Raw genomic sequence first — 69,859 nt, 5'->3', positions numbered from 1 at the left:
GTCACTATTAATCGATGTGTGGCAGTGCAGTGATTCACAGGAAAGCTCAAGGGGGTTCTCAGAGTTATATGAGAACCACTGGTCCCGCTGATTTCTTCTGCTGCTGCTGCTGCTGAGGTACGCATTTGATTCATGGCACATGCCACTATTCATAAGACCCATAGGTCTTTTTTTTAAGGTTAGTGTGTTAGTGTGCAATATATTCAAATATAGAATGTGAATATAGAATATTGAAAAAAGTAAAGATTAAGGACAGATATTGGTTGAATGCCAGTCATATACAATATACCATATGTTATATATATGTTTTTTTATATATTTGCAAAAATGTCTCCCAGGTGCCAGTCTCTTCTGAATGCTACTCCAGGCAATGAACCCATGCCAGAATGTGTCCTGATCAGGGTGAAGATCTACATCATTTACAGTCTGACAGTCTGGAAGACTATTCACAGTATCACAGTCGAGCTCCGGCACCATTTATTTTCAAAAATCTCATTTAATAGGGCCTTGCATTCATTATGATTCATTCATCTCCATCATCTGAAATGTAATAACAATGACTAATGCTCCTCACCCCATATGATTTTTTGGAAGGCTCAATTAGATGCTGCCACACTCATGCTGCAATCTCTGCAGCAAACGAAAGACAGCCTAGGCAAGCAAGCACCCTCATCTGAACCACGTGTAGTCACCAGGTGCTTCTTTTCACACCATGGCACACGAGCCAAGCCAGCACAAACGCAGGTCTTAGGAAGATACTATGTTGTGTACAGCTTTGGTAAGCAGACCATTTGCACTGAATTGACCAGCAATGCTACCACAAATTATGATACACCCAATCAGCCTTTCCCCTTCCTTGTCTTGGATTTAATCCAAGACTGTGGGGCCCTTCTATGCAACAGAATAGTGCCTTAGTAGCATGGACCTTCCAGCAGCCCTGACAGAATATTTTAAAACTCTGTGCCCAGACAGTTCTAGCTGAAAGTTTCATTGTTCCCTCTTTGTAAAGAAAACGCAATGGAACATTCCTGCAGGGCATGCTATGGCTGAACACCTGGAATGTCCCTGGGTAAGTGATAAATTAAATCCTGGCAAGGCAGTAATGATTTTCCATAGCAGTCCTTCCCTGATAGAGATCCCATGTCACCTCAAGGATGAACATTTCTCTAATATTTATTCATATTATTTATTCATGCCATTATATATTTTTAATCTTCCATCTTTACATACATCCCCTTTCCGTACTATCATCCTAGCAAATGCTCCCGGTTACAATTAATTAAAATTCCTAATAAAAACATCACTCTGGTCCCATTCTGAAACTCCAAACTCACGAATAAGCAAATCGTAAACTATAAAACCTGACTATAAAATCCTGCTGTTTCCATATAATGTCCTTAAGGCCCCATTACAGATCAGTGAATCTCTAAATGAGCAGTCTACCTCAAACCTTATGACATTACCTCAGGTCTCAAGACAACCAAGCATTCAGTTTAGCAGTCAGTTTGGAAATCTTTGCCTCAGTACAGCATGTTAGGAACTCTGCCAGACAATTTCTAAATCTTTTTAAAATAACCTGTGTTTTTACTTGATTTTATCCATGTATCCATTTATGAACTGCTTTAATTGCTTACTTTTTACCTAACTGCACGTCTCGTGTTTATCCATATTCCTGTACACTTTGCCTTGAGCATGAGGGAAAAGCTGTATCCCTACAAATATAATACATGTACATATCACTAGAACTATGGGTTTATTGGCTTGATATATTTTTACATGTATTGGTGAACAATTAATGCATTGAAGGTGTTGAACATGATAATTATTCTACCACAAACTGTGACTATTATCAAATGACTGTAAATGAAACCTGCAGTATAATAGTCAAAATAGATACATAACCTATAATTTCACTTTGACTGTCATTCATTGCACAACAATGAATGACTCAGGAGCATATGTTAAAATTAATGTTCTGAACTGTCATGAAGGTGACCTGTCGAACTTTAAAATGGCATTTCTGAATGATCAAACACTGCAGCATTCACCCACGGTTTTCATTCCCATTTTGCATTTCCATGGTAACTGTTTTCCTCAGCGGAGTCCATAGAGACCTACACTAGCATTGCTTCCCAGCACAGCCAGAGATAATCCTACACAGCACTACAGTGTAAATAAATAAATTGTGATGCATTCCTAAACACATAAGTGAGAGTCAACAGAGACAGCTAATGTCAATCCTGTAGGTAGGTCATGGTTATACAACCCACGATAAAAATAATCAAGCATGCTTTAAATACTTTAAATAATCCAAGCCATCACTATATTAGAAAACATGGTTATAATAGGTGTTCCTATATTTGTTTATACAGTATGTGCACAAGTAACTGACACTTGGCAGTAAGTTTGAAAACATACAGTAAGTCAAGGAAAGTGGATGGTTGGATGTCCCTCTGAGCGTTGATTGGAAAATGCACGGTATTTCCAACACAATCCTGTGCTGTACTGTAGAAAAGGCTGTACTCCAGCATCTCATCTTTCAGTTCCAAAAAAATTCAATTTCCTTAAAGAAAATGTTTAATGCGCTGGCTTTAATTGCTGCAGTAGGACTTTGGAGACATGATTTCAGAGAATTTCTGGCATATAAAATCTGACATTACAGTACTGGATGCTTTTCTCTCACGGGCGATTAAAGGCTTAAATATGGATTTAGAAGAGATTGAAGCAGGTGGTTTCTGCTCATAGTAGGGGGAAAAGAAGAACAAATTGAACAGGGACTCTGGGCCTATGGTACAGTTAAGACTTGTATATGAAACACAATTAAACATTTAATATAAATTAAATTCAGAATTATATTTTATTTTATATATAACATATAAATAATTATTTTACATGTAAAATGTATTACACATGCACACACACATTTCAGAATATATAATCTACCCAAATAACATTTTTCAAAATAATGCAGTTCCTAAAACAAATGTGTGTCATCACATTATCATATCTTCTGTTTCTACAGCAGCTACCAGTACCCCCCTCTGAATAAAAAGTCAATAATATACAGTAATGTTAATAATATAGGCTACTGGAGTTTTATAAATTACTAACTGTGTGATGCCCAAACAAATGGAGCTTAACTACCTGTAATCTACATCTGATCTAATATTACAGTTTGAACCCACTTTTCAGTCTCCACACCTCGGTAGCAGTGGACAGATGACTGGAGAATGCCACATTGCGGAGAATGGGGTCACTTTTTTAAGCCAATCAATTATTCAGCGGAGGACAATTAGCATGGCAAGGCAGGACTCTGTCTGTGAGGAAGGGTTTGTACACAGTTGTCAAAGACCACTAGGATTAAACGTTCATATTATGGCATTATACACAGGGAGCACATTGGCACACAAACACACACAGTAGCAGTGGAATAATATGTCATTATTGGGAAGAGGGAAGTACTGTGCAACTCAGTAGATAAAGCAAGGGGAGAGCATCTCAAGAGGGTGAATCTCATTCACCAGAGGCAAGTGCTTCCTGCCGGAAGTGCACATTATGGTTTTGCTAATGCTTGCAGTCATAGTCATAGTCATCAGCTGGAAGCAGGCTTATAATGGCTTGGGAAGCATGCTCATCTTCAGCTAATGGACTAATTCAGCGAGTATGTTTGAAAACACAATACTGGCTGAGATGCGTTGTGCCCCACCACCACACCGGCGTCAGTGAGCCTTGAGAAATTCTCCAAATGCCACAGATACTCGGTCATTCACAAGGAGCACTTGGAGGTGAAGAAGCCATTTCAAGCTTTGACTGAAAACCTGATCACATAGCCTAAGAGCACGTAACTCAGTAAGCAAAACCTCCTTAAAGGCAATACAATGGAGGGAGAGTATGATAAGAATAAGGAATAAAGACACACTTTGTATGCAGCGATAAATGTGGAAGTGGGCCTTAATCAAAATAAAAAGAGACACTGTGGAGACATCTAGCTTTCAGCTGGGGATTTTATCATATGACCCTATTAAACAGAGAAATTTAATTCAATTGGAAATACTCAACTTGGTAATTAAACCTTGGTCAGGAGAGCAGAAAAAGGTCGACGTGCTCAACTACAGCTTGTCTGAAAACTTTCCCTGAAGTTTCTTCGAAGTCTGGGTGACAGTACAGGGTACATTAGATCTTACATCATATATTAACAGGAATTAATCTAGTGGAGGCTAGTGACTTAATCAGTCACTTAAGGAAACATCTGGGCCACATTCAATAATATAGAGTAAACATATAGAGTAACTTGAGGGGATACAAATTATTCAGGAGATACAGTGGGTAACCATTTCTCATTGGCTGTGGCAATACCCTTCGTAGTACCATAAAAGCATATTCAGGCAGGGCAAAGCCAGGCCACAGTGTTGGTGAAAGCTCACCCTTGCCTTGAAACACAGGAGAGAGCACAATGCCATTCCATTAACCTCATATTTCTCTGGCTGAATAATTTATTGGGCACAACCGTAGTATGTAAGTTCTCCCCATTCTATAAATAGCACAAAATAAAGAAAATGGACACACCTCGCAGAAGCAGCTCCATTAATAATGAAAGCTATCATTTGAATGCCTTTCAATAACTTTGGTGATTCATAAAGTGTTCCAAGTTTGAGATGCATCAAGCCAGTGTTATATTAATCATTGTTGTGAGGTAATGATGGACCATTTAAATTGATTAAAAAGTAAAAAGTAATTCTCTGGCATGCCAAATTATGACTATCACCAAATTATGTTATGTATTACAGACACTACTATCATTCACAGTAGGGCATTTGCTCTCCTTAATAAGGTTGGATCATATAGTGGGGTCCAACATTCTGATACCACTCGTGAAAATGCTTTGATTTTGCATTCTTTTCTAATTTAATACAAAACTTTTTCATTAATTTAATAATTTCTTATAATTTCTATTTTCTAATAATTTGGTATGTCCACCCTTTTGCTTTAATGGCAACGTGCACTCAAGCTGGATTCATGTTATTTGACAGGGCGTTGGTGGGCTTCGTATCGAGCAGTTTCATCGGTTCTTCCCATCAAAGCAGCACTTCATGGATCATGATCAGCAAGAGCTGAGGCTCCTCCAGTATCCTCCTGACCTTCCAGTGAGTTACCTTCTGCTGAGCCCCGTCTGGCTATGCTTTGCTCTCTGCTTCCACTGTCCATCAGCAGGCTACCGTAGTGCTGATCTGCAAAATGCTGCTGGATCAACAGCAGCACTGATGACAGGTCTCCAGTGGGCCACTGTATGCTTGCTAGCTGCAGTAAATTTGTCTAATTACATTGTGCAAATTTTCATTTCAACACAAGCTCCTATCCTCAAAACATACATTGCGGTACAGTGTATTTGGTCCCATGCACAAAAATATTATCTCCAATTCCTTTGACAAGTGCTTCCTGGCCAAATTAATGGATAAAGCATGTTTTGCCTGGTGCCTCAATTGTTATTTGAGCACGGATCAATATGGCCAAGGTCTCACAGTGCACCATGGGGGTTGTAGTCACGCACAGAAACAGGAACAGTCTGGACTTCAGTACTATTTGTGAGGACCCTTTGAAAGGACTACAGGAAATTACAATTTGGTGAACAGGTGAATGAGAGGCACTAAAGCACTTTGGATAAATACAAAAATACAGTCCCAATTATTACAATCACTGCACAATTTCCAGTTTGAGTTTATGGAAAACCTTTGGGCCATTCCATGTCAACTACAGGAGGTTTTTAGATCTCAAAATTATCCACCAAGAGAAAAATCCAAGAGGATTGCAACCTCATGGAGTTGGCTTGGAATGGACCCTTTATTATATCAATGAAGCCTTAAGGTCTGGTGCAGAGAAGGAAATGTTAATCATGTTTTTCTTTTGTTTTTGAATAATGAATCCTGGCACAGGGATGCATTGTCATGCTGCTTATGTAATATTGCACTTCCCACTGTAGGCTCTGCAGGTTTTGCATACATTATTCAAATGGACTTTTTCCTGCAATCATACCTGAACATTATCTTTCCCCTTCATGTTTACCACATACACTCAACATACAGGATCTAGGGCATTAAAACAGGCAGTGCTTGTGATTCTTTAAAGGATAGTTAGCTAACTGGTTTGGATTGTTACAGAAATCACATGTGGTAACCAAACCACATAATTATTCATTGTAATGTGTTTATTTGGCAGAGGCTTTAGAGCAACTTGCAGTTCAAAGTTCAATATCCTGCGTTTTCAGATGGCATACTGAGAATCCTTAAGTCTCCTCAAATTGAGTCAAGTGGTGTCAAAAACAAAAAAGCAGCAAGACAAGGTGAACATTTCGGAAGACAACAAGGTCTTTCATTCCGAGACCAGGAGAAGAGGCCCCTGTGAGACTGTTGCCATGGTAACAAGCATGTAAATGTCAGTGAAATCACAGCGAGGGGCATGCGGGAGTCCTCAGGCAATCCTGTGACGCTGACCGTGTCTTATTAGTGTGGCTTAACATCCATGTTCTCCTCACTGCTGGAGCTCGCCAGCAGCTTTTCCCCCATTCGCACAGAATACTTAGCCATCTATCCACTTTCAATTATGGGTGGGATTGATATCACATTTCTAATGTATGCAGCTCTGATTGTGGCCTAAAATTGCCTGATGGCAGGGTACAATGCACCCCTCGCTGTCCGGGCAGTACTTAGGGCAGGCTATCACAGATTGCCGTAACCTTAATCTGCTGTTGTCATGGTCAGCATTTTCACCTGAGTCTTTCTGGCTTTGCTCGCTCAATAACCAAATAAGATGTGAAACCTGATAGTAACAGGCTGCTACACTTCACCCCACTCTACCCCGATGTAAAAGCCAGGAACTGTACGGTCTCCTATATCATGTACGCTTTCAAACAACATGGAATGTGCAAAGGCTTTAGTTGACGTGGCTGAAATGTGGTCGTTTTGTAGTCACAGAATTGGGCTGTATCCAAAAGGGTTTGTGACTCCACAGCTGAAATAGCCATTGAATGATTTTTACTGAATAGAGTAGCTGATAATGTAGTGACTGTGTAAAATGTTCAGTGTTAAATTAACTTTTTGAGTACGTATAGTCCCTATTTTTTAGAGCTGAATTATGACTGGACATTCTACTTGGTGGGATCCAACCACAGGAGTCAGGGACGCAAATTAATTGTGACCTAATATTAACCTAATAAATTGTGACCCGAAAATCTAATTTATATGGGAATCAGTTTAAAGGATTATGCTTCTTTAAACTCAATTTTAATGCACAGAACAGCTCTATTAAGGGTTGTCGGTGCATCCATGTAGGCTTCCTCATGTCACTTATAATGATGACACATAGAATACATTTGTCCCAAAGGTATGCAGGGGAAATACCTCTGCAATATCTATAATTGCAAGGATTTATAATTAAAAAGCTTCCGTCTTCATAAGCCTCACATATTGCACCAATTACAGTGGGCTCCATAATTATTGGCACCCTTGATAAATACAGTCCCTTCCCAAAGTATTGGAATAGCAAGGCCAATTTCTTTGTTTTTGCAAGATGATGAAAAAGATGAACACAAGAGTTCAGAATTTCAGCTTTTATTTCCTGGTATTTACACCTAGATGTGTTAAACTACTTAGAACATAGCTTAACAATATTTCAGTAAATTGAAATAAATAACACTTCACATTCGGTAGCATATCCCAGCATATCCCTTGCTTGCAATAAATGCATCAAGCCTTCAACTCATTGACATCACCAAACTGTTGCATTCTTCTTTTGTGATGCCTTTCCAGGCTTTTACTGCAGCCTCTCTGTTTTTGGGGCTTCAATCTCCTCTTCAGGAGGTGAAATGCATGCTCAATTGGCTTAAGATCTTGTAATGTTTCTGTATTTGTTCTGTATGTTTTCATGTTTATTCTTGTTTATTATTCATTTTTCATAGTTACCTGGTTTATGTTTTCCATTACAGTTCTCATTTGTCCTCCCCTGTTATGTCTGCGTCTGAATGTTTACCAGTCTAGTCACTCCCCTGTCTGCGTGTCCCACTATTCGGGTGGTTACGGTAGTTTTCGGGTTTTCAACATTTCTTCTAAAACTCACGATTCTTACTAGGTTTTGTACAGTACTAATCCAATTAATACACTTACTGTCTGTCTAACTCACTAACAATCACTTTTATTGGGTAGTTTAGAAATATTCACGTAACTAACTCACTAACGCAATCTCTTCTGCGCTGTTCTGTAACTCCGCCTCCCTATGCTATCCCTGATTACTCGTTTAGTTTCAGCAAAGTGTTCGCACCTGCCTCTGACTATCACTACGTCTTCAAACTATGCAAATGTCTACTCCCTAATCCAGAGCCGTATGTTTTACATGTTTTGTTTCGTGCATCCAGTCCGCGTTTTCGTCTCCCTCCCGTTATTATGTTATTGCCCTATTATGTTTCCCCACCTGTTGTCTATTTGTTTAGCCCACCTTTTTCTCTGCCCTCTCACCTTCCCTCTTGTATTAAACCCCATTCTCAGTATGCTTCTCAGTCAGAATGTTGATCATAGTCAGTGCCGATTTTGTGTAAGCCTTATTATTGAGATTCTTGATAGACACCCCTTTGCCTTGACTGCCGTACCTACCTTGCCCTCTTGTTTTGTTTGCACTTCTGATTTTCTGGTTTTTCGATGTTTTCACTTTGTGTTTTTGACTACGAGTTTGTTTTTGCCCTTCTGTACCTTCGCCCTGTGATTTTCTGGATTTTGACCTCTTGCTCGTTTTTCGACCATTTTCTTTTGCTTTTCGTTTTTGGCTGTGTACTGGATCTCTTGGCTTTTGACTACTGAACATTAAAACTACGATTTTGGATTATCCTGTGGTCTGCGTCTGGGTTCTCTGCACCGTACATAACAGGTCTGGTGATTCACTTGGCCAAAACCTTCTACTTTTTCTCCCTAATTTGTGTTGGCAGTGTGTTTTTGGTCATTGTCTTGTTACATGATAAAGTTCCTCCAAATTAGTTTGGATGCATTTCCCTGTAAGTTGGCAGACAAAATGTTTTTGACTTCCGAATTCATCCTGCTGCTACCAACATGAGTTACATCATCAATAAAGATTAGTGAGCCCACTCCAGAAACAGCCATGCAAGCCCAAGCCATGACATTTCCTCCACCGTGCTTTACAGATTAGCTTGCATGTTTTGGATCAGAAGCAGATCCCTTCTTTCTCCACACTTTGGCCTTTCCATCACTTTGGAAGAGGTTAATCTTGGTCTCATCTGTCCATAAAACTTTGTTCCAGAACTTTTGTGACTCATCTCTGTACTTCTCTGCGAATTGTAATCTTGCCTTCCGATTCTTACTGATGAGTGTTTTGCGTCTTATATCCTCTAAATTGTTGCTCTCTAAGGGTGGCTTTACACGACAACGGTGCCTACCGAAAACGACATTTTTGTTGCATTTGGGCCTTTTGTTTACATGACACCATTTTGTTTTGGAGGGCTGAAAACGTAAACTTTTAATAACGGGTTCCAGAGTGGAATTATTTGATAACGACATCCCTACCATTTCCGTGTAAATTTGAGGGAAAAACGTTTCATTTTTTGAGAAACCATTGTCGTCTTATTCGAATGGTTGATTGAGATTGAGATTGTTTGTGATATCAATGGTTTTTCTTCACAGCTCTCACAAGGTTTCTGTCATCTCCTGCTGTTGTTTTCCTTGGTCAACCTGTTGTACAAGTTATCCCCAAAGCTTGTGCAATGGCTCCAATTTCCCCTAAGCTTCAAAATGGCTTGTTTTTGCAGTCTTCATGTTGGTTTATCTTTTCTAACATAAATGCAGTCTGCACAGGCATAACCCAAGGCTAAAACCAAGAGTAGAGATTATTTATTTAACCAATCAATTTAACAGGACACATCTCTGATGGGAAACAAGAAACAGCTGTCAGTCACATCTTCTAATACTTTTGCTCACCTAAAAATTGGGTGGTTTGATACAAAAGGTGTTATGTTCCAAGTTGTTTAACAAATCTAGATTAAAAATACCACAAAATAAAAGTGGGAATTCAGATCTATCATCTCATGTACATCTTTTGACCTCAAACTCAATTGTCTTCAGTGTATAGAAAAATTAAATAAATTGACCTTGCTGTTCCAATACTTTTGGAGGGGATTGTATTCACAAATAAAATGTGGTGCAAACTAAAAAAAGAATACAGTTATTATATCCCAAAAAAACAGGTTCCACAATTATTGGTACCCGTGGTTTAATGCTTTGTGCAAACACTCCTGGCAAAGACGACAGCTATGAGTCTTTTCCTATCATAAGTTTTGAGCACATGCTTTTTGTTTACAATCAAAAACAACATATGCTGTTTTCATCAACATACGCATGTGGATACAAAAACAAAAGCTGTGTCTACTCTTGTTTTATAAATCCGGCGGAATTTCCAATCACACATACATTTGCACACAGAGTTATGAAAATATTGATAAATGATGCCTAATGAGTGAAAATGAATTCATAAGCCCCTATCAATACATGGCTAGCCTACAGTATATTTAGTTTTAAATGGCAGGCATTTATATAGCGCCTTTATCCAAAGCGCTGTACAATTGATGCTTCTCCATTCACCCATTCATACACGCACTCACACACCGACGGCGATTGGCTGCCATGCAAGGCCCCGACCAGCTCGTCAGGAGCATTTGGGGGTTAGGTGTCTTGCTCAGGGACACTTCGACACAGCCCGGGTGGGGGATCAAACCGGCAACCCTCCGACTGCCTGATGTCGCCGGTGAGCATGGAGCTCGCGATTATGCGATTAAACAGTTAACCTAGTTTGTATGTAGCCAGCTAAAGTAATGAAGCAATATATTATCGTTGTTTACCGAATACAGCTGATGGACACACTGCGCAATCTATCAAAAGATTATTTTTGAAGTTGTGTTGTGTTCTTTCTTTGGTGAATTGTTATAATATACACAGTAGCTTATGTTTCGGACAAAGATTTTTTATTTTCATTTGGCTCTACACCACAGTTTTAGAAGTGTCTATAAAAAAAATGTCTATTAAAGGGTAGTCTTTATAGGCTGTATTGTGGTTTCCAAAACCAAGTGTACAGATTAGGCTACAACCGAGGATATGCTACGGTTGTTCTTTTTTTCCACCTCCCTCTGTGGTTTTTGGCCAATTGTGTTACGATTCTGACACCTATTTAAGTTTGGTGACCCTAGTTATAGACATACTCACGGCACTTTGATGGTTTTATTTGTTTTCAAGTCGCAGGTATCCATTTTTTTCTATGTGCATCCAATGACAAAATGGCAGCGTTTGCACAATAGCAAAATAAAGAAAACAAAGTTTGAGTGTGGCTTGTGGTGTGTAGCTATGGGTTGCTTGCTGTAGTATATACAAGTGCATCCGGAAAGTATTCACAGCGCTTCACTTTTTCCACATTTTGTTATGTTACAGCCTTATTCCAAAATTGATTCAATTCATTTTTTTTTCTCCAAATTCTACACACAATACCCCATAATGACAACGTGAAAAAAGTTTTGAGATTTTTGCGGATTTATTAAAAATAAAAAACTAAGAAATCACATGTACATAAGTATTCACAGCCTTTGCCATGAAGCTCAAAATTGAGCTCAGGTGCATCCTGTTTCCACTGATCAACCTTGAGATATTTCTACAGCTTAATTGGAGTCCACCTGTGGTAAATTCAGTTGATTAGACATGATTTGGCAAGGTACACACCTGTCTATATAAGGTCCCACAGTTGACAGTGCATGTCGGAGCACAAACCAAGCATGAAGTCAAAGGAATTGTCTGTAGACCTCCGAGACAGGATTGTCTCGAGGCACAAATCTGGGGAAGGGTACAGAAAAATTTCTGCTGCTTTGAAGGTCCCAATGAGCACATTGGCCTCCATCATCCGTAAATGGAAGAAGTTCGGAACCACCAGGACTCTTCCTAGAGCTGAGCAATCGGGGGAGAAGGGCCTTAGTCAGGGAGGTGACCAAGAACCCGATGGTCACTCTGTCAGAGCTCCAGCGTTCCTCTGTGGAGAGAGGAGAACCTTCCAGAAGGACAACCGTCTCTGCAGCAATCCACCAATCAGGCCTGTATGGTAGAGTGGCCAGACGGAAGCCACTCCTTAGTAAAAGGCACATGGCAGCCCGACTGGAGTTTGCCAAAAAGGCACCTGAAGGACTCAAACAAACAGAATTCTCTGGTCTGATGAGATAAAGATTGAACTCTTTGGCGTGAATGCCAGGCATCATGTTTGGAGGAAACCAGGCACCGCTCATCGCCTGGCCAATACCATCCCTACAGTGAAGCATGGTGGTGGCAGCATCATGCTGTGGGGATGCTTTTCAGCGGCAGGAACTGGGAGACAAGTCAGGATTGAGGGAAAGATGAGTGCAGCAATGTACAGAGACATCCTGGATGAAAACCTGCTCCAGAGCGCTCTTGACCTCAGACTGGGGCGACGGTTCATCTTTCAGCAGGACAAGGACCCTAAGCACACAGCCAAGATATCAAAGGAGTGGCTTCAGGACAACTCTGTGAATGTGAAGGAGTGGCCCAGCCAGATCCCAGACTCTCTGGAGAGATCTGAAAATGGCTGCGCACCGACGCTCCCCATCCAACCTGATGGAGCTTGAGAGGTGCTGCAAAGAGGAATGGGCAAAACTGCCCAAAGATAGGAGTGCCAAGCTTGTGGCATCATATTCAAAAAATGTACATGTGATTTCTTAGTTTTTTATTTTTAATAAATTAGCAAAAATTTCAAAAAAACTTCTTTCATGTTGTCATTATGGGGTGTTGTGTGTAGAATTTTGAGGAACAAAATGAATTTATTAAATTATGGAATTAGGCTGTAACATAACAAAATGTGGGGAAAGTAAAGCGCTGTGAATACTTTCCGGATGCACTGTATTTATAGCAATAATCAGTCAGTTATCTATTAGTGGCCTGGAGATTTGCATTTGCGGTACATATAAATTAGTGCACAACTTTTTTGCTGGAACTACCTACTCGAACCCTATGTGGCAGTGGTTGCCTTCTATACAATTTGCAGCTTACGAGGCTTAACACATTCCAGCAATTTAGAAAACAGTATTCACAGTCATAGTTTTATTTGTGCAGGGATTCAAGAGTTATTGTTGCAACATCTTTCAGCTGCTTAAAATCCGCTCATGGTTCCAAGGTAACTGGGGTGAACTTCCGCTAGCCTATTAAACAGACTGAACTTTCAAAATGGCTGACATGGATGACTGCATCTCCTTGAGCCTCCCGGTGTTCTTGTCAACCATTGCCGGTCATTGCTGGAATTTCTTTCTTTTTTGATGACAGCATCACCCACGGATTCGCAGAACCTTCCGAATATCACGCTCATTTTAATTGACTGCAGGTTATTCACTAACTAGACCAAAATTGTCACAATAATTTCAGTAAAGACAAAACTATGCCTGGCATGTTTTCAGCAGCCTTACAGGAGGTAGTGTATGTGCGTTGTTTTCTCTGGGAATGGGCTCAGTGGAGTGGATTGTGGATTCTCTCAGCAGAGGGGTCCTTTACCCTATGCAGCACAATGTCGTCTGGTCCAGTCGGTTGTCTGGAGATGCGCGCTTCACTGGTTGGAACAAGTTTGTTTTGCTTCCTAAAAAAGTTTGTTTTACTGCTGAGAGAAGTCAGCTTTTCAGCAGTTTCTTGTGGAGAGCCGTCAAAGCAATGTGCGTGCGCCAGCCAGGTTTGAAATAGGCCAAGACTTAGTTACCTTGAGGCAACCTATGTCTGTGGAGCCTATTTGCTATGGAGAACTTCAAGAGGGCAAGAAAGGTGAGTTGGCACACTGCCAAGAACAGGTGAACAGGGGAGATTAAAGGGTTGTCCTGAGTTTTACATGGTTATACTAGGTTTTATTGCTTCTGGAACTTTCCGGTGTTACAGTATTGGTTTACTGTAACTAGTCACTCTCGGGTCAGCGCTATAAATGTCATTCAGAGTTTTCTTCGGAATGTAGGGAAATGTAGTTCTGTAGTCCCGAAAGGCATCATAAAAGGAGTTGGATGAATACACTGGCCTTTTCTAATAGTTTAAAATCTATAAGATTTGATCTCAGACTGTAACAGAATATCAAACTTAAATTATTATTATTTTTTTAAATGGCACTTCATGTAGCAGCATGCATTGTTATCAAATTATTATATATTTACTGATATGCATAGGCAGCAATTGTGTCTTTTGCATTTTTTTAAATTTGTATTTAATTGTCAAACCTATTCCACACAAAACATGCAAGGGAATAATTGCTCAAAACACACACAAACCTGATCTATTCCCACCTGAGCACTTAGTGCTTTTCTCTACGTACGCTGAACCAGAGAACAGAGGTTGTGTCAGTATTGCCAAGACGAGGAGCTCTGCTCAGCTAATAACCACTGCAGGAGTCTAGCCACTGAAATATAATTACCTCTCAAAGCCTGCGGTAGTTTCCTGTCAACAACAGCAGCATCAGTGAAATTCATTAGATCAGCCCTTGAAATATTTGCATTAGCAAATAAAGTCAGGTCTAATAATAATAATTATTATAATCATAGCTCTTTTCAAAACACTGGGCATGTACAAAGTGCTGTACAATATAAGAGCAAAATACAAGATAGAAACAAAATACATGATGAGCAGAATAATAAAAAGAAAGACAAATACAATTAAATATAATAAACTGTAAAACAAGACCTGCAATATTAATCAAATTAGTCAACCGCAAGTGAGATGAAACAGACTTTGACATTCAAACATAGTCTGGAACATTGTTCCAGAGCCTGTGGGCCTGACAACAAAAGCCATATCTCCTTTGGATGCTTTTTGAAGCTTTTGAAGTTGCGCAGCTAGACATTGATCCAAAACACAAAAGCAAGTTCACATGGCTGGCAAGAAACCAAATGAATGTTTTGGAGTGGCCTAGTCAAAGTTTGAACTGTGAGATGTTGAGGGTGGCTAGACCTGAAACTAGCGGTTCATGCTCGAAAACGTACAAATTTGAAAGAATTAAAGCAGCCTTACAAAGAATCCTCCACAGCAACATGAAACACTCATCTGAAATGATTAGAAGTTTTTAGTTGCAATTATTTCTGCTAAAGGCCACCAGAAAATAACTCTCACAGGGGTGATTTGGGTGTTTGAAAATAATTATTTTAAAAGTGTGTTTTGTCATTCCTCTGGTTCCCTTTGTCGACAGTTTGTTTAAAGTTGAGACAAATATGTAATAACAAAGTAAATCAAAAAATGTTACGGGTACTGTTTGTGCTTTTTCGGTCGTCCTTAATAAGAGACAGTCAGGTAAACACTGTCACTGCTTTTTTCCTGTATAACCGCCACAGATGTGCTCTAAAGAAGTCGCTTTGGGGAAACAGAAGCGCTTGTTAATTGAGGTGTTAAATCCTGAAGAGACTGGCAGTGGAGGAATGAAACCGCGCTACTCTGCTCTGAAAGCTTTATCATGGACAAGCAGATGACCACCTGCACTGGCACCTCAGAATCACCGATTTTTCAATTCACTCCCACCCGTGTGTGGATGTGTAAATAAAGAGAATGGGTTTGAGTCATAGCTGCAGAAAGTGTAGCACTTCCTGCGGGAACATTTCTATTAGCTGCCATGGAGAAGTGAGGGTTTAAAGCGCTAACTGAGGCCCTGTGATGCTGGACTGCCATCCAGCCCTTTGGCTTTCCTGTGGATTTATTTATAAATGCCTTGCCAGGGTTTTCAAAGGGTCAGAAAAGTGCACACATGCCAGAGCCTTCAAGTCTGAACAATGAAAACAGACACTTTGTTAAAATAGGAATTGTGCCAGATAATGGAACCACTGGGTAATTACTGTATGTCAACTGTTAAAAAAGGTTTTCCAATTTAAAGGCATTCATCTAGCAAACGTCTGGTAGGGGGTAGACATGGATGGGCTGGACAGAATTTTCCATTTAAATCCTGGAGCATAAAATAAACAAATTTACTGTATATGGCGCATTTGCATAAAATTGTTCAAATATGTCGTTGCTGTTGATATTTCAGCAATCAATTATACATATAGTCCAAAAGAGAATTCTCTAGTGTCACCAACAGATCTGATTTCTCCTGATTGTTTTACAGATGAAACAGCACGATTACAATTTTTCCACATTTTCTTGCCTCGGGACAAAATTGAGCTTCTGTCTAATTACTGATTTTAGATTTTCATGGTTAAAAAAACCCCACCAGGCCACAACATTTTAAATTTCAGATGAGACCCATGCTCCCAGTTTTCCCTGTAAATCAGCTAGCTAGCAATTAGTTTTATTTGTTGTCGGTACAGACAACAACATGTAAAAACCCTCAAATGAACCTGAAAGTCTGCACTTTAACTGCATCATGATTGTACTCCAGCAAACAAACTAAAATAAAACAGAGTGAAAACAGAAAATGTGACTGCACACATACGGTATACATGCATGCAACGTGAAAAAACAGGAGCGATGCTTACACTGCAACAGCAGCTGGCTGGGACGGGTGGCTCAGCTCTCACTCAGTGCAGTGGTGAGCACATTCCAGCCTAAAATAAAAAGCGCTGCAGGACACACACGTCAAACCAAACACTTTGTTCTGACTGCGGAACGGCAGCAGCTGTTGAGGTTCAATAGCATCCTTTAAATGAGCGCAAACAAAACTGAATTCATATGAACCTTCCCCTGCATCAAGCTAAGGAAACTCAAAGAAACAAATAACAAGGCCCACAGGTTTCTACTGTATATCTGGATTATACAGTAAAAACACAAGAGTGTTACCAACTGCTAAGTCAGCATACTTTCTTTATGGTGTTAAATTGGTGCTAGCAGAGCTAGTGAGCTAATGAACATACAGCACTGTTTGTTTATTAGAACCATCTCAAAGCTAATGCTTTTGGGAGCAACGCTGTGTGAGGCATTTCCCACTGCACTCACAGATGGAGGGGACTATTAAACTCGATTTATGCCTCACGCACCTGCAAGGGTGGGCACGGCCAACATGATGTCACATCAGCAGACACGCCCCCGGCTGAGGTTCGGACCGAGGGTGAGACTGCACACTACATCCATCCATCCATCCATCCATTATCTGAACCCGCTTATCCTGATCAGGGTCGCAGGGGGGCTGGAGCCTATCCCAGCATACATTGGGCGAAAGGCAGGAATACACCCTGGACAGGTCGCCAGTCTATCTCAGGGCACACACACCATTCACTCACACACTCATACCTACGGGCAATTTAGACTCTCCAATCAGCCTAACGTGCATGTCTTTGGACTGTGGGAGGAAACCGGAGTACCCGGAGGAAACCCACGCAGACACGGGGAGAACATGCAAACTCCGCACAGAGAGGCCCCGGCCGACGGGGATTCGAACCCAGGACCTCCTTGCTGTGAGGCGGCAGTGCTACCCACTGCACCATCCGTGCCGCCTGCACACTACATACACTTTTTTATTTTTTATTATTTTTACCATGCTCCTGCAGGAAGGACGCACATTATCAGGGGCCATTGGATGGTCAAATTCAAGGGTCTGTGCACTTACATTGTCAGTTGATTACCTTGAACGCATCAGTTAATACCAATACCTGGAATCAGTCTACTCTTCATAGAAGGGGAAAAAAAGCAGGCAGAACAGTTCATTTAGAACTGCCAAATAACATCTAACATGTTTGCCATAGCGCCACCCTTGTTACACTCCCGAAAACAAACAAATGTGGTTACTGAATGCAAACAAAAACATAAAATAAATACAATTCAAAATAATTTCAACAAGCAAACCAAAACAAAAAAGGGGTCTAAAAGGCACCTGTGTGGGTCTCAATAGAAAAGAAAAAGGCGTTCCTAACAGGCACTGTGTATAAAAACACTGGTGCAATTCAATATCTCCCTGTGTCCAGCTCTTCTCTCCTCTCAGGGGAGGGTCATGGCATGTGGCAGGCACCTACTACACTTTTTTAATGCCCACTAAATTTGGTAAGAAAGGATGAACTGAATGAAATCCCAAACACTCTCAAGTCAGTGAATAATGACCAAAACTAAGGAGGGGGGAGAGGGAAACTACAGATTATTTTGGCTTTTCCATGGACCTATTAGCATGAGCCATAGGTAACCGTCACAGCATTTCCTCTCCACCTGATGCACTGGGCTAGCCGGTCTTAAATACTAACTGGGCCTGACAGGTGAAACACATATGCCTCCATTCAGGCAGCTCTGCCTAACAGAGGGAAAAACCAAACACAACATCCTGTATGCCTTTTAAAGTTCCCTGCCCTCTGTGCCAGGATCATTTTCAATTCTCATCTTCACACTGACTGACTGAGAGATTTAAAAAATTGCCATAGGGTACATTTCTGAGTGGAGCCTGCAGATGCAACATGTTTTTGCTCAACTACCATTAAACTAGCACATGGCCAATAACTCCAGATTCAGTGAGAAGATGGCAGTGCAGTGCTCAATCTCAAATCTGCCTCAAGCTTGTCTCTCTGTGCGCTCACCTTTACCAGGTCAATGTCTTCAGGCAGGACACAACACCTGCAAGTCTCTACCTTTGCCCTCTCGCCCATATCGATACAAAATATGACGTATCAGCACATATTGCAGCTAGGCAATCGGAGTATGCCCAGAGGATGCAAAACAAGGCTTTGTGATGAGATTTGTTGCCACAGGCATCAGCACTCAGCTCTGCAACCTGTATCTCAGTATCAATGATAAACAAACCCATAACAACACTCCCCCATGGCATAGTTTCATGGTGGAAAACCTTACACTACAGCTAAAATGAAAATAAAGGATTTGTATGTTTTATTCTAGTGTAGTCATCTTCATTTCTTGATTTTAGCCAGGTTTGGAGGCAGAAAGTGTGTTTTCTAACATTCTATGAATTGATTTATTTAAGAACAGTGGAAATACAGGTACCACTGCTGTTCAAATGTTTGGGGTCACCTTGTCTTTTTCTGATTCAATATTTCATTTTCTCTGTTGTCAAACAATTCATACGTGGTCAAAGCACATACTTTTATTCTAGGGTATTTCTATGCATTTTGGTTTCACCATGTAGTAATAACATCACTTTTTATATGTAGTCCCCCATTTCAATGTTTAAGACAAATAACATAATATTAACATAATGTCAAATAAGAGTCATGTTTTGTATTTGGTTGCATATCATTTGCCTGCCATGACTTCCTAATGTCTATGGCATATCAACATCATCAGAGTCTGGCAAACTCATTTTCAGGTTGTCCGACAAGTGATATAACTCTTTGCATTTGAATGGATCTCTATGGGAATTGGGGGTGTGGGGCTAGATTTAGCTGTAAATTATGCTGATACAGTATGGAACACATTTGTTGGCTAGTCAAATCAAGTTAAGCTGTCACTTTCTGTCAGGCTATAAGTGGGACAGTGAGCACCAGATATTAAATTAGGTTTCTCGCCTATCTCTATTCGCAGTGCCAAGCATAGCACAGTGACTGAGAGGTAATTTCACCGCCGAAAGCCACTAGTGTCAGAAGATTCATGCTGTCCAACGGCTGACACCATGTTAAAAGTAATAAGCATATACTTTACATGCATGCAATATTGGGTTTTTGAGGTCTTCATCCTGTTTCCATATTTGAAATTCTAAATAAATATTCAAGATTCAAATATTACTGAGCCTTCCAACTTGGCTTATCCAGATCTGGTTATCTTAGCAAAAAGCTATACCTGGTATCACTTAGAAATCATGCATTACATTAAACCTAAAAGACATGGAACACTGAATTACTGCTACACTAAAACACCATCTCTGAACAGCATTGCTGGGTACAGTGTTAATTGTCTGTAGACTGCAGAGAATACCCTCTAGCCCTATTTAACTTGTCTTTATCTCAGTACTCATGTTTATGTTGTGCCATAAAGGCAATATTCCATCCCTGTCTCTAAGAAACATCCATCAATGCTCCATTCAGATGTAACTGCATGTCCCAATACAGTGGTGAGTGGACGGCCATTTCGATTGACCTGGCTTTGTACCAGTTGTTAGTTTGCACCCTCCCTCCATGGGAACTTAGAATGGAAGGGATGCAAATTTGTCCTGTCACTGCCTTGTGATGACAAATGAAAAGGGTCCAGAGAATCTCTACCACTACAGGGGAGACTTGGCAGACTTGGTTAAACCGCCGGCCTGAGCAGAATAGCTCTCACACTGGGGTGTAAGACCTAATTAACACAAAGGCACCAACCCCATACTAGAGTAAAACGCAGAGGATAGGAGAGCTACAGTACTTTGTGTCTTTCAAGAGACTTCATTTCAAGAGAATGACATGAAATCATTACGAATATTTAATAGTTTAGCCTGCTTTCATGCTCCGTAACGTATGGGAGATATCAATTGTTTATATAAGAGCATGAGATATAGATTCGCCGAGAGGCACTTTTTGTCTATTAGTTGCCATGGACACCAGAAAAGCAGAGTTGAAGATATGAAAAACTCACAATCGACTTTCTTTTTTTCCCCCCTCTCCCATTCATCTCTGATCTGACTGCCGGGTTTTTTTAAATGTATCTCTTTTAAAGGGCCTACTTTACATCGCAGAGGCAGATTTGAAACAACATTATAGCTTGAGTGATATGTACCATTACGCTGAGTTGATAAGTTGTTCTGGCACATTTAAGGCTAGAATAGAGCAGTCCTCAAGTGCTCCCCAACCCCCGCACTCAGAATGCTGGTTTTCCATTACAATCCCAGAATTTTAAGGAGGTGGTTAATTTTTATTTCTTTCATGTGTGGTAGGAATATTTACCCTCTTAAGCAACATTATATCAGAAATACCTATGTATGCCATGAATAATAAGTCACATTCATATTGTTAAACACAACAATTACATTGTGGCTTAAGCGGGTAAATAATCCCGATAAACACAAAAAGAGTAATTGAGAAAAATGAACAGTTTGTTAAAATTCTGGGATTACAGTTGTGGTTGGAATGAAAACCAGCATACACGGGGGGGGGGGGGCTGCTATCACAACTGCAGGCTATTTTTAGAAATAAACTGCCAGAAACGGGAAGTGGGAAGTGTTGGATGTATATCAGCGAGAATTCTTTTCACTAGGGTAAACACAAGGTGACACCATGGGTATATTTTAAGTAACCTTAATGTCTATTTTGCTTGTTTTCTTTAGACATAATGGGTGACAACAAATATGTATTTTGTGCCTTTCAAAAGGCAGTTCCTATGACACCATAAATCGCCCTCTCTTTAATGGTTGTGTCCACAGTGCTTGTGATTTGGGTTATAGCCACAGTGATTAGAGAATATCTTTCAACTCACTTACCCATAATCCTGCATGCTAATTTAATTCACTGTCAATATATGTTTAATAAAACGTCAGGCATGTGTTCATTCAAGAAAAATGAAAGGTGCCATTTTGGTGCGTAGCAGGATCAGCCAATCCCCACAGAGAGTGTGAGGAGATTCCCATTGATCCTTCAATGTCATTGAAACCGACAACCAATAATTTCCTGACTGTGACTCCAGCTATTTAATCACAGGATCTTCACTTTGCTAATACTCTCATGTTTCCAGAAACCAAGCAGGCCTGCACTATCACTATAGCTGATGAAATCATTAATTTAGTAATAGCGTTAATGTGCCGTAAATTGTTTGTGTTTTATTTTCCTCATACCACATTATAATATGCATGGGAAAACTAATGACATATGAACTAATGGCAGACTGTAGCCTTTTCCCCTTTTCTATCTATGGGTGATTTTGTGCTGGAAGGTGTAATTGAAGTGGGAGTTTTATTTTTTTCCTTTTTACGTTCCATAGCTTCTGCATATGAAATTATACAAAAAGTGATAGCTTCTGAAAATTCCATTTGAACAGAATCTTGATCATGACCAGAAGAGATAAGCACATCATGCTTACACTGTATATCAACAGACCCCTTATGAAATATAATGCAGTCAGTTAAGAATTATTATGTTAAACTGCATACCTTCAGTTATGTGACTGTAGATAATGCCTCCAGCTGACAGCGAATATAATGCCATGAAAGTGTCAGATTTCATGACTTTTCTTTGCACATCATAAATTAGGATATAGCCAATTATGCATTTCCCTTCAGGGCTACCAGCCCGTTCTGCATTTTATATCGGACCGTGGAGCCCATCCACACACCAGAACAGCACAGTAGCTTCAATAAAGTCATGATGGGAAAAATAGGCTTAATCAATAATCCTTTAAGATTAATGAAGCTATCACGTGTTATCACTATGTTGAACCACTTAGTCAAAAATAGTCATTGACAGAACATTGTAGCTCCTCCCCCCACACAATAGGGCACACAGTGCCTTAGTATCCAATTAGAGCTTCAAGCTGCAAGTCCATGACAGGGTAGGAGTGATGAGTGACAAGGGTCTCCGTGACCAGGTACTGTACCTGGTAGCTTTCGTAATGTCAGCTAATTCAATGTGAAAGCTCCCTGGATTGGCAGAGGCCCAGGTGACTGTCAGTTGATGCCAAGCACCTGAGGAAGCATCCTTATTAGTGCTGCATCAATGCCACAGCCTTGTTTGCTCAGCCTTGGCACTTAAGACAAAAATAATTTCAGTATGAACCCCAGGAACCCAAGTGCCAGGTAGGGGTAGAGACAACTGCTGTGCCTCCACAAGAACTGTTCCTGTCTCAGGTTTCCCCACACCCTTAATTGCCTGTGAAAGTTGCCTTTTTTGATATACCTCAGGGATTGGCTATCATTGTGCATATTATAGTTACATTTGTTGACTCACGGAGTGTTAGGAGGACTGACCGGAACCACTTGCAGACACCAAGATAAAGATAGTAAATAACAGGCTTGTAGTTATTTGTAGTAAATGTAGCAAATAACAGGTTGATGTCCAGAAAACAGGGCAATACAGGATAAGCAGTAATGTGGTCAGGTCCAGGCAAGGTGTCAAAGTGCAAGCAACCAGAGCAATGAGAAGGCAGGGCGAGGTCCGCAAACTGGCAGAGGTTGAAGCTGGGAGATCAAACAGCGGGACTGGAGAACAGGAGGGTGCAAGGGCTGGAGATGGGTACAGGAGTAGAAGGGCTGGAGCAGAGCTTGGACAGAGACAGGTAAGGCAGGCAGGAGAACTGGACCAGGAAGGGACAACACAGGACACGAAGAGAGAGGAATTCGGGAAACAGGTAAGGAGCAGGCAGGAATAAACACTGCCAAGTACAAGGACACAAGCACAAATGCAGGGCACAGGACGATCTGACACGAAACAGTGAAACAGGTGGGTTTTTATTCAACACTGATGACGAGACAACAAGAAACAGGTGAGATGATTACAAACAGAAAAAACACATCAGGTGCTGGGAGCGAGGACAGGTAATCGGGAGAAAGGAAAACCGTGAAGCGGAACAGACACAAAAATACAGAGACAAGGGGAAACTGGGAAATTAACTAAGACAGGGGCAAGGAACATGAAACAGAACATTAAACAACACGAATACAGAGAACAGGGTGAGGACACAGAAACAAACCAGACTGAACATCAGTTCACAGCCTTTATTTACTTGTGAAGCCTCTGTTACCAGTATCCGAGGTCTAATGTATTTCAGTATCAGTATCGGTTCTGCATTGCCCACAGGGGTCTTTTTTATTCACCTCTGTAGAGAGGACTGAGCAAAAGGCTAGCTCATGATTTATTAATCTTCCATTTTAGCCTGCAGCCAAAGACTACTGCTGAACTCATAAAGATTTTATGTTTTTGTGTGTGTGTGTGTGCGCGCGTACCTGCGTGGCATGTGTGTGTGTGTGTGTGTGTGTGTGTGCGTGTGTGTGTGTGTGAAGCAACTGCCAAAATATTGCTCCCTCCAAAAAAATATTGTTTCCTCCATTATAGGCAGTTGCTGTATATGGAGGAGAAGACTGTTGGTCCATAGTGTTTCCTGCTGGTGCAATCGAGCTGTTTATCTTGCATTTGTTTGCTAAATCCCCACTGGTATGTTTTCTGCTACTCAAATGAAGGACTTCAGGCAGCAACAGAAATATATTTGGGCCCTTATAATGCGTTTTATAAATGTGGACATAAAGAAATGTAAATTAAATGTGTGTGGGTGTACATGTGTGCTATTGCTATTTCACCTGTCAGATTGAAGCCCAACTGCATCTCATGGATGTCCATATACAGTAACCCTCTTGCTCCACCTCCAGTCCCCTGTGGTGGCTGAAAGTATTGAGGGACTGTAAGACATTGCTGAAACATGCCAACATAGGTATGGAAGGTAATACAATAGATTTTCATCCACATATATTACAGCACGTGCACAGAGGTGGAACAGCTGTGCAGATACTGCCACACAGTCAAACTATTATAAAACTTGAATTAAATACAGCTCGTGTGAAAATTAAGTAAATGAGCAACAAGTATAATGGTTGAAATATAACTTTGGACCCAAGTTTTTTATATATATTACAACGCCTCAAAATAATTACGTTTATACAATATATTTAATAAATCTAGACATGATCTGCTATATCATTTCAGAGTGCATCCTCTAGAATTCATTTTTATTCATATTTAGCTTCAATAGTATTTATTTGTTTTCATTACGCTTATCAGGTTATTATTTATTACATGAGCGTTCGTATTTTCACATCGGCTTAATTTAAACTTTTCAAAGGGGTCAGGAGGTTGGCGCAATTAAATTGAGGCGCTTGGCTACAGTAGATTTACGATCCAACGACAGAATCCTGGATACAGAGCGCTCAAGGTATTGGGGTGAGCAGTTGGAGATGGAACGAAGGAAATCCCAGGGCGCTCGTTTTGAGAAATAAGTCAGCGAAGCCTGCGCTGTTCATTCAAGCTCTGAGCAAGCGCCGGCTCAGCAGCGAGACTTCAGTTGCGCCGCATTTCCTTAATTCAACCAGTGTTACTTTTTGCGCGTTAATTTTTGGCTTTGTGGGGTTTTTTAGAACAACAGACCTGAGAAATATAACTTGCGAGAATATCTTCGTATTTGGGCGAAACTAAGAGCATATTTTATAACAGTTCATATCACAAGATTTTATGGATTGGAATCTTGCTTTTCAACGCCAGATACGCTGAAGTAAGTGCGTTGAGGATTGAGCGGAACCCCAGGAAAGTGTTGAAGGACGGTATCTAGGCGGTAGAAGTGGTAAGGAGCTACCCGGAGACCCCCTCACTTCAGAAGGATGCTGATGGGAAATGCCTGGCGACAGAGAGGACGAGATTTGTCAAAAGGCACTGGGACTCTTGTCGGATCTCTGCTCTAAGGGCGAGGTGCAAAGTGACAACTGTTTGGATTTCATACATTATTTTCGCGATCTCGCCAGACCGAGGTATACAGACTCAGGTAATGTTTTAATCACGTAGCAATGCACTTCTGCAATGTAACATACTTTCTTCACTTCTGCATAGTGATAAGATATGTGTTTTTACGTGCAAAGATGGAGAGTGAGTGCTTGGCATTCTTTTGGTTGTGTTGCTCGGAATTTCCATTCACAACTTTGGAGCTTATGAATGAAGCTACTCCCAACAGAGCTGAAAGCATTGAACTCTCTTCATAAATACATTTACAATAATCTAAAACCGAACGCGTAGCTAAAAACAAAACAAAAAATGCACACAGCAAAAAATTCTACAATAACACATAGTAAGTTTCAAAGGTGGGATACTCCATCAGTGAACAATGTAGTCAGTCGTCCGTAAATCAAATGGATGGATGCGTGCCCCACCCTTTTACAATGGCTTTGCTGTGGTACAACATGAGGTTATATGTGAATATGAGCTCTGCATGCTGTACGCTCTTTTCATCCTTAAAGAGTGTATACTGCAAACACGACAATTACTTTGATAATTGTAGCATTGTGAACTCTCGTGTGTTTTAATATAGCCTATGGCAAAATATAGTCTGAGTAAAATCATTCATTCGCCCACTAATTGAAGTATGTGCACATTAGTTGCGGCTAAATGCTCGTTTAGGCTACGGCATGCTAGGGCATGGCAGGAGAGATTTTGCATAATTATACCACTAAGTGACACTTGGCAACTTTACTTACACCCCATTATAAGGCATATGCCTACATATTTAATGCGTTATTTATAGTTATTACATTTAAAAATATATATTATATTTTGAAAATTATCCACACGAATAGGCTGCTATTAAGTGTGTACTTGTTTCATCAAACACAATGCTTTCCTTTCCTTGTCTTGTCTGATACCAATGAGCACAAGCAGGTATTGCCCAGAGTGAATATCTAGAGTGGTGAAAGTTAAGATGTTTTCATATAACCCCTACATTGATCAAGTTTTGCCTGGATATAGCCTGGCTATGTCCTAGTCGGATAGAAAGCTGCAGGTTTTGGCCTGAATACCTAGACTTTTCACCAGCAAAACCAGTAGGATAGAACGCAAAATTAACCTATTTGCCTTTTGCTCTGTGATTCTATGTAATGCAAAAAGTGACTTGTTAGTGAGAAGGGCAACTGAAGAATTATGTAATACACAGTAATGTATTAGTATGTCCTTCTCATTAGTATTAAAAATAACTCAGAGAGTAACTTTAATGGGAATGTGGATTGTATGTGTACTGTATGCAGGGAACATTTGCTGTGCAACAGTCGTCAACTCCACTCACAAGCAGTCAGTTTCCCAGAACGAATACATTAAGTGAAACATTGGCACTTCTAAACATTTGCCACCAAAAAATCAATATTGTGCATCGTTTATGGTGGCACAGGGGTCAGAAGATGCAAACGAGCTCTGAAAATGTTTCAGACGGCATGCATAAATTGCATCACTGCAAGCTGTTAAGTTTTCATTTGATTACAGAAAGCTCAGATCTGTGAAGATGACTCTCCATTTTGAGGTGGAGTATGAACTAACAGGGTGATAAAAAGAAGAGCTATGGGATTAGATGTAATAATGAATCCAGTCCCTCCATGGAAAGCACAAACGGCATTGTCAGTGGAGGTGTGACGGATGCTTTAAGCTTCCAGAGTGCTAGTTTCGACACTTTCCCCTTAACGCCCGTTGGGCCCTTGCCTTCCCTGGCTACACCATTTTAAAGAATAAATACATTTACAAGTTATTTAGCAGATGCTTTCATCCAAGGTGACTTACAATTGATTAGACTAAGCAGGGGACAATGCCCCCTGGAGCAATGCCCCCATGGTTAAGGGCCTTACTCAGGGGCCCAACAGCTGTGCAGATCTTATTATGGCAACACCGGGCTTGAACCATCCATTGCTATATTCTTCCTTTACTCACCAAGGCTGCATCATCCCTGCTGCTGATGGGCCATCATTGGACTTCACCTAGCATACAGCTTAAAGGGTTTTAGGATTGACCTCCTCCCCCCACCAACTGTGCAGCTAGTAGTGGTACACTCCTGCTGTTACCATTGTCATATTATATCACCATTTTATGGGACCTCTCTGGTAACCTTGTTTGCCTGGAGGTCTCAATCTAGGCTAGAAGTGCTTAACCTCAGATGGGTAGCAGCTCAATAAAAAATGAAAGCGCTATGCGCATACTGGAGTGTCTTGATTCATAGCTTAAGGGCTCTGTGCTGTCACTGGTTAAATAAGCAAGGGGGAGGCTATGGTATCATCCCTGGTGTATTGTCCTGGTGTGTGTACAATACCTTCTACATGCACACACGCATGCACACACTGTTACCTCTAAAATTATTTGTTTCAGTTTGCCATCCTTGATATGGATGAACAAAAAATCTACATATATACAACACAGGCAAGGAACGATTTTAATACATTTTTTTAAAGGAATACACCAACATTTTTGGAAATATACCTTTTTTCCGACTTACCCAGACTTAGACGAGCAGTTTGAACATTTTTATTCGGTCGGTGGTTCTAATCCCGGTGTAGCCACAATAAGATCCGCACAGCCGTTGGGCCCTTGAGCAAGGCCCTTAACCCTGCATTGCTCCAGGAGAGGATTGTCTCCTGCTTAGTCTAATCAACTGTATGTCGCTCTGGATAAGAGCGTCTGCCAAATGCCAATAATGTAATGTAATGTAATGTAAAGTACATCCAATCTCATGACAACACAATATCTGTAGATAGTTGGAACATTACCCAGCAGCATCTGAAGTGTGAGTGTGGCTGAGAAATCCACATACGATCCCATGGTAACGAGCAGACTGAGTCCTTCAATACCTGGTCATGCCATCCTGAGCTAGCCGTGACACACTGTAGGTAGACACCAGTCATCAATTTGTTTGCCAGTATACTGTGTTCTTGCAACACAAAAACTTGCCGGTTCTTTCTTGAGTACAAGATAGATATCAAAACACCCAGTAGTGACTTTAAGCGGTCACTGTGCATGTGAATTAGGATACTCCTTGGGGCTGTAATTCAATAGTGAGGGAGACATGGCCGGCTGTACAGAGCCACAGCTTGCCAACATCCATCAGTCACACTTCCAATGCAATCCAATGGTACTACTGAAACTTGTGCTTCAAACATTAAACAAGGTTTGAATTAATGAAAGGCTCAAATCCTCAAACTGGGGTATGTCTTGAACAGTCTCTGTTTAAGGTCTCTGAGCTGTGACTTGGTTCATGCTGAGATGACGCTGTGAAGTTTAAACTTTCACAATATTCTCAATGAGGACTTTGTGACTATCAAGGCTGAAGTGATTTTATATTACTGACATTTTTTACATGTTCAACAGTGCCTGGCAAAATTTGTGCTTCTTTTGACCGCACCTTCCAACTAAAAGAGAACAGTTGTCTGCATTCTACCAGCTGATCATCTCTGCGCCTGTAAATGAGGTTTCTATTCCAGATTTAGAGAAGGTTTGGGAGACCATAATTATCTACAGATCTTCATCTGCTCTTCATCTTGCCTTCAACATGTATCAAATTCTAATTAGTAATCTCTTAAGATATCCATAATTTTTTCTTACCACAACAGAGTGACTACAAACCATGAACACTTGCTCTTGATTCAATATTTGACCAGGACAGCTTGTAGGACCCTGTAGTTATTTCCTCAGCAGTTAGTAGAAATTGCTGTAGCAGTAACAGCTTAATCTGAGACAAAGTCAATGATGGTGCTGCAAAAGACTCATCTTTTCCATTGCATCCCTGGCCTCCAATTTCCTTCACACAGGTGTTCAGTCAAGAGGTCACATTGATTTTGACCATTTCACATTTTTGCTTGATTATAGCTTGGTTTGTTCATTAGTCTTCCATCTATGACCAGTAGCACCTTCACATAAACAGTGAGCGCCATAATGTTTGAGACAAATTCATATTTTTTTATTGATTTGGCTCTGTACACCACAGTTTTAGATTTGTAATCAAACAAGTCACACATTGTTAAGGTCGACAATAGATTTTTTGTGCAGACATAGCCATTACTTTGATAAAAGTCAGTCTTGGTCTCATCTGTCCACAATAACTTTTTCAAGAACTCTCCAGGCTCTTTTAGGTACTTCCTAATAATCTGCATCCTATCCTAGCCATCGCATATTTGTAGCTTGCTAGAGGTTTGCATCTTGCATTACGGCCTCTGTAGTACTGTTAATTTAAGTCTTCTCTTGACAGTAGTCACTGTCACATCAACACCTGCCTCCTGAAGATTGTTTCTGATCTGTCAAACAGGCGTTTGGGGTTTTTTCTTCATTATGATGAGAATTATTCAGTCATCAGCTATAGAGGTCATCCTATGCCTACTGGGTGATTACTGAGCTCAGCAGGGCTCTCTTTCTTCTTAATGATGTTCCAAACAGTTGATTTTTGTAAGCCTAAGGTTTGGCCTATGTCTATAAGTCATGTATTTTATTTACTCCTCAGCTTCATAATGGCTTCCTTAACTCTTTCATTGGTACAACTCTGGTCTTCATACTGACAAACACCAATAACAGGCAAAGGCTAGATTCAAGATGATAGACTAAAAGCTCTCTTATACCTGAAATAAGGAAGCGAGTGAGCAGAACATATTACAGTAGTAAGTGGTATGTTTAATTGTTTATGTATTTTTTTGTACTCATTACCAGACACGTGACGGTCACTTACCATCTGTATCTTTGTAAATGACAGTTGTATTGTATTGGCAATTTGACTTTTGAAGTTATTTACAATAATTGTTACAGGTACCAATAATTTTGACACCCGTGGTTTTCAGAAAAATGTAGTACTTCATAAAAAACATAAATCCCTTGGTGGTAATATGGTATGTCAGCCTAACATGCTGTTTCTAAACCTTTACAGCCCAATTTTCTTCAAAGTTGCATTCAATATATACAGTGGTGTGAAAAAGTGTTTGCCCCCTTCCTGATTTCTTATTTTTTGCATGTTTGTCACACTTAAATGTTTCAGATCATCAAACAAATTTAAATATTAGTCAAAGACAACACAAGTAAACACAAAATGCAGTTTTTAAATGAAGGTTTTTATTATTAAGGGAGAAAGAAAATCCAAACCTACATGGCCCTGTGTGAAAAAGTGATTGCCCCCCCTGTTAAAACATAACTTAACTGTGGTTTATCAAACCTGAGTTAAATTTCTCTAGCCACACCCTGGCCTGATTACTGCCACACCTGTTCTCAATCAAGAAATCACTTAAATAGGTACTGCCTGACAAAGTGAAGTGGACCAAATGATCCTCAAAAGCTAGACATCATGCCGAGATCTAAAGAAATTCAGGAACAAATGAGAAAGAAAGTAATTAATTGAGATCTATCAGTCTGGAAAAGGTTATAAAGCCATTTCTAAAGCTTTGGGACTCCAGCGAACCACAGTGAGAGCCATTATCCACAAATGGCGAAAACATGGAACAGTGGAGAACATTCCCAGGAGTGGCCAGTCGAAAATTACCCCAAGAGCACAGCGACGACTCATCCAAGAGGTCACAAAAGACCCCACAACAACATCCAAAGAACTGCAGGCCTCACTTGCCTCAGTTAAGGTCAGTGTTCATGACTCCACCATAAGAAAGAGACTGGGCAAAAATGGCCTGCATGGCAGAGTTCCAAGACGAAAACCACTGCTGAGCAAAAAGAACATTAAGGCTCGTCTCAATTTTGCCAGAAAACATCTTGATGTTCCCCAAGACTTTTGGGAAAATACTGGAAGGTGTGTGTCCCATTACATCTGGCGTAAAAGTAACACCGCATTTCAGAAAAAGAACATCATACCAACAGTAAAATATGGTGGTGGTAGTGTGATGGTCTGGGGCTGTTTTGCTGCTTCAGGACCTGGAAGACTTGCTGTGATAAATGGAACCATGAATTCTGCTGTCTACCAAAACATCCTGAAGGAGAATGTTCGTGACCTCAAGCTGAAACGAACTTGGGTTCTGCAGCAGGACAATGATCCAAAACACCAGCAAGTCCACCTCTGAATGGCTGAAGAAAAACAAAATGAAGTCTTTGGAGTGGCCTAGTCAAAGTTCTGACCTGAATCCTATTGAGATGCTGTGGCATGACCTTAAAAAGGCGGTTCATGCTCGAAAACCCTCCAATGTGGCTGAATTACAACAATTCTGCAAAGATGAGTGGGCCAAAATTCCTCCACAGCGCTGTAAGAGACTCATTGCAAGTTATCGCAAACGCTTGATTGCAGTTGTTGCTGCTAAGGGTGGCCCAACCAGTTATTAGGTTTAGGGGGCAATCACTTTTTCACATAGGGCCAAGTAGTTTGGATTTTTTCTCCCCTATAATAAAAACCTTCATTTAAAACCTGCATTTTGTGTTTACTTGTGTTGTCTTTGACTAATATTTAAATTTGTTTGATGATCTGAAACATTTAAGTGTGACAAACATGCAAAAAAATAAGAAATCAGGAAGGGGGCAAACACTTTTTCACACGACTATATATATATATATATATATAATTTTTTTTTTGTGAGCAGAGAGGAGGGAGTGGGGGTGTTCTGGGGACGAGCCCTATTTCCAGGATATGATCAGATGGACAATCTTTGAACCTGCTGTGACTGGGCTGTGACTTGGACAATGGGATACCATCTCAAAGACCTTCCCATATCTTCCTGTGTCAATGTGCATGTCTGGATAATGTCTGGAGGTGTAGGGTAACAGGTGCAATATCAGATGATATCCATGTGGTGATAAAATAATGTTACTGTTAGGTAGTGCATTAAGTTTACAGGTTTGTAACTTTGGTAACTTTGGTTTTGATCTTTTTGATCATGATGACAGATGGCAGTAGCCACATTCCCATTCAAAGGAATCATTGTGGAAACATATATAGATAAGCAAAACAAGTAAACAAAACCTGAGGCAACCCTAGACAGACATGGCTCTGCACTCATTAACGCAGCCCCTGTGCAGTTCTATGCTGGGAGTAATGTTGGATTCTGAGGTAATATCTGAAGGTAGTTCCATACAGCTGTGTATTTCATGGGAATCAAAGAGACCAGCTGTGGCTCAGTTTTAATGGCAACTTGACTGCTTATTAGGTCCGTACAGATTTCTTCCGATGATGTGCAGATGCTTCCTCCAAAATATGAAATCAACAAGACTCTAGCCTTCATAGTTATTAAAACAGGGAGCAATTAGCAAGCTCCTAAGGAGCTTTCACCTTCCATCTCTGTGTGATTAGCTAGTAATTACTGACTAATTGTCCAGGTGTTTAGAGTTTTAATGTTAAACATTTTTAATAATCCCCACAGAGAGATTTAAATATATTGGCACACTCTTTGTAGGGATTGTAGGGATTTTACTGAACATACTGAGTTAGTTTTCTGTTGTAAAATGTGTTTCCTTGTTTAAATATTTCCTCATGTATGATCATGGATTATACATATTCCTTATGCAAAGCCAGCATTCGTTATAGATTCTTCCATTATCAAATCCCACCTGTTTCATAAAAGTACTTTAAGATATTTTTCCTGCTGTGGTTCATTACATGGACCTGTTGTTTTCTCAGGATGATTTTGTCATGTAAAAACGTTGTTAGTACATCTGTCAAGAAAGAAATAAGCCTTGCATTTCTAATGAGCCACCCTAATGATTAACGGAGACAGAGCTGATTCCAGTAATTAATGGTGGACATTTCCGTATCTCAATCTTAATCATTTCACTGTAAAGATTTGTTTGCAGATTCATTCATTTTTACTCCGAGTTAGTATGTTGTTTGAAAGGATCCATGTGTAGTGTGATTTCATTCAACACTTTTCCTTTCAGTGATTCCTCATGGCACCAAAGCCTGTACTGCAAGCTGAACTGTTTGCACTGCTGTTAAAGCTAATTTTAAAACCCAATTTTACTCACTGTTTATCTTAGCACATTTCTCACTTCACACAGACATTCTCCAAAATCGATTACAGTACATCTTGAAGTTCCGAGTTGCTGAGTTGAGTGATTTCATATATAATCAAAATGTCCTGTCTTTTCACTTTTCACTATTTTTTGGGCTCCAATTAGAAATATTCAGTGAGAATTTGTCTGCTAGCAGTGTAAGTTTTTATTGTTTCACCAAGGTGATGGAGTTTGTTCTGTTCACCCAAAAGACCAAAAATAATGAATTTCTGAATGACCCACCCTCAATAATTATACAATGCCTTTGAGCTACTTAGGGAGGACTGGATTCTTTGGTGCAGCTAAACCTGTATTGATCCCTATTGGCATAACTTTACTAATGGCAAATTGTGCATCTCTCATCAACCCAGTTGTGAACATTTCACAGCTTCAGCAACTTATCTTGAGAGAAAACTAGCTTCTATTCCATAGCATGCATTCCTGACAATCACATCTCACTGCTTTCACTAGTTGTAGTTGCTTTTGCTGTGCATCTCTGTTAATGTAAAAATAGATTTAGAGGATCCAAGTCTAGAGTAATAGAGTGTTAGAAAATATAGCAAAGGTACAACAATCAAAGAATCAGAGGTCAGAAAAATCACAGCAAAGGAGTTCCCCTTCGACTACAATGCTTAGCATAGCATCACAGTTCAGTAAGACATAGACAATACCTCTCAATGAGGAACAAACAAACCCCAAAAAACAAGGGGTTTAAATACCCCTGCCAATTAACAAACAGAGTGCAGGTGCTTTAAATACTCAGGAGATGCAGGGAGCGTTCAGAGTGGGTGTGTGGTAAGGGAGTGTGTGTAAAATGACTTGACTGGAGGTAGGCGTTACAGTTAATCACTGTGCAGGCATAGCAACTATTTGTTATCATTCTCATACTAGGAATACACTGACATAAATCACATTATCACAACTGAAAAATAAAAAGTATGAAGTTAATATTTGATAAATTGGACCTTGTAGTGCCCTTTTCCGTTCCAAAATCTTGTTGGAGCCGACAACAGAGTAGGAGAGGGTATAGCTATAAAAGCAGAGCGACAAAGTCAGTGATCTAGACTTTTGTTCTGCTCCATAATTTATGTTGAATTTCAATGTGTAGGCCCAAGTGCCATTCAAAGCATCCTGCACACAAGTGAGATAAGAGTACAAACTAAATTAAATCTTTCAACTTTGCCATTTGGGTGTAACTTTAGGTAAATAATTTAAGCAAAGCTGTTCTCTGTGCCTCTGTGTCCTTCCAAGTTATATTGTGCAAGTAAGCAATAAAGCACTGAAGTTCACAACAGAAGTAACATAACAAAAGACTATAGCTGAATGCAAAATGGGTAGCTTGAGGGGTCACCGGAGTTGTAAGTTATTTTCAGGTATGAAAATTAAAATAATATGTAGGATATTGTGTGGATCTCTTGGCAGCCCTAGCATAAGAGTACCATCTGCTGTCATTAGGAAATACCAGACTTTTTTTTTTTCATGAGGGAGCTCACATGGTTGAACCTTTGTTTAATTTCATTATCTCAACCACATTACTGCATATATTCAAACTGTTTTAATTATTTATTCTGTACTCTTATCAGTTTTCAACAGGAAAATGCAAAATGGGAGATAATTAAACAAATTCAGTTAATGCTAATTAACTTCCACAGTTTATTTTAAAAGAGAAGCTTCTATGTGAAATTCCTATGATTAAAAAAGCTCACTGACTGTAATTAAATTGCAGAGTGAATGATTTCTTCATTACACCTTGTCAGCTTTACTTTAGGATGATAACAACTTTGGCCCCGGTGCCACCACAGAAGAACCATCATTTCACTGGAAACTGTTAGTATGCATGCCTTCCTCTTAAAAGATACCTTTGATCAGTCTTGACCAATACCAGCACACCTCTTATTTTTGAACACACATGCACAATGAATGCTTTTTAAATGTGACTGTTAAATGTGGAAGATACTGTACAGCACAGAATATTATCTGGGCACCTTTGGCTTCTGTTTTTTATGGTTTTTTATTGAATCACAACTACACGATATAACTAACTATATATTCTCAAAATATTCAGGACAAAAGGTAGTTATGGGATTGGTCCGTTAGAAAAAGGACAAGAGGAGGGTAGCAGGTTTAAGGAATTTATTTTCTGTTGGACGGCGGCCCTGAGACGGCATCTCAGGTTAAGCTCATCACAGTAATGTGCACATCATCAGCCTTAGCTGAATGTCCATAAGCCTATGCTATACCTTTGTCAGTCTCAGCTGTACTTCAACAGACTTTAGCCCAACATCAACAGCTCAGTTCATACTACCCGGCTGAAAAAACAGCTTAAGCTAGGTTTTGAAACAGCTGGTAGCTGGTTGACCATCAAAATACTGCCAGATACATTTGTTGTTTTGGAATAAAGGCTGTTGTGCTTGTATAACTACAGTTATGATTTTACCATAGAACTTGAGTGCCTAGCTGGGTAGTCTTTTGAAGTTAGTTTTATTAGCAGTAAAAAGAAATGGTATTTTTAAATAATTTTTGTGCTGGGAAAAGTGCATGATTTTCATTCACCATTGCCATTGAACCCTGATAATTGCCCTTGGCTAAAAAGCAGTGCTAAAAAAAATTAGGAGCCAGTGGCATATTTTTTATTTGGAACCCTGCCTAGTTTCGTTCATGAATGCAGTTATTTCTTGGCTAGATAGCTTGATATAGTTAGCTAGCCACTATTAGCTTCATGAGAGCCAGCATGTTTGTTTATGTTTATGTTGTGTTGGCGGTGTCAGATGAGCATGGCTGCTGGGGGTCAGCGACTGCAGATTGCTGTTTTGAGTGGCGACTGCAGTGGCCATCCCTGTTGCTGTCCAGCTTAGGTGCTCAGCCCTTCCATCGGTGGTGGTCGAGACTGCGTCCCCTGCTCAGAACACCCTGCTGGAGCAACGCAGGCCATAGTTCCTCTTCTGCCTTGCACCTGCACTGCTGAGGTGCTCATAAGCCAGCTCATGGATGTGGTCCAGGTGGGTCCTGCAGCTGTGGCGGGCAGGTTGACATCAGGGGGGCTGCCAAACGCCAGGTCAGCTGGCACCAGTAAGAACTTGCCAGCCCCCAGACAGCCAGCCATCGTCAACACTTCTTGCGAAGGAACTTAAAAAGTCCATGGCCACCTGCGCGTAGTGGTCCTCCCTCTCTCTCCCTCACTGTGTCCAGTGCCCCCTTCTTTGCTGTGCAGGCATTGCGGCAGTAACAGTAGTTTTCCGTGTAGAACTGCTGGCGAAAGTTCGGGGACCGGCTCAGGGGTCATCTGCGCCCTCCTCCAGTCCTCCCTCTGTTCAGCTTGTTCACAGTAATGGCACTGGTTGCTGGCACAAGGCTGGCATGGCAGGCTGTTGGTGTGGCAGTGCTTATTTCCCAGGCAGTGATGGAGGGTGAAGTGATAAATCTGGAAGCAACAAAATATCTGCCCCTCTGGCTCTTTGGGGCCAAAATGTGATAGGCAATTCAGTCTGCCATGGCCCCAATGGACCTTAAGCTCGTGGCCTAGTAGATAAGATTGAAATGCCGAACTGCTGCCAATACTGCCAATAGCTCCCACCTGATGACACAATAATTGCACTCCTCTTCGATGAGCACATGACTGAAGTACACCACCACTTTCCCCCCAATGCCTACATTGCTAGCAACAGTATCTAAAATTAATTGCTTGTCAGGGTCCACTATAGCTAAGAACATGGCAGTAACTTGGGCAGTGTGGAGGTGGCAGAAGGCCTGATGACAGGCTGGAGACCCCTGAAAACCAGGAAGCAGTGGTGCTGGCTTTGAGAAAGCATCTTTAGTAAGGGTAGGTTCAGGAAGCTAATCTTTTTCTCCACTCCGCTATGTAATAGGATTTTGATCTGGAGCTTGTCAAGGGTTGCACTAAAAAAAAAAAAAACTTTCAGTATGGTCTTTTTGATATGCAAGCAGGACAGCTAGTGATTTGTAATGTCTTGTTAGGTGACGTTATGTACTGGTTGCGTGGATATTGTTTGGTATTCCAGTGTCATACAAATATGAACTGTGTTTTCGAGAGAGCGTGCTCGTAATTGTACCATAGAACCTGAGTTTGGCATGTACTGTTGTTGCCTGCGGTTTTGAAATGATTTATAATTTAAATCTGCAATAGTGCAATGGCATTTCTTGCAAAAACAATATCTAGCCTCATTAGATTTTTTTGAATGATTAAAGTAAATGCTTAACAGTTACCTTTCATATAAAAATGATAAAGTACGAGTATATTAATAAACCAATAGTGCAACGTGATTCAAATTTCAACAGTTTGTAACTTTGTTTATAAATAAAGTTATAATTATTATTATTGAGTCGTAGATGCAGATTAAGCCTAGTCCTAGACTAAATTTAATTGGAGATTATTATTCAAAGGTGCATTTAGTCCAGGATTAAGATTAATCTGTGTCGATGGAACAGGCTCTATTTTGTTATTGACCACCATCTTATATTACAGCCCATGGTAATGTTTGCATAATGCCACATGAGTCACACAGAGTTCTAAAATATAGAATGGTTATTTATTTTATCTTATTTATTGATATAACACTTACCTACCACACCAGACCTTATGTTTTGACAAGCCTTCCTCCAGCCATCTTGAGAAAGGCGGCTTTGCCAAAACGTTGGCTCAGACCTGGTAGTTCATTGATATATGAATTAATAAATGAAATAACCACTATCTTTTTGTGTGCCCCTGATAATACTGCTTCTTCAGTTGTCACACACTTGATGTCATATACAAAATATGTCTTCTACACTTCTGGTTTCTATATCTTCGATTAGCATAGGAATCATGACGAATTTCTATAGCCATACTGTTGTTTAGGCTCCACCATTCTGGAGACTTGAGACTTCGGACTGTAGCTCAGAGACTTGAGATTGACTTGGACTCTAGCTCAGAGACTTCAGACTTGACTCGGACTTGCATTTGTGAACATCTCTGGTGTGTGGAACTTGAGAAAGAGTTTAACAGCTAGGCTATATCTTCCCTGTCTATAGTGTTCCCCAGCTTTGACAATCTACTGGTTACACTATGTCATAAAATATATTTTTAGCTTGTACTTCCATTAACAGAACTTCATTATCCATTTTAGAGAACCGTTTTTCTTTAGTCTCTTTAAATGGCCGAAATGCCAAGCTCCTTATAAGGTATTTTAGGGGCATCAATTTATGCTAATCACAAATTTTGAACGAGATTTTCATGTACAATTACTTGGTATTTATCAACAAACACACGTGGATACGAAAAAGAATTGTGTCTACACATGTTTGATAAATCCAGCGGAATTTGTTAGTTCTGGCTGGCCATGGTGTGCTAACTGGCGGGTAGCATGAATGTGTGTTACAGTGTGAATACATATGTATTATGATTAAATCTGTGGTGTCACATGTTCACTCAGTCAGGTCTGTTCTCCTGAGAGTAAGGATAGTAAGAAACCAGAAGCTAAACTAAGTAATTTACTTTTGCCATGGAAACAGAGCCCACCCCCCTTCCAATAGCTGTAATATGGTGGAAGTAGGATGTCGTTCAAGTAAGATGCCAGACGTTATTCACAAGTTGAATTACTTGTTGGTTGGTTTCCAGCACTTTAGTGGTCCAAGCTTATAAGCTACAGCGTATAAGCTGAACTCTGTAAGGCCTACTTCAGGAACTTAGTGCCAATGGAGGCCTTTATTAAATTCACATCTATGTCCCTCAGAGACCTGATGAGCTAAAGGTACTAAGCTGGTGCATTGCACTGCAGAATAACAGAAACTAGCATCTCCCTTTAATACCTTAAATGTGCACTTTTTAGAATGCAACTTACAATGCAAGTCTTATAGACAAGATTTATTCAGTGGAAGCAGACGACTGCAGTTCACATGTGCCAAAATCAAAATCTGCATCCATCCAAGATTTATTCCAGCCTTAACAAACCATGACAGGCCAATATAACACTACTGCCAAAACCATGATTGCATTTCTGAACACTCTGAAAAACAAAACTCTTTATTATGTATATTATGAGTTTAAGCAGACAAACCTCTGATCAACTTTCTCATCATTCTCAAGTAAGTACAACCACACTACCATGGCTTTCTTCCCTTAAGGAATGTGATTGAATACCCAACTAGTACAACCTCATTACAATTTCTGCAAATATTAAGCCAGGATATCAGTCAAACAGGGAAGGAATGATAGGGTAACTGTGGGCAGCCTCCTTGTGTGCTCTTGTGTGCCAATCTATAATTAAATGCGTAGTAGATGGTATTAAATAAAAAGGACATTCTATTCTTACTTAAGTTGATAGTTTCACAAAATTTCATTCAATGCGCTTTTGTCATTGATAGTATGAAGTTATAATTCCATATGTGGGTGCGTGGTTCTGAGAGAATAAATTTGAACAGGGGCGTGTCATTGATACTAAATTGCTTGTGTACTACTGTGCTGGAGCACAAGGCCTGCAGGGTTTGATTGCAGTGAACATCTATGGGGTGTCACTTCAGGGAAGGTCCACCCAAGTGTAAAATCTAGCTATGACCAGGTTGACATGCCAGCTACCAGCTGTTTCAAACATAGCTTGAGCTGATCAAACCATGTTGAGTATAGAGCTAGGCAAAACCTAGATTGAGACGTTTTTTATCAGCAGGGCAGAGCATAAAATCATGGCCAAGGACAACAGGTTTTTTACCCTCCCTTTACCTGTCAGGCGTAAAGCCAGTCTAGCCAATCAGTAGCACTAATTGTTCAGTTAATTACCTGGGAGTAATGCATCTAGGGCTGGATTTGCATTTGAAGGCCAGATCTGAGAATCCCTGATAGCTGGAGGGAAGGCCTGCAGTGTGTACCTGCAGGGTATGTATTTCACACAGTGTGTTTTAGAGGATGTTATCTGTTGTTTTCACTATGCCCTACAGATGTATCGGTGAGCCTGCTGTCGCTCATGGTCACAGGCTGCGGCCTGGCCCTCTTCGCCGTCTCCCTCTTCGTGGCCTGGAAGCTGTGCTGGATCCCTTGGAGGGAGCGCGGCCTCTCCCCCATGACCAAGGAGGGGCAGCCGGACCAGCAGCCCGTCTACACGGACGTGGACGGCATCGACAATGAGTACAGCGAGGAGTGCGTGAAGGAGCCGACGGCCGTGCCAGTGCCCGAGTCCGCCATGAAGATCAGCCACACCTCGCCCGACATCCCGGCCGAGGTCCAGTCCAAGGGCAAGGAGAACTACACCCACAACCCACGCATGCAGCGGCAGATCACCGAACCCACCTCCTCTGTTCGGTCAGCCTCACCCTGACTCTCTCCTTACAGCTCTGTGGAGGCATGAAACTGGCTTCCAGCTAAGCCTAAGGTCTTATATCTAACTATGTGTAATGTAGGCCTAAGTACTCCAGTTTCACAGCCAAAAACAATAGATTCCTGTGTAAATGGCATAAAAATGTTCAAAAATGTATTCTGGAATGTGTCTGCCATTCAAAGAGTTATTCAATAATTAAATCGCTACAGACTTTTCAAGGTTAGCACCCATTTATATCACAAAATAATACACACAGAGGAATTTGATATTAACGCCTACAAAATTGAGAAAGAGTCACAATTGAACAGTTGTATGACATATCCTCATGAGACCTGGCAGCAAAAAAGGCTTTTGAATTATTACAACTGTCTTGGATGATAAAAACATCCTGCTGTGAAAATATTTTCTAAATATAATTTATTTACAGTTTTATTTTTTATTTTTCTGGAATGTCCTTTGTTGTGTAGGTTTCTGTTTAGTAGATACATTCAATTTATAAAATCTGTTCATAGTAATGACACCGTTTCTATATACCATGGCTGTGTGTTCTAATGCTTGTTTACATTTCTATTTCAAATATCACTCTGTGATATGAAGCAGCCATTCAAATCAAAATTAAAAACCGGTAGATGCAAGACGACTCCCGTCAGTCACCTTGGAACAATGTTGCCCAGAATTTGCAAGCAAGCAGGGACACAGAGCTATACATGTGATTCAGAAACTATTCGATGTGGGTCTTGATTTACGAGAGGGATTTGTCTCAGTAAGCAGGCTGAAGTGCGAGAGCTTTAGGGTGACCGAAACGTGGAAACTTTGTGGACTGGAGAAAGCAGAGCAGCACTTCTCCAAAAATTTAAACGAGGAGACCTACACAATGTGATCCCACTAATGTTGGACAGTTTTTCAGTGCTTGCACAATGGGCCAAGTAAACAACAAAAAGACATACTCACTCACGGAAGCTTGCAAGCTTACTTTGGCAGAACAACGTTAGAGTTTACTAACGTTGCATAGCAACCACCTGGCACTACTTAAAAGATACGGGAACTACTTTCTTGAAAATTATTCTTGTGATTAAACTGTCAATAAAAACTGTTTTAATTAGATTATTTAATTAGATTGGATTGATTAATATCTATATTATCATGTTTGGTAACCGTTTTATAAAAGCAATAACTCATTTCAGGACATGGTATATAGAAAAAATGTACCTCTGCTGTGTGTCAGGCTGAACAATGCCTCTTAGCTGTGATAACATTTCAATATAAATATATATTGAATACATCTTTATATTCAATAGAATATATTGTTCTTCAGATTAAGTCCAGTGATGCATGTCCCCTACATAAGTACCAATGTATAAAGTTTTAACAAGTAATTATTACTCAGGGACTAGGTGTTTTATCAGTCACTCATATCAGTCTCTCTGTCGATGCTTTTTCTGACTAAACATTGGTTTTGCTCTCTCGCCCTCATTTGAAGGCACAACTCCATCAGGAGGCAAATGAACCTGTCCAACCCAGACTTCAATGTGGCCCAGTTCCAGAGGCAGGAGTCTCTGTCGGGTCTGAGCCTGGGCCGGATCAAGCCCGAGCTGTACAAACAAAGGTCGGTGGACACAGACGATGGCAGGAGGAGTGAGAACTGTGGCCAGCTCCACTTCATCCTCAAGTACGACTGTGACCTGGAGCAGCTCATCGTCAAGATCCACAAGGCGCAAGACCTGCCAGCCAAGGACTTCTCAGGCACCTCCGACCCCTACGTGAAGATCTACCTGCTCCCGGACCGCAAGACCAAACACCAGACCAAGGTGCACCGCAAGACTCTGAACCCGGTATTCGATGAGGTGTTCCTGTTCCCCGTGTCCTACAACGAACTGCCCACGCGCAAGCTGCACTTCAGCGTATATGATTTCGACAGATTCTCCCGTCACGACATCATCGGCCAGGTGGTGGTCGACAACTTCCTGGACCTGGCGGACTTCCCCAGGGAAACGAAGCTCCGCAGAGATATCCAGTATGTCTCCTCGGTAAGAGTCTCTGATGTCACATCCTTTATGTCTTTATTGTGTGCACTGAATTCTTGCAATGAAAATGATTAACCCCTTGAGTATCACCCCTTCTTGACTACAGATATTATCCTGGCCTCGTCAGAAGGGTACCCTTTGGGGTTTGTTTTCCAAGAGTCATAATTACTCTACATATTACTAAAGCAAAATTATAGAAGCCCAAACACAGTGAAAAGAGTAAGCTTGTATTCCCCCTAAGATGATGGTGGTTAGAAACACAATGGAGCCACAACACTGGCCAAATCCCGTTTCAGATCCCAAGTACATTTGGAGACTCAGAAAGGACACATGGAAACTGTTTTATATTATGGGTCTTAGGAGAAAAAAAAAAGAAAAGAAGTGTTTGCACTTCCCTTTGACTGTCACCCTCCCCCTACCTCTCAGTCTCAAGCTCTCTGTTATGTACGGCGCTGAGGACCCAGATGCAGACCAACGGATAATCCAAAATTGTAGTTTTTTAGTCCGTAATCGTAGCCAGGAGATCCAATACCAAGACAAAAACAGAAGGCAAAAGAATGGTTGAAAAAAACAGGCAAGAAGGTAAAAAATCCAGAAAATCAAAAGGCGAAAGTACAAAAGGGTGTAGGCAAAAATCGAAGTCAGTAAACAAAGCAGAATGTCAAAAATCAGAAAATCAGAATGGCAAACAAAACAAGAGGGTAAGGCAGGCTCAGAAATCAAAGGCGAAGGGGTGTCTTTCTGGAATCTCAAGAATTAGGCTTACAAGGAATTTGGCACTAAAACTGATCAACGTTCTGACACTGGTTCAAACAGAGACTGAGGTATAAATACATGAGGGAAGGTGACAATCTAGGCGGGGCTGGGAAAAAGGTGGGCTAAACAAATAGACAACAGGTGGGGAAACATAATAGGGTAATAACATAATAACGGGAGGGAGACGAAAACGCGGACTGGATGCACGTAACCAAACATGTAAAACATACGGCTCCGGATTAGGGAGTAGACATTTGCATAGATTGAAGACGTAGTGATAGTCAGAGGCAGGTGCGAACACTTTGCTGAAACTAAGCGAGTAATTAGGGATAGCATAGGGAGGCGGAGTTATAGAACAGTGCAGAAAAACTAAGAGATTGCGTTAGTGAATTAGTTACGTGAATATTTCTAAACTACCCAATAAAAGTGATTGTTAGTTAGTTAGACAGACAGTAAGTGTATTAATCGGATTAGTACTGTACAATACCTAGATTAGTAGTAGTTAGTAAGAATAGTGCTTTACAACATTTAACTACCAAGAAAAGCAGGAAGTAAGAATCGCGAGTTTGGAAGGAATGTTTGAAAACCCGAAACTACCGTAAACACCCGAATAGTGGGACACGCAGACAGGGGAGTGACTAGGCTGGCAAACATTCAGACGCAGACATAACAGGGGATGACAAATGAGAACTGTAATGGAAAACAATAACCAAGGATGTATGAAAAATGATTAAATAACAAGAATAAACATAAATACACACAGGACAGATACAGAAACATTACACTCTCTTTCCTTGTGCTCTCCTCAGATAGCAACTGGTGGAGAATATCATAAAAAATAGGTTCAGTAATGACATTAATAACATCTTGAATACCAATATATTCATTGAGGTCCATTGAATTAAGTTTCTGTAAAATACCCAACCCCCATCCACAAGTCAAGCACATTCCACAATTTCACATGCTATTTATTATTCAAAAGCAGGCTGGCTCCTTATTTATAAGCTTACTGAATACTAATATGTTGAAAATGTATTTAGATGCTCACCCTATATAAAATGGGGTTACATCACTGAAAATTCCCCATATTGTCAAATGTGCTTTCACTGACTTCCTCAGAAATTTTCACTAAATACTTTTTCAATAAAAATACTTTTATTGTTGTGAAACATCAACCTTTTTTGCATAAAAGCTGAAGCGCAGCTCCATGTGCGTATTGAAAATGCTACAGTTTCTTTTTGCTGTCGTAAAAATGCTGTTATTTTATGCAAGCCAAACAAACTATACACTGATGGAAACTTAATGTCATTCGCTAAAATGCGTCAGTCATCACTTCAATAACATACACGTTGTCGGTTCTTTGCTGGGCAGAAGTTATACTGTAGTTGATTGCGTGAGGATGGGGAGAAGGCCTATACTTAAAAACTGCATTAGGTTACTGATCAGAGAAGCTTGTCCATGAGCTCACAGTGTTCCAGAGCGCCTATACAAAATGTAGATAATAGCATTCCTATGTACAAGTATGGAACCGTGGGTTTTAAAGCGTTCAAACAGTATATCTTGTTACCATAGTGATTGGAAATTGCAGTGAATAAATGAATGATTGCAGAAAAACCCACACTGAAATTTAAGGGGTTAAACAAAGCCCTGAATTTGTCCTTGACATTGATTCACGACTAAATGCAGGTATTCTTTTCTTTGCAAAAACAGTTAATTTTGTAGATTGCTGAACTGATAAAAATAATATTAAAAAATAAATAATAAATTAAGAACAGATGCTGTTGTAAGGAGTACATTTGCTGAACTTTTCAATGAGGAATGAAATTAAGCATTTTTTAATATCACTGCTCTTCAGACCTGACCACACGTGAATATTGTAGGAGGTAGTGAATACCTCTAAAAAGTTTCCTTCTGCTTCTAACAATTGAAGTGATATTTGTAGACAAGTAATTGTTAAATCCAGCTCGCAATCAGCACCTTCAAGAAGCAAAAGATATTTTCGATATGTCACAAAAGCAAATTGCACCTTGTTGATTTCCACTTGAAGGGTGAATTGCTTGTAATAGGGGAACAAATGCCAACACATTCCAGATCCTATGCCTGACCTACAAATTGTGAATGAGGCATTACAGGATATTTTCATTCAGATCAGATACTCAGCCTTCAAGATGGGCTGATGAAGGGGACTGAACGTCCAAATGAATTATTCAAACATCTTCATATCATCAAAAGAAAGAGGAGTGAAGCAGTGAAAGTTTTGTCCAGGCATAATCCTGGAAGAATTTGCTTTAATGACACTGAATTATGGAATACAAGCCTGCTTACTGCTGGAAGTCAGCTCATCAGATTGATATTGGCTGCGAATGCCACGGTGAGTCGCAGGACGTAGGTCAGTCTCCGAGGCAATTCTCTGTGTAGAAAGGCAATATCTCTGGAGTGTGTCATAATCTCCTGACCTTAGAAATAATGAGACCAACCTCATAACAGCGGTCCCATGAATGCTTGCTGGGGGGACGCAAAAGCCGTAGTTTTCTTATTTAATAGATTCCACAGGCTGCGGCTTTGGAACTATGCCTCTGGTCCTAGAAGGTCCACAGATTCTGCTGGTTTCTGTGGTTACCCAGAACTGTTCTATTTAAGCAGCTGATTGCAGTAAAAATCCTTTCTTTCTTGTATCTAAATCTGTTTTCCGAAAGAGTAGACTTTTGGCTCCCCAGGACCAAGGTTTGGGTACCCTGGCTGAATGGTTTCTAAATTGGTATGTTGTCAAATTTCCAAGTACCTTTCACAGTGGCCTTCTGCTGATGTATACAGAAGACAACTGCTAGGAAAGAAAAGTAAATACTATCATAAAAGTGACAAATTTCAGACAGATTGTGTCTTTTCAGCTTGTTCTGTGTTATATAAATAGGCATTACTGAAAGTAAAGACCACGAGAGAAACAACCAGCTTGAATATGTCCGATATTTCAGATTAGGTCGCCATTTTTTCCAAAGCAGTTTTCCATCATCAGCATCAGGTTAGCTGAGCCGTCTGTGATTAATTGTATTTGAAGATTATCACATTTGTCTTCCTAGTCATCCACAGTGATAATTCAGTTGACACTTAACAGTGATTGACAGGTGTTGCATTGAGTTATTAGAACCACTGAGTCAGTTGCATATTTGAACAGTGTTGTTCTATATTGTTGCTTTTCAATCTGTGGGAATAGCCTACAAATATAAAAAGTACAGTTATATTACCTGTACAGAAGTAAAAAGACTATTCATAATAATGTTTTGCAGTAGAGGGGTGCTAAAAATGATGATGAAACTTTGTGACTGGATTCAATCATAGTAAAACATCAAAGTTTTTGCTTGACAATGCTTAATGAAAACTTTTCCACAGCAAGAGGTGCTTATTTTTCCTCTGACAAAGTTGATTTGGATGGATAGATACTTTACCATTTTGATTTCTCTGCAATATTCAGAAAGCCTCTCTCATCTCTGTCCCAATAATTTGTAATTGACAAGCTTGGAAAGGAACATAATGTCAAAAAGTTGAGAGAGTGTTGTCAAGTCAAGTGAGACTGTCTTTAGATCGAAACTCCTACCAGCCTCATGTAATTTGCAGGGATGTTGAATGGAAATGTACTTTTTACTGCACCAGAGCAAGGACTTTCCCAGTTTGAGGGTGCGCTTGGGTTCTCTGAAACCTTCTAGAATCCTCACTGCTTCTAGTTTGCAACCTATTCTTCCTGTAAGGTTATTTGCGGGATGTTTATAAACATTGATTTTGAACCTGAAAGAGTATATAACTAGCATACAATAGCTGTTTCAGGGACAGCAGAGCAGAACCCTGACAATAAGACAATCCTTAAATGTCTACCAACTGCCTCTTCCCAACTATTGACCATCAGGTCAATTAATAGTTTCTTCTTTCTAGTTTTGTGTCACTGGCACAAAACATTTATTGTAGCAGACCAAGTGGCAGTTATAATGGTTATGGAACTGGGCTTGTAACTACTCCGTTGTAAGTTTTATTCCCCGGTGGGGCACTGGTGTTGTACCCTTGAACCTACCTACCTTCATTATATCCAATGAATTGATTTTATACCAAAAATTTAACTGGATAAGAACAACTGTTAAAATCCTAAAATGTAGACTGCAGTTGTTAATAATTAGGCAAACTGGTTCTGCTATTTAAGAATAAACCTTATTGTTTTAACTTGGCAGAACCAAATCACACCTTACTTGGAAATGAAATATTGGGGCTAACCCTCTGCCAGCCAATATTAATTAAAAAATGGTTTCCATTTTTTGTTCAAGTACCTATGATTGATTCTGCAAGTACACATCAGAGCACATGTAAGTCACAAAGTAATAAGGTGCTAGTATTCCCCACATCCATGCTTCCATGAACAAAACACATCAGGCACTCACTTGGACAATGCCAGGCTACAAATGGAACACAAAGTATTGCTGTCCCCAGATCCCCCCCCCCCCCTTTGGTATACAGTGTAGAGAGAAAAAAGGTGATAACACAAAAGCATACTTAGAAAAGTAAATATTTCACAAGGTCCCATGTAGGATGTGAAGAGGTGACCTAAATTTGAAATGGCAGTGAAAGGGCTGCTTTGACAGCAAGATATAGAGCCAGAACCTTCATACATTATTTACACGTCTCGCCCAAGACAGGGCTTCCTTGGAGGTCTGGGTTCTCCTGGCCCAGCAGCTAGCTACTCGCAAGCAAACAGAGCATGTAGGCCTACTGCCCAGTGATGCTGTGCCCAATTACATGTCTCCCACACTATCCGCTTTGCCAACGCGTCACCTCATCTATAATGAGCATCGCTGTGTCCTTACTCAACTCTCCCATTAGCCACAAACACTCACAGTCAAACTGGTGATCTCAAAATCAGTCACCCTTTATTTTAAGGACATGCTCATCTGAAAACAAGTGATGCATACAATCTAACTTATTCAGTGTGTCTCCTTATTAAAAGAAAAATAAACAGATGGCATGTCAACATTTATATTAGTTATATTTTAATAAGTAATTATGTCCCTTACAGAGTTATTGGCACCCTTGATCAATGCAATAAAATATTGCATGAAATAAACAATGCAGGTAATTTCCAGTGATACAACAAAATTATTGCCAAAACCAGTTTTTAGTACATTGTGCAATCTTCCTTCACAAGGGTAAAAAACATGTCTTGGTTGTTGGAGGTATGCTTGACATCATTGTCATAATGGAATGATTCATTTGTTCTGGGGGTGGGATCTAGACTCCATTTTGCCTCACCTGAGCATCCAGTTCCAGTCAAAGTCCAAAAAACTTTGATTGGAAGAAGGTGTTATGATCAGATAAACTCCCACTCCACGAGAGGATTTTGTAAGGAATGGTCAAACAATATCATAACATGCTACAGGATATGACTCAGTAATTTTACCCTTGTGAATAGAGGGAGTACAAATGACTGAAAACAGGGACATCAATCATTTCGACACCTATCTTTTTGGGGAAAACTTTTTTCTCGGAGCAAGAAGAAATAACTGTATTAATATGAAAGAACATAATTCTGCCATTTTTGAACTTACAATATAGCCCATTACATGTGTCGTTTATTTCATTCAGCTTTTGTTTGGTCCTCTTTATTAATGTTGGCAATGATTTTGGAGGCCATTGTGCATACCTGAATTAGGGTTGAGCACTGCTGACATTACATTTCTGATCTAAGAATAGGAATCCTTTCACTCGAGATATAATGGATGTGTGTTATTTTCAGGGAGAACATATCTGATTGGATACAAAATATCTGAATGTACAAAATGAATGAACTGGCAGAATAATGACTTCCTCTCCAGAAGTACTCTGTGTCACACGATAATGGTCCTCATCAGTCCAAAGTGTGAGGGCTGGTTAGCCAGAACTTGTAGCTCTAACATCCGCAGTACTGATACCCGACATCAAACTGGGCCAGACCTCCAGAGAGATTACAATGAGGGACAACAGCCGAGAAACCATGATTACATGCATAAATCATTTCATGAGCCTGGTTATGCTACGTTACATTCCTTATGTGGAGCATGAACTGTGGGGGTGGGAATCAAATCAAAGTGCTGCATGTCTATGAATAAGTCATTGGGGGGAATATGTATACGGTGCGGTTTATGAACTGGTACATTAGTGAGTGGTGGCAAACACCCAAGTCTGCTGTACGGTATATTAATTTCCTAAATATTTTCGAGGAATATATTTGCCTATACTTTGTTACCCCTGTACAGCAACATTGACAACTGCTCAAAAGTTAGCTCCAGTGTGAATTAAAATAAATAAGGTCAAAGTAATAGTCTTCTAATACAATACCTGATTTAAAGATCCAGCTTTCACTATACCATTATAGTGTTTAATTGGAAAGATTATCCTATCCTATCCTATTAATCTACCAAATTATGGCCCAGATTACTGGGTCATCTATCGTCTATCACTGGTTATTTTAAGTTTTTTTTTAAAGTGGCACGGTTACTTTTCCTTCATAAAACAGGAATACATTAACACTTGCACTTAAGTGTACTTAAAAGACAGGGTTGTTTGTGAGCTCAAAGCTAGATTCACTGGTGCTTCACAGCCCCCTGAGTGGGATTGAGCAGTGTGTCAGAGGAGACTGATTTCTGTGTGCAGGACTGTAATTCCCTTCAGCATCTCCGGCGTGACCAGTGACTAAGGCACAGAAATAGATATGACTGGCTATGACCGGGGCTCAGGATGTGCCACAATGGACAGCTAAGCTTAAATTTAGAGGATTCAGAATAACAGCGTCTGTATGTATAATAAACCAAGCCAAAACTGTCAACATTTTCAATCCTTTGGAAGCCTTGAATTGCTTTTTAAAATGTAATAACCCATTCAATTGACACTTTAATTCTGATCTCAGCATGTACTTACATGATCACAGATGTAGGTCTTCTTTAAAGCAGTGATATGTACCTCAATATCAGCTAATATTGGTGTCAACAACAGTAAATGTTTGACACACTTGGCAATTCAGGAGCTGAATATTTCAATGTTTGCATAAAATTAACAGCACCAACTTTTGAGTTTGCATAGGTGGACAGAGATTAGAGAACTAATGTGGGATTCCACTCTACTGTCTGGACGTTGTATTGCTTGCTTTATATCCTTGAACGAGAACTGATATTGTAGATAATGCAATCCAAGGCTAGCATTTCTCCTTTGACCACTTTCCCATGAGGCTAAAATAAATATCTTCATGAGAGGTTATGAGAGGTGAACCGTCTTCCTCTTTCTGTTATATGAATTTGATATTGCTATCGGTTAGTTAAGCATAATCAATGTAGTCACATTGGGCCTCATGAAAAAACATTTTTTATTATTGTTCTTACTTTTTTTAACAAAGGGCTTATGTTCGATTCCACAACCGCACCTAACTGTCATAAATGAAGATGTCCTTTATGATACAGTATTTACGGTACTGTAGGTGGGTTTCGTCGGACAGATGACCAATGGGATTAACAAGAACAAGGGACGACTGTACCTGATTGGATAGTCTAGTGGTTCCTTGTTTTTGGCAAAAAAAATAATAATGTGGTGGACCTTTGATAAACTTTGTCTTTTGTCTGCAACATCCAGTTTGAATGTTTGATCTGAATTTGTTGTGCCAGGCAGCTGCGATGATATGCACTACAAGGCTCTTGTTTACATGTCAGGACCACTCGTAGATACTTAAAAATATTTTGTCATTATTTAACCTCTTTATAGGAGCTGACAATAATGCTTTTTCCTGAAGTAGTTTAAATACTTAAAGTTCATTAATTTTGTGGAATTTTGCCAACCAATATTAAACTAATATTTATATTAATCACTAGTCATCATCCCATCCTTTTGCAGTCCCTATGGATCTACTACCCAGCCGGAATTGTGGGGGTGTGCAGGAATAAATATGGGGTATCAAGTGATATTAACTACATAGGGACACATGCCTTTGATCTTTCTTTGCTCTGGATTTTCCCTCCTTTATGTCAATGAAAATCCTCCCAGGAGGCGGGAGATGACTGGGAAATAATCCAGGAGAAACATGAAAGATTTACTTATCATAAAAAGTAGGACTCAGATGAACATAGACTGATCTGCTCTCCAATTATAAATACTGAAGTGCCCCTTTAAAAAACATCACAAACCTACCAGTTTTCATGCAGTTTTATGTTTCCTCATCTAACACAATATTGTTATTGCAATTATGACAATCCCCTTTAATATGGTTCAATGGAGCAGAAGCTGTGCTGGACTAAAGCATTTTCTTATTCATCTTTTTAGCATGCATATTATCTATACTGTCTTCAGCTGCCTTCAATTTATAAGGCAGTTCCTACACTTTAAGAAGTGATGTAATTTGTTCTGCACATATCCTGTGTCAAGAGTGCTTTGACACACGTTGTGTTCATTCTGAACACTTTTAAGAGACAATGTGGAAAAAATACTCAGTTGACACATTTACGGCCACTCAAAATCCTTAAAAGAAATACAATAATAATTTTTTTTAAAGATATTTTTTAGGCCTTTTTCAGCTTTATTGGACAGTATATAGAGACAGGAGAGAGAGAGGGAAAGACATGCGACAAATTGTCAGACGGTCGGATTTGAACCGTCGACGTCGCGGCTCACGATGAGCATGCGGTCAGTGCTCTGCAGGCTGCGCCACCGAGACACCCCATAATCACAACGATAATAATAATAAATATATATATATGTATATATTCATATGCGAGTAATTGTTATGCATTTGCATTCAATGCATACTTTGGGTGGATGAAAAATATATTTATCAGTTAAAAAAAACAAAAGACCTTTGTGTTGCCTATTCAGTCATTGAGACAATTTAAAGGACACATTCGTGTCAAAATCAACACAACATGCATTGTCCCTGAGCACACTCTCTAAATATGTTAAACTTCTACACAACATGATGAAAATGATGCGTCCCTTCTTAGATGAGTGTAACCGCTATGCTGTATTACTTCCAAACCTATGATTCATTTGTTCAGTAGTCAACCTGCATTACAGCCGTTGTATACAGGAAATAATATTGTGTGTTTGATCAGGCAGATCAGTACTGTCCATAAATAACCGGCAGTTGAATGATGTTTCTGACAATATGTTTTTCGTCGATAAAGTGAAGGAAATGTTAACCACAAGGTCAATGGCTTACTACTATCAAGAGAGGAGTTGTTAGGGCTGACCTTTGCTTTCAAACAAGACAATCTATTTTTGCCCATCTAACACATTTTATGCTGGTCCACTGAGCCAAAGAAAATCAATAGAGGTTGCAAATATCAGTTCTCTCTAAAAAACTAACAATAAGAAAATGGTTGTAGTTTTTGGCATTTTTTCATTTGGCATGTTACTGTAAGTCAGTTGCAATGTATGTGAATGATTTATATGTACTGTAACCATCAATCAGATCACAAAACAAACCGATTGTTCGATCAGTCCGGAGTTACTGTCTGCACTTCATCTCATTTCTACATCACTGCATTATCACTCAGTAGCACACATAACTGGTTATACAGTATACAGCTGGAAAGCACAAACATTACACAGCATTATTTCTCAACTCTCCGTCTCTCTCTCAGGACATGGAAGAGGACAATATCTATTTAAACCAACATTTAAAATGCCTAAAGTATACCAAGCGGAAGGGGGCAAGGAATATAATTACATAACATTAGTTCTCCGACTGAGCTACATGGAGCTCTTCAGTGCTTCAGTTATAATTTGATTGACTGAGCGCAAGTGACCGTAATTTTACCACAGACTTGATTTAAGTGCTCGTGAGAAGAGAGGCAATGGTTATTCTCTAGTCTGGAGATGGAGGCAGGTAATTGGATTACTTAGCCTGAGAGGAATTGCTTTCGTGGATCCGCCCTCATTGTCAGCGTGCGAGGAGGTGGTCAGGCGATTCATGCTACTTACTCTCATAGTGTTGCCTTGAGAGAAAGGTCTGTGTGTGGCGGTGGGGCACTGTCTCTGTGTGAGCTCTTTTACCTTACAATGCCAATAGGAATGTTAGAGGGGTGTTGGGTGTCAACTGAACCCAAAACTTCCTGATAATTATTGATGTCAATGAAAATACTGGCTGTAGACCAGCTGAGACATTTGTTAAATAGCCTATAATACTAATCAGAATCAGAATAAGAAGAATAGCAACAAAATATCATGTAATGCAAATGTTTTATTAAAATAAAGTAGGCATCTAGCCTACTTTTTGCTACTTTTTGTTTTTGCCAACATAGGCAAATTCAAGTCCACCTTAATGTATTTGTAGCAATGACTACAGAACTGCAGCTGACTTGCAGTGGAAACACTGACCCCCCAGTATATCATTCTTTACATAACTCAGCAGCTTTTAGTAGCAGTGCCTATGGAACTGCAGCTGGCTTATAGTGGAAACACTGAACCCAGTTTGTAGTTTATCTTTTTTAGATCAGCAGCTTTTAGAAGCAACAGCTACAGAAGCTGCAACTAGTTTACAGCGGAAACGCTGACCCCAGTTTATAGTCTTCCTTTATAGATTTGCAGCTTTTAGCAGCTATGGCTACGACCTACAGGAGGAATAAAATAGAACCTTGGTCAGCAATGACCTGTACTAACTTTAACCCCCTCCGATTCCAAATATTCACCTGCAGCAATCTACCACATTACCCATACATAACCGTTATTACCAGCTTATAGCAAGTGATAGTATATGGTTATCTTATTTAAAATGAAAATTTACTATGTAAAGGAAAAACTGTAGTGAGGCAACTCTGACATAAACGGCTTTTAATATTCAAGCAAAACAGACAAGCTAGCTGACAACATTGTTGATGTTGTGTAGTTAAAACTTTTCACAAATTGCATTTACATTTCAATTAATTGTGAAGATGTATGGTATGGTAGACACCTACACAAAAGAGCTCATTTTGACTACTTGGCTACATAAGGATATTTTTATGCATGAAGCAGGGTTCATTGTATACTGTAGCAGTCATTATACAGGAATAATCACCACTCATTCACCAATCAGAATTGATTGTCAGACAAAGCTGTAATTGTAATTGATATAAGTGAAATCATGGTATTATGCATTATGTAGCACAAATTGCATGCAACATAATACCCACTTTAATAAATGGTTTCTGTAAGCTTAAAAAACTTAAAGCCGTATTGTTGTCTGTTTTCTTATTAAGATTCCTTCCTAACAAGAGTCTACTCTAGCTGACTACACCAAATTATTGGTATCCACAATCATTGATATACAAACACTAGAGGCAAGGCTATTTCATTAACATTTTCAAAACAACCACAAATATATGAAATTATTACTTTCATATTCTATGCATTATTGTCCCTTGAGGTCGGTTTGCTTTTATGACAATCACAATGCTACAGGGCATGACAGATCAGCAAAGTACAGTACAGTGTATATTACTATATTCTAAGATAATGGTTGTATGGTTGATATACTATCTATATTTTGATATACTATCTATACTATCTATATGTCATGCTGTATGCCTCATGTCCTGCAGATGTCGCTGGATCAGAATACCACTTCCCTTGTAGACTCCTCCCCCTGTTTACTCCTATATCTGTCTGGGAGACTTCCTGTTCTGAGAGTATTACCATCATCTTGCTACAGATGTGGTTTGCTTCCATATATGTAAATAAAATAGAGACCAACAGCATTAATTCTAAGTGTGATCTTTGTTAAATATACACAACGCAGAGAAAGGGAACTAATTAAAGTTCCACGGCAGCCCATAGGGTCTGGCTGTACTGTATTCCATTTGGCTGTAATACATTTCTGGTAGAGTCTAAATTGCCCGTGGATATGAGTGTGTGAGTGAATGGTGTGTGCACCCTGCAATGGACTGGTGACCTGTCCAGGGTGTATTCCTGCCTTTCGCCCAATGTATGCTGGGATAGGCTCCAGCCCCCCTGCGACCCTGTTCAGGATAAGCGGGTTAAGATAATGGATGGATGGATGGACATTTCTGGTAACAGGCACTGGAGCAGCCTTCCCACAGCAGTGAAAGGTTGTATATGGCACATATTGTGCTTGACAATGAATGTGTCCCAGCAGAGGACAGGAATGACCTTTCATGCTGCTCTGTAAAAAATCATATCTCCAGCAGAGTGGAACCTCATGCTAAAGAGCTGGCTGAAATATACCATAGTTTCTCAACAGCAGTTTCTCTGGACAATGGTGCACAAAACAGAAAACAGATTAACAATTAGCAGACTATTGTTAATCATTAAAATGATTAAGCTGATGACATTTTCAGTCAGGAGGGTGTATGCATGTTGAATACCCACCTATATAGGCGCATTAGTATCTTAATCATGTGCCCTTTAAATAGCAAAAGAAACTGCGACATGATCTATGACCAGGATTTGGTTGGTTATAATGCACATGCTTTCAGCTGCATCAGACTTGCAATATGCTGACAATTACCCTCCCATACAGGTGTAAGGTCATTTACTATTTTTACAGCATAGGCACTGGATGGGAAAATTGACAACTGAGTCTCTCTGAGATTAGCAATGACTCTTCATTACATAATTAGCCCAAACATTTACACCATCAAATTTCAGCAACATGAATGACAGCCAAATACTGTTCTTGTGTCCCAATATTAAATGTTTTTACTGTGATACAATTGTTACAACAAGTGAACCACTGATGGTGTATACAGCTAATTAGCTTTTTTTGCTAATTGGTGGAAAAGAGGCTACATACACACCAGCCTTCCTGGCTTGACATTCAACACCCCTGCTCAAGAGTAATGCTTTCTATTCAATAATAACCTAAATTCAATACTTCCTTATAAAAGTACAATTGCTTAGATTGTTTCCGCCAGAAGTTAATGTATTCTGATTTACTTCCATGAATGTGGAAACATGGAAGTATCAATGTGGGCATTGACCAATGTGGACAGACAAATATTGTTTATTGTTATCGGGCCAGAATTTCACTCTTATGCATCCATTTCATTTTTCTATTTTCTATTCTATATTTCATTATATTTTTTAGGATAATGTGGACTTGGGAGATCTCATGTTCTCACTCTGCTACTTACCTACTGCGGGAAGACTGACCATCACAATAATAAAGGCACGAAATCTTAAAGCCATGGACATCACTGGAGCATCAGGTACGTGTTCATATTGTAATATAAATCCTAGATACTAATCAGTTTCAGTTAACATATTAATTAAGTAGTCATACATTAATTTATATTAACTGGTATCCATTTATATCAGTTATATTTATTTGTCCCAATTTATATCATGTATATCCATTTGTTTGTGTGTATCAATATATTTCATATACAAATTGAAAGGTTCTTTACTTGTGATGGAAAAGTATGAAGTACAAAGTAAGTGATGATGTTATATGTGTGCTCTCCTGATTCAAAACATTCTTTCTGTGTCTATTGCACCATTGAGCCATAGGGAACTTTAAAAAGCCTTGCCTGGAGATAAACTGAGAGACAGACCTGGGGGGGTTCAGCCATGTGTGTGTGAGAGTTTGTGTGTGGGTGTGCGCACAGACACCCGCCAGGCTGACTCATTAAAACATTGGATTTAGCTCATCAGCTCCAAGGTTGCGTCTTGTGTGGCTTCATTAACCAAAACCCCCACTTACACCTGTTCTGGCTCTGAGATGGGAATTATCTGAAGGTCACAAGTGAGCTATAAGAAAGCTGCTTCTGAAATATGATTTTGAGACTTATAGCACATCTGAATGGTGTGTGATAACCCCTCGTATTTGCAAATAATAATTGTTAAGCTTAAATGAGTTCTCATTCATTTTCTCTCCAATTACTGTCATGTTGTGTGGAAAAATTCTAGGACAATACAATCTCAAAATATCTTTCATAGCTGCTGATTCTTTACTTTATATACAGTATATATAACTCATTTTTTACTTTCACAATATTTGACAGAGCGCAACTGTTTCAGACCATTTTCAGTCCATTACTGGCCTGCGGGAGACAAGAGTGAGAAATCTAATAACAAACACTCTCAGTAGAATTCAGTTATAGACTTTATAGAAATTAACCTTTGTTTTTCATAGAGTTTTTTATGGAAACCAGCAAAAAAAAAAAAATGACAAGCAACAAGATATACAGCAGCAACACGGCGATAAAAACCTCAGGGTTACAGACTGACCAGTCAACGAACGGGGGCTCATTTCACAAAAGGGATTTCTGAGGATATCACTCACACTTGGCAATATCTTGTCAAAGCACATTTCACAAAAACACATCACTTACAAATTGCAAATAAAAGTGCAATGACTGCAGGCCTCTCATACGTCAAGTTATGTTCTTGCAAGTGACTGTGCAGAAATGTGCAGAGGCACACTTTTATATTTCTATTCAAACAATTCAAAACTGGTTAAAGTGCAAATTCTTTTATCAAAGGGTATTTTTGATACATTTTGGTTTCACCATGTCGACATAACATAACTTTTTTCCTTAGTTGGGAATAACATTCACAAATGGTCCCTAACTGTCAGACGAGTCATGTGGACAAGAGCTTTGCAGCACACCTGATTTCATATGCTGAAGAGAGAACATAAAGTGACTTATGTTCAAAACAAGCAGGAGCTGAAGATTTATTAAATAAATGCAAAGAATGTGTCAAATCAAGAAAACATTTATTTGTCCCAAACATTATGGAGCCCCTGTAGATTGTCACAGCATTAAATATCGCTTATGTTAAACACTAACAGGAGCATGACCCTACCAGTCTTCAAGTGTTCCCTTACAATAAAAGTACTGCTTCACAGCAGTGGCTCATGTTACATATTTCCTGGAAATATAATAAGTCTACCATTTATGAACTACTTCTAGCTTGCTTGAAATTGCGATTTCTACTGTCCATGAAACACTCCAAAAAGAGCAGGAGAATTGTATCGCATCTTGCAGATCTCAGCTCACAGGGGGATTCGGTACGTCATGCCAGCCCCTGCTCGTTTGTATATTCAGCTGCACACAAAGTGTCTTCCTGTCTGAAAGCAGAAACATACAAACTGCTGTCTGACAAGTGGCAGCATTGGTGGAGAGCACATGCTTGTCTTCTCTCCCCAGTCAACAATGGTGATTATGTGGGCATTATATGGGAAACAACAAATTGGAGAGGAAAAGCATAAATAAACAAATGCGCCTTACTATTTTTGAATTATCACATTGTTATTTATTTCACAGCATAAGAGATATTGAGTACAACGTGCACCGTTAGCAGTGGCTGTCCCCAGGCTCACAATGGTTCCTTGTTTCTTTGCAGATCCTTATGTGAAGGTTTCTTTAATGTGTGAAGGGAGGAGACTAAAGAAGAGAAAAACATCAACCAAAAGAAACACTCTCAACCCTGTCTACAATGAAGCCATAGTCTTTGATGTTCCTCCAGAAAACATTGACCAAATTAGCCTTTTAATAGCTGTAATGGACTACGACCGGTGAGAATCATCCCTCTTTGGGGTCTCGTGCTGATTATTTATTAACATCATCATTGTCATTATAATTCATACTGCACATACGTATATAGCCATGCCATATATGTTCAAAGCTTTTCCCAGTAAATAAATTCTGGCAGAGCTTGATGACCATTAGCAAAACTGCGGATGCTATGCAGGTATCTGCTTAAGGCTGTGCAATGCATGCATTCATTCATGCATGTTCAGCGTTAAGCATCATGCATTTATCAACAAATACATTTTTTCTAAACTTTCTTCATTTTGCTCAGCATACATGCAGGTACTTTGCCATACATTTAGCAAATGCATTTTATTGCTGTATTCAGTGCATTCAGCCTACGTATTATGCTACAGTGGGAGCAATAATTATTTGATCCCTTGCTGATTTTGTAGGTTTGCCCACTTACAAAGAATGGAACTGTGTAGAATTTGAATCATACATTTTAACATTGAGAGACAGAATATCACAAAATAATCCACAATAACAACATCATATAAATTTAATATCATATTTTCACATGAAATAAGTATTTGATCCATAGAACAATAGGACTTAATACTTGGTGGAGAAACCTTTGTTGGGAAGCACAGAGGTTTGTTGTAGTTTGCACAGATCTTGGGAGGGATTTTGGTCCACTCCTCTTTGCAGATCCTTTCCAAATCCTTAAGGGTCCGAGGCTGTTGCTTGGCAACTCGAAGCTTCAGCTCTCTCCACAGATTTTCGATGGGATTTAGGTCTGGAGACTGGCTAGGCCACTCCAGGACCTTAATATGCTTCTTTTTGAGCCACTCCTTTGTTGCCTTGGCCATATGTATTGGGTTATTGTCATGTTGGAAGATGCATCCACGACCCATTTTCAGTGCTCTCACTGAGGGAAGGAGGTTGTCGCCCAAAATGTCCTGGTACATGGCCCTATTCATCCTCCCCTCGATACGGTGAAGTCGTCCTGTCCCCTTAGCTGAGAAACACCCCCAAAGCATAAGGTTTCCACCTCCATGCTTTACAGTGGGGATGGTGTTCTTGGGGTTGTACTCAGCATTTCTCTTCCTCCAAACACGGTCGAGTTGATGCCAAATAGCTCTATTTATATCACCTTCTCCCAAGCCTCCTCTGGATCATCCAGGTGTTGTTTGGAAAACTTCAGACAGGCCTGTACATGTGCCTTCTTCAGCAGAGGAACCTTGCATGCGCAGCAGGATTTTAATCCTTCACAATTTAGCGTGTTACTGATGGTTCTCTTCCTGACTGTGGTCCCAACTGCCTTCAGGTCATTAACAAGCTCCTCCTGTGTAGTACTGGGCTGATCCCTGACCTTTCTCATGATCATTGATATCCCACGAGGTGAGATCTTGCGTGGAGCCCCAGACCGAGGGAGATTGGCGGTGACTTTGTGGTTCTTCCATGTTCTAATAATTGCTCCAACAGTTGTTAACTTCTCACCAAGCTGCTTGCTTATTTTCTTGTAGCCCATCCCAGCCTTGTGCAGGTCTACAATTTTGCCCCTGATGTCCTTAGACAGCTCCTTTGTCTTGGCCTTGGTGGAAACGTTGGAATCTGATTGATTGTGTGGACATGTGTCTTTTATACAGCTACATAACAATGTAACGAGTTGACACAGGTGTTTTGGGTAATGAGTTGAGATCAGGAGTGCTTCTTAATGGAAAACTAACTGGTCTGTGGGAGCCAGAATTATTGCTGATTGGTAGGGGATCAAATACTTATTTCATGCAAATATACGATAATAAATTTATAAAATGTATATGATGTTGTTATTGTGGATTATTTTGTGATATTCTGTCTCTCAATGTTAAAATGTACCTATGATTAAAATTCTACACAGTTCCATTCTTTGTAAGTGGGCAAACCTACAAAATCAGCAAGGGATCAAATAATTATTGCTCCCACTGTATATTTAAATACTAAGATGCATGTTGTGCCAATGTTTTGGTTTCAGATATTTTCTCTCCATTTAAATATCCATTTCATGAAGATAGCATAACAAAAGTGCTGGAGAACAAAAACAAAACTAGCATTGATAAGTAGGCCGTACGCATTCTAAATTCATCCTCCAGTGTTTTTAGCTGTAAATATTTATGAGGTGATGCAGTCAGCAATGGGCTCTAAGTGTGCATGAGACGTTGATATTTACAGGAGGATTTAAGACCCACGTTTGGGCTCGGGGCGACATGGCTCAGGCAGTAAGAGCAGTTGTCTGGCAGTTGGAGGGTTGCTGGTTCAATCCCCTGCCTGGGCTGTGTCGAAGTGTCCCTGAGCAAGACACCTAACCCCCAAATGCTCCTGATGAGCTGGTCAGGGCCTTGCATGGCAGCCAATCGCCGTCGGTGTGTGAGTGTGTGTATGAATGGGTGAATGAGAAGCATCAATTGTACAGTGCTTTGGATAAAGGCGCAATGTAAATGCCAACCATTTACCATTTACGTTCTTGACCCCTTTTCACAGTGTAGGTCACAATGAGGTCATCGGAGTGTGTCGGGTGGGCAACGAGGCTGGGAGCCTGGGCCGGGATCACTGGAGTGATATGCTTACATACCCCCGCAAGCCCATCGCCCACTGGCACCCACTGGTGGAGGTAGGGCTTGGCAGGCACATAGCATGTGGGCATCATGTTTGTTTAGCCCTTCAAGACCCAGCTGAGATAATACATGCAACAGAAAATGGGAGCAAAAACATTACAAAACTGCGTATGAGTGTTTTCACTTTTAAAATGTTTTGAATGTTCTGGATTATGAACAGTGACTTACTTGCTTCTCCCTACTCTTAAACATTAATCAAATCAAAAGAAGTAGATGATTCCTAACCTTGGCTGTGGTACAACAGAACCGCAACTCCAAGAGCAATTCAAAAATGGGGGAAAAATATATTTTCAAAATTATGTGTAATTACCTCAAAGAACAGCTGTCAAATACTGCATATAAGAAAATTGCATGCTGAATTCAGTATGAAAAAGTGTGCTTGAACGGTGTGCTTGAGTGAAACTGACGCCACGGACGCCACAGACGCCACTGTCCTCTCACCAGCCCAGGTCACCACACTGGCCTGAGAGAATGTGTGGGGAGCGCACAGGCTCTCTCTTAATTCGCCACTGGCCATTTATGCTACACTGCTTTGAGATCTCTGTTCAAGCCTCAGTGACCCTCGAGACCACAGGCCTCTTCTATTATCAACATTTCAGTCAACGTTATAGCCACGCTGTTTGAGACATTCATCTTTCCAAAAACTACTTTCAAAAAGTGAGGGCTTCCTCAAAACCTCTAAAAGGCCTAATACATTTACATTGAATACATTTTTTGCAAAGCAGACTTAATTTGGCTTAGGAATAGAGCCTTGTAAAATGAAAAATCAATTTTCCACATGCATAAAAATTATAACTGATGTTTGTTTGGAAAAAATATATATTATAGCCAGATTGATCATTATTTGTTTTCTTTGATTGCTTTCTTAAAATGAGTTATTGCATAAAATGTTTTTTGTAAAGAAAATGATGGAAAAAAAATTATCTTTGATTTTCAAACCCAGGAAAGCAATTTTACAAATGGAAGTCCATTATCGTTGATAGGCAGCAGTCATGTCTAAATTGGTTTCTCCTCATCATCAGCATGCAACTCATTCAACATTGGACACCTTTAGTAACGCTGTTTATTTATTTTCTCCGTAGTGGCTGGATCAAGGGACAACAGGCGGGAGCCAGGGCTCCTGCAACTCTTTAAAAGCTCCCCCTTCTCCATAACCCGGTAAACCTGAGATGGAGCTCGGGTTTGTGACGTGACATTGAGTGTAACGGCCGTCTTAAACGTGTACTCTCACCTAGATTGAAGCAACTTTAACCCTGCTTATGCTGTGGATATGGGAGTTTTCTTTGCATGGGGGTGTTCACTCAGTTGCATGTTGACTGGCCATCCTTCCTTTTTTGCCCATTCAGTGAAAGAAAGAAAGAACATTGTTGGCGTTTATTATGAGGTTTATTTTGAAGTATTACTAAATGTTCTCCCAATAGTGCCAGCTCCCATTTTTGGTGTCTGTGTCGCACATCGAATAATGGCCAAATTGACAGTTTTTTCAGATGTGTTCACTTTACTTTAATAGAGTGCATGGTTTATTTTACTGTTGGGTATTGTTTTGGATTAATTTTGTTTTGAAAGTACAATAATGTTATATAAATACACATGTAATGTACATGTACTGTGGCAATTTAATTTTAGACCTAGTATGTAAAATGTCCTTTCAAATGTTACTAATAAATATTTGTATAAAACAATATATTCACTCATTTACATTGTCCACTGTCCAGCAATGTCTAACATGCCTCGAAATGGGTAGGTCTCAAAATGATTCATATCCCTATGTAAGGAACACTTGGCACAATTTCAACATGACTCCACTGTGAAAGCCGAAAACCATTACACACACATTCTCACCTGAGCCAATGTTGCAGAAGAAAAGAAGCCAAACAGCTGAATAACTGCATACAAGATGCAGAAATTACACTGCTCTCAAAAAAAGAAAATCCCTTTCGTGGATTTACCTCGATTTACCTCTAACTTGTTTTCATAAGATGACTAAGTTCCCCATCTACCTTGAAGCTGTAGGTCTTTGATAGCACACAGCCAGGCAGTGTCTATGTCTGACAAACCCACAATCCTTGTCTTTTTTCCACAATCCTTTCCCGTTTCTCACATGTTCCCCGTCCTCTAAATAACATCTTAAGACTTCAAACGTATTGTGGGCTTCTAAAATAACATGAAAGAGCACCCTGGGGAATTATGAAGGAAGTCTTAACCAATCACTTTAACCTTCTCTAAAATATTATGAGGGAAAATTACTCTGATGTGTACAGCTATGTGTAGCTCTGTGTGTACATTTAACTACAGTATGTCATAAAAAGTCACTGACATAAAAAGGATGTCCACAGAAAACAGCAAAATTGCAGATATTCGGTAGAACAAGAGAGAAAGCATATCTGTCCAAATTATTCTGGATTATTTTCACAGTTTCTGCATGTTTATTGTGTATATTGCTCAGGTCATATAAATGTGATTACCGGAGTATTGTCCTGGCTTGACATACTGTGTCTGGCTAATACTGCTAAAAGCTACTGCAGGTATGTATGGCAGTTTAGGTTATAAATCTTGCAGTTCAGATTGAATAAGAGGCTGTCAGCCCAGTTGAATAGTCAAACATTGCCATTATCTAAATAGCCCCCCCCCCCCCCCCCCCCAATACATAAAAATACAATGCATTATATGAAGTTCCACCTTTTCTTTAATAATGGCATACTATAGCGTGTTTTTTCTTATGCTTCCAGACACGAAGAAAAAATTAAATCAATTAAACTTTCCCTTTATTTTTTACTTATATGGGTTCACCAGCACGGTTGTAGTTGGGATTTCCATAAAGTCCAGTGTGGCTGTAACTCCACTCTTTTGAGAAAACAATGAAAATGTATGGAATAGAAATTCCACCATGTCACATTTATAACAAAGCACATTAATGCTATCCCCTGTGGTCAGGAATTGCCTTGTAGATTTTGACATGACGCTGCCTGTTTCAGCCTCTTCGGGTATCTTATGAAGCCCTCATTAATGTGCCTTTTTGTTTACTGGTTAACTAGCCGTGAAGGCAATTAGACAAATATTCTCCCTATCCGATTATGCTTTCAATTAGACCTGCCTGTTTTAAAAGGGCACTCTGCATGTATGTATTTTTAATTATACAACAGCATGTTATTAATCTTTCATAGCTCTATGAGGTATTTCTCAATATACACTCACTGAACACTTTATTAGGAACACCTGTACACCTACTTATTCATGAGAATACCTAACCAGCCAATTTTGTGACAGCAGCGCAATGTATAAAATCATGCAGATATGGGTCAGGAGCTTCAGTTAATGTTCACACCAACCATCAGGATGGGGAGAAATGTGATAACCGGGGAATGATGTTGGTGCCAGACACTGTGGTTTGGGTATCTCAGAAACTGCTGATCTGGGATTCTCACGCACAACAGTCTCTAGAGTCTGCAGAGAATGGTGCGAAAAACTAAAAACATACACTGAGCAGCAGTTCTGCAGGCAGAAACAGCTTGTTAATGAGAGAGGTCAGAGGAGAATGGCCAAACTAGTCAAAGCTGACAGGAAGGTGACAGTAACGCAAATAACCACACATTACAACATTAAGTGGATAGGCTACAGCAGAAGACTTAATAAGTCTAAAAAATAAATCTAATAAGTACCTAATAAAGTGCTCACTGGGTGTATGTGTAGACATGTGGACAATGTTTAAGAAAACCGGTATTATTTCTGATTCCTTCAAATTCTGCTAGAGTGAATCTGATATATAGCATAGCAAAGTTAATATGTATTTCTATGCTTTCCAGTGGTTTGCATTTCTAGAACATGTAGCCAGGTGAGTGATATTTCATAATTTGAGGTTTAACTCCCTATAGTGAGAAAGGTACACCCCCACAATAGCTTGTGACTGTCTTCACTGCAGAACAGGTGAATTAAAACCTGAGGCTGGGTTAAGGAGTGAGACTGTGTAAAAGCAAGGCTTCTGTCCCTAAACATACAGAGCCTGGCACTCTTTGGTGACTGTGCACAAGAGACGTGTTCCAATAGTGTACACTATCCCTCTGCTTTGCACTTCACAAGGATCGGCTGTTCAATAATTCATATCCCAAACAGTAATTATGAGAGCCACAGCTCATGCTGGGGGATGTAATTACTGACAGAACAGTTGCTGTGCATTTCAGCCAGCCCCTAAGGCCCCCAATACATCATTACCCATCAGGGTTCTCAGGTGTTCCAGGACTTCTCATCTTATTAGTATTACTGCGAAACAGCCCCACAGGCTGGGAGATTTTGAATTGAGCTGTATTGCTGGTCCAATAACCACACTGAAAACGCAGCTTGACTGACCGGTGGCTTCCACTAGACAGCTGTCCACAATCTCAGCTCTCAATGACGGAAGCTACAGTGCGGTGCAGTGCAGGGCAATAATTTCTGTTCTATTGATTCTGCACTCCAGCACATTGGATTTGAAATGAGAGGGACCATAATTCATTGGACAGTTAGCTTTTCAGATGTTTTCAGATGTTTCTGATTTGGTGTATTCAATGGCTTCCTTAGTGCAGGTATAAGGAAGCTTTTGTATGTTGTCTTGATTCGACGCTTTGAATTGCCTTCGGAGTCTGTTATTGGTGTTTGTCAACATGAGGACCACAGTTATGCCAATGACAGTCGAGGAACCACTGTCCAAATGCTTACGGACTGCACTGTAGATAAGATCAAGCTTACTATAGACTATGCTGGATATCAAAGACATAAAATCATAAATGATAATCTCAATGATGCCACACCACTTCGTCTGAGTGACTCTGTGGACTGAGTCTTTGGATACAATGGGAAAGGATGGGTACAGACAACCCACAGTGCAGGCCTGGCAGACAGGTGCTGTTCTCAAGATTTACACAACTGCCATTCAAACACCACAAGTACAAGGGATGTACTGAGAAAATCCGCTCCACTGCTCTCTCTCTTGTTCTGGACATAAATAACCTTACACATGACGATAAAAATAAAGGTTAGGGCAATATAGAATTGAAGTGTACCCTATAAGATGTGACCACTGTAATGCAAGAGCAGGGGCTGAGGCTTCTGTGCAATACACAGCTGGCAATCAATCCCATTTAATCAGGTAAAATAGTGGCAGCACAATTTAAAATGTATGTTTCAGATGTGAGCCCTGCCCCATTTATTTGAACTTAGTGTCTATTATTATGATAATAATAATAATAATAATAATAATAATAATAAGAATTATTATTATTATTAATTAGTATTATTATTATTATTATTATTATTATTATTATTATTATTATTATTATAGTAGTAGTAGTAGTTGTCTAATTAGCCCCTTTAAATATTGTGAAGTATTCTCTCACCCTGGTGAGTCTCACCTGTACGGTATATGTTGTACTTTCAACCGGGCCACTTTAGGACAGTCTTGAGTAAAGGTTTGTAGAGTTTCATGATGATAGGATGACTATGCACTGAAATTAGGTTTTGAGAAAATCGAAAGATAGAAAAGATAGCAATGGTAAATAATTCTACAAATTTCACCATACACATGCTGCAATCATTCAAAAGGTGGCATTATCCTGAAAGTAAAATAGTTGGGGGATGATTTGCAGCAGTAAAAAGAAAAAGCTACATTTGACTGAACATTAGATTTTTTCAGTGGAACAGAACCAAACAAATTCTCAGAAACAAACAAAGGCTCATTTAGAATATAATTCTATAGCTCTCCTCTACAGTAACATTCCCCTAGACCGAGAGACACACACACACACACACACACATACACACACACAGACACACTCACCCACACACACACACACACACACACACAGTATGGCACCATTTCCCTAGCCTATATATTCTACTTCGACAGCATACTGCCTTTTTACAGTCATTGGAACAGAACTGTTTTTTGTTTCAGATGAATCAATTGCAAGTTAAACGTAACATTAGGCAGGCCTTTCAACAGCTGCAATCAAAAAAAAGACTTTAAGCAAACAGAATCTGGGCAACGCAACCTTTTGCCGGACAAATTGGATGCCCTGGAATTCCCTCTGCGGTTGGTTGGGTCGACCTAATGTCTCTGGGCACTGCTTTAATTACTTACTTACTTACTTTCCTCTTCTTCCATCGTCAAATTAAACTAATAAAGGACAAGCATGAATTCACTAACAAGACATCCAATTATGTGGAACTGTTGATATTAAAGCCATTCAAATGTTTTTTTGTGTGTGCAGTCAGTAGTAATTAACAGCAAACTGAAAATGTGCGGCTGGGAAAGAAAGCGCCAGGCAAATGCTGAACTCGGTGATGAGTGATAGAGGGATCTGAAATGCATAACACCTTTAAGCGCTATAGCTCACTGAAAGTGTTGATTGCTTGTTTTTGTTTTATTTTGTTTTGAATCAAAGGACTTTTTTTTTTTCTTTTTGAAATCACAGTTATTATGTAGCGGTTATCATGCCTGCATCCTACATTCTAAAGTGCTGCTTGGCACACTGCCAGTTGTGATGCAATACCTGCCATTACACAGCAACTTCCAGAACCTGGCAGATTAAATATGGTTGGTCAGTAAAGAAAAACACAATCTGTCCTTTTCCCCCACAGTGTTTCTGAATCATGTACAGCTCATTTTGTGTTGGTTTTGAATGGCAGCACTTTTGAGAAACATTAAATGTGACTGGAACAGCATGATGTATGATGCATGGAGGCTGTCCTGAAAACAGCCTCAGATAGCACTGTTGGAAGCCCAGATGAATCAGCTATTGTAGTCCACTGGCCTGAATCCTGACTGCACACATTTTAGCAAAGCCTCAGAAATATTATTCAACCATTAAAAACACAAAAAGGAACCACTGGACACTAAAGTGAATCAACCTCTACTTGAAGGAGATGTAGAATGGTAAACTGGCTTTTTGAGTAATATCAGCCTGTCTTTAATAAACTGCAGAAAATGTAAGGGCGAAAAGGTAGGTTAACCTTTGCATAACAAAAACAAAATGGTTCCGCAAACCCAGGTTGATATTTGCATAACAGAACAAAATGGTTCCGCAACCAAAATTGTGGATGTTGCAGTTTCCTGAAATAAATGTGATTCAGCTGCTTCCACGATAGGCTCCGACTTGGTCATCTACAGTCACTTGAGTGCAATGAACAGCCACATTTGGCAACAACCTGACCAACCTTTTTGGTGTCATTTGAATCTGTTCAGAAGAACACATCCTTCTGAATGGCCCCTTTTGGCCAATTTATGTGAAGAGTTAATCAGGTCTTTACCAACCACCATAACCAAACTTTCCTCAAAGATACGGTACATGCAATTCCATTCATAACGTTGATATCCTGCTAAAAGACAGACCGGTAAACAGACACAAATGGGCCAAAAAAAGAACCCTCCATAAACCCTTCAGGTGGCGGTAGTAATACCCCTGAATGAAGTTTTTTAAAAGCTAAATACGCTGGTTATGACATTTCCCCAGATCTCTTCACATTACCATGCAAACCTGGTCTGAAAAATGTGTTGCTCTATCACCTGACAGGTGCATTTAAATCAGGCAGCAGATGTGCTCTGGATATGTGGAAATTTAATTATTTTAGAAAGGGTCATTGCAAGGAGAAGATGTTGGGTTGGTTTTTGTACTGAGAAGCAGGGGTTCAGTTTTATGGGTCGATAAAGTGACCTGCAGCTTTGATTTGTTTAAAGGCATATTTTTCAGGATTGATACCTTGAAAATGTCAAAGCAACCATGCACAGTCATTATTACAGATGCTTATTGCTGTGCATGTTGGCCTTAGAAGCACACTGGTGCCACAGCCACAATGCTAGACAAATCCTCTTTCGCATCTGATGACAAATACACCAAAAGTGAGAATTCTGCATTGTTTTATTGCCATGCTTCCAGGAAGGCTAGAGTAGACTGAAACTGATTTTGTTGTGCTAGCAGCGGCCATTAAAGGTCTGTAGATCCATCACCACTAAGCTAATGCTATGCTACAAATGGCAGTGCATTCTTTCCATTAGATTAGCTGTTCTACCAATTTGGCATACTTGTGACTGCCTCGCTGCTTTGAATGCACCTATTGCGATATTTCTGAGATACATGATTCTAAGAGTCTGCAGCATGTTAAAAGGCTACTGAGCCAGTGCTACATCCAGTTTTTTTGCTGGCTTTGTCATCTTGGGGATGGAGGGATGGTTGAGAATGGAGAAGGATATATTTTTGATTGTAAGCACTGATGCAAAATCAGGAAAGAAATACTCCCCAGTATGCTTTTATCTATGATTAGAATTTAAAAGTAGTAGTAG

The 69,859-nt window shown here is 39.9% G+C and overlaps 1 protein-coding gene across 1 annotated transcript; it reads left to right on the top strand.

Annotated features, from left to right (window-relative positions):
- Positions 1 to 24,909: 24,909 nt before the first annotated feature.
- Positions 24,910 to 63,188, top strand: syt9a (synaptotagmin IXa). Its single transcript, XM_061246009.1, has 7 exons — positions 24,910 to 25,403; positions 40,268 to 40,628; positions 42,125 to 42,671; positions 56,503 to 56,623; positions 58,764 to 58,935; positions 61,415 to 61,544; positions 62,631 to 63,188. The coding sequence occupies exons 1-7, from the start codon at positions 25,256 to 25,258 to the stop codon at positions 62,700 to 62,702; spliced, it is 1,551 nt and encodes a 516-aa protein (XP_061101993.1). The 5' UTR covers positions 24,910 to 25,255; the 3' UTR covers positions 62,703 to 63,188.
- Positions 63,189 to 69,859: the final 6,671 nt, after the last annotated feature.

This window comes from Conger conger, chromosome 6 (genome assembly GCF_963514075.1).
Source record: "Conger conger chromosome 6, fConCon1.1, whole genome shotgun sequence".
Lineage (NCBI taxonomy): Eukaryota > Metazoa > Chordata > Actinopteri > Anguilliformes > Congridae > Conger > Conger conger.
This window is presented reverse-complemented; position numbering and strand designations above follow the sequence as displayed.

Excerpts from the sequence above, each read along its gene's own strand:
- syt9a (XM_061246009.1), top strand. The coding sequence starts at position 25,256 with ATGCCTGGCGACAGAGAGGACGAGATTTGTCAAAAGGCACTGGGACTC. Across the intron at positions 25,404-40,267 it reads ACCGAGGTATACAGACTCAG|ATGTATCGGTGAGCCTGCTG; the intron begins GTAATGTTTTAA and ends TATGCCCTACAG. Across the intron at positions 40,629-42,124 it reads GAACCCACCTCCTCTGTTCG|GCACAACTCCATCAGGAGGC; the intron begins GTCAGCCTCACC and ends CCTCATTTGAAG.